Raw genomic sequence first — 72,089 nt, 5'->3', positions numbered from 1 at the left:
GGACACAAACACCCAGCGCACCGGCTGCTGAATCGACGGCCCACGGCGTGAGGAGGAGTCCAGGGAATCAGCACCGGGGTGCGGAGGGGGAACCGGACCTGACTGGCAGCGGCGAACAGGCCGCTAAGGGACCGCATTGCAACGGAGGACGGCCATAGTCCCCCCCACGTGGTAGCGGACGGGTGCACACGAGAGCAGCGGCGGGGCCACTGGGGCATAGTTGCCGCTGCCAGCGGGCGACCTCTGACCACGTGGACCGCGGGCTACCACTACCTAGCAAGTGACGGCTCTGCCTAACAGACGCGCTCTACCATCCTGCTGCGTGACCAGATTGTAGCGACCAACCCAATCTTGCCCGGCGGTTTGACCGGAGGGGGCATGGGGAAAACGAAAGGACCGAAAGGAGAGGGAGGAGCGGCCGCGGAGGCTCCAGAAGCCATGCAACAACCCCAGTCGGACTTGATAACGATGCAGGAAAAAATCCTGGAAGCTATAGCCGCCACGAGGACCGCTCTGCAACAAGACATTGCCCAAGTATCGACGGGCCTGGGGCTCCTGTGAGCGGACCATGGAAAGCTAGCCGACAGGGTCAAAGAGACAGAAGTAATTCTGAAAGACATTGTGCCGGCACAAAAAACTCTGGAAGGTAAACTTACCGACGCCCTGGACCGCATCCAGACGCTGGAGAGGAGGGCGGAGGATGCGGAAAACCGAAGCCGGCGCAACAACGTACGACTGGTGGGCCTTCCGGAGAAAAGTGAGGGGACGGACATACTGAGTTATTTGGACAATTGGCTGCGGACAGTTGTGGCGCCAGAGGGTCTGTCCCCATTCTTCACGTTGGAACGGGCACATCGTGTGCCTGCTCGGCCCCCGAAGCCGGGACTTCCCCCGCGACCGGTGGTAATTAAAGTGCTCCACTACAGGGACAGAGACTGGCTCCTGCAAAGAGCGAGGGAGGCGGGACCCTTCCAAGTTGATAATAGCAAAGTAACGTTGTTCCGGACTACACCTTCGAGACTCAAAAACAACGAGCCTCGTTCCTTTCCATTAAAAAAGAGTTACGAACGGAAGGACTGCAGTATTCGCTGTTGTTCCCAGCACGGCTCCGAATCTCGCTGGATTGGAAAGTACTGTTCTTTACATCATCGGCTGATGCCTGGACCTGGTGGGACTCTTACAAGGCCGGAACGGATGGGGCCCGCTACAGAGCTGAGGAGGAATTCCATCAGGGCTCGGTACGAAGATCCAAGCGGCTTCGGAAACGGGGACAACACCAGAAACGGCCGACGGAATCACAGACGGAAATGGAGCGGAAGGCAGCTCTGCAAGCGGTGAAGGAGGTCTCGGGCGTGGTAGCGCCACAGCGGGGAGAGGAACCGCTTTCGGAGGACAAACAAACGGGTTCGGAAACTGAACTTTCGGAGGTGGACAGCACACAGGGCCCGACTGTAACGCCACAAACGGCGGAGGAAGTATTTGGCAGCTGATTCAGGTACCTGGGGGGGGCTGGTGGCGACGGCATGGATGGACTGGCGAGCCCAAACGCTGGAGCAGGCAGATGTGAGACTGGTCAACCGTGAGTCTAGATGTATAATGAGGGGCGGAGGGGGAAAAGGGAGGCGAATTCCACTGAAGCAGCTAGTTCACGCGCCCAGAGGCCCCTAAGGCCACCGCAGTACAGACTGCGGAGTAGACAGTTTTGAGAGCGCTTTGCTTGATTGTTTGGACGGGGGTAACTCTTCTGTAGTTAGGTCCTGTTCTAGGGGGGTGGATGTCTCGAGATGTTGGGGTAACTCAGGACAGGGTGGGAGGGGGGGAGAGGGGTTAGGCAGAGTGAGGTTAGAGGGCGAGGGGGCAGTAAGGTAGAGCAGTTGGGGATGGGAGACGGGGGGGCCGTTACTGGTGTCTGGCCGCTGTGGTACGGGGTTTCTAACCGACAATATCGAGATAATGGATAGTGTGGGATCCTTAAAATGTGTGTCCTGGAATGTGCGGGGTCTGAACTCAATGACTAAAAGGCACAAAGTTCATTCTTACCTGGTCCGCAGGGGGATCCACATTGCTTTTCTGCAGGAGACCCATCTGATTAAAAAAGAAGGGGCCGCCCTACAATGGAGGTGGAGGGGTCACCTGTTCTACACCACTTATTCAGCGTTTGCTAGGGGGGTACTGATTTGGATTCGAGCTGGGATCCCCTTCCAGATCACCAAGCATACAGTGAACCCGGAGGGCCGATTTGTGGCTGTCGAGGGGTTACTGAGGGGTCGTCATATAGCACTCTGCAGCGTGTATGCGCCGAACACTGAGCAAGCGCCTTACTTCACTACACTGTCCAAGCACTTAGCAGCCTACTTTGCGGGCCCGGCGTTGCTGGGGGGGGACTTCAACTCTATTGAGGACACCACCTTAGATAGATCACACCCACCGCTGCACGCTTCCCCAGTGAACAGATTGGCGAAACATAGATTGCAATGGCAGGGGCAGTGGGATTTCACTGATGTGTGGCGCGCGCAACACCCTGATGAGAGGGACTACTCCTTCTATTCCTGCATGCACGACCTCCATGTCCGTATAGACGCGTTCCTGTGTTCCCAACAGGTATTACCGATGGTTGCCCGTACGGAATACCTGACACGCACGATATCAGATCATAATCCACTGCTACTCACCCTAGCCTGGATGAATGGGACTACACCGATTCCGACATGGCGGCTCAGGCCGGACACGCTGGATGACCCACCATTCAGAACGGACTTAGAACTCAGAATCACCCAATACTTTACGGAAAACGAGGAGACTTCCTCCTCCAGAGCCACCGAATGGGACGCGTTCAAGGTAGTGGCAAGGGGACACTGTATTGGGAAATTTGCAGGTGCGCGACGGACGCTGGTAGAGGACTTAGACAAGGCGGAAAGGGCGCTGCGAGACGCCGAGAAGTCGCGACCCGGTCACCCCGAATTGCAAGATGGGGTTTGTGCTGCGCGGGAGGCGGTAGCGGTCGAAGTGGAGCGCCTCCGCAGCTTTGATTATAAGTCTTACTTGACTAAGACTCTCGCTGAAGGGGACAAAACGGGGGCACTCCTAGCCTGGCTGGCCAACCCCCAAAGGGGTTCCGCCCCGATACTATCCCTAACAGGAATGAGCGGGGAACAATACAACGCCCAACCGGAGATAGTGCAATGCTTTAGAAACTATTACGGCAACTTATATAGGAGGGGACTGGAGACCCGACCCGAGGCGACGGAAGCCTTGTTGGCAGAGACCCAACTGCCCCGACTTGACCCGGAATACGCTAAAGCACTCGGAGGCCCGATCGACCTTGCTGAAATTAGAGGAGCCATAAAGAAAATGGCGCGCAACAAAACACCGGGGATGGATGGGCTGCCAATTGAGTTCTATGCAAGGTATGTGGAGCTCCTAGCCTCAAAACTTAGAACGGTATATAATGAAGCCAAGGAGAAGGGGGAGTTGCCCCAATCGATGCGGGAGGCGATCATGATCCCGTTGCTAAAACCGCGTAGAGATAGCGCGGACCCAGCGTCATACCGGCCGTTGTCAATGCTGACAACGGATTACAAAATCTTAAGCACGATTCTGGCCAAGAGACTGATAGCTCATATGACGAGTCTGATTCACGGGGACCAATCGGTCTTCATCCCTACCAGGAACACATCCCACAACATTCGACGGTTGCTCCGACTGGTAGCAGACCCCCCACAGACAGCGAGGGCCCCTATGGTGTTGTCAGTGGACATCGAAAAGGCGTTCGATAGCCTGGAGTGGGACTATCTCTATGCGGTGATGCGGGGATTCGGCCTAGGGGATGAATATATAAAATGGACCAAAGTGCTGTATGCGCGGGCAGGAGCGCGGGTGAGAGTGGGAGCTTTAATATCAGAACGCTACGCGGTGAACAGGGGTACAAGACAGGGCTGTGCACTTTCCCCTCTGTTATTCGCACTGGCCATGGAGCCGTTTGCGATGCTAGCTAGGGGAGGTGATGCGTACCGCGGCCTCGAAGCGAGAGGAACATTCCACCACATATGGCTGTATGCAGACGATCTTCTGCTATTCTTAGACAACGCTGAAGAGGCGGTTAGGGGCGCGGAGGGTCTACTTCGGAGATTTGGGGCACTTTCGGGCTTGAAAGTGAATTGGGCGAAGACTTGCCTGTTCCCGCTCCGGAAGGCGGAGAAGTGTCCGACGGCAAACATTAGCATGCGCTGGGAACCAGATTGTCTACACTATCTTGAGGTTTACATCTACCACGATCCCACCAACTTGTTGGACGGGAACGTTGGACGATGTATTCGAGCGTTGAGGGGCAACATGTCCTTCTGGGCTATCCTCCCCTTGTCCATGACGGGACGAGTGTCCCTCCTTAAAATGATCGCCCTGCCACGACTGTTGTATTTTTTAGGACCCTTCCGATATGGATACCGGGAGAAGTATTCAGGCGCTTGAAGTCTAGCGTGGTGTCATTCTTGTGGGGAGACGGCCGGCGGCGAATAGCATTGACGACTCTCATGCGCCCAAAAGACCAGGGAGGGCTAGCGGTCCCGGACTTCGAGCTCTATTACCTGGCGGCGCAACTGCAACTCTTCACGCAGGAGGTGGCAAGAGTGTACCGAGGGCCTGACCAAGAGAGAGACGCGGGCATCCCCCGCCATGTGCTGGCGTATGTAGCACTACAGCAGAAATTACTCCTGAGGGGGTTGACCCAAGAGGAGAGGACGCTGCGGCTATGTTGGAATCGCATGCGAAAGCGCACGGGTCCTGGTCATCCGTACGGACCAGAGATACCTTTAGGGATGTTGACGGCGCTTCCGCATGGAGGGGATTGGTCGAACCTCCAGCAGTGGGAAGACGCGGGACTCCAGATGGTAGGTGACTTATATACCGAAGGGGTGCTGACGGAATTCCAGTCTCTGCAGGAACAATACGATCTCCCACGTGGAGACTATCTATTACATGCGGCGGTGGTGAGGGCAATCCAAACACATTGGGGGGAGGGACTGATCAAACCTAAAACATCATTGGCGTGTCAATACGCGATGATGACAGCAGGAACAATCAAGGCGGTTACATGTCTTTACTCCAGAATGAGCACGGAAAACATACCTCCGCTAACGCGCCTTAAAACACAATGGGAGAATGACCTGCAAAAAGAAATCCCTGATACAACATGGTCCCAGCTACTTCAGCGGGCTAGGAAAAGCACCAGAAATGCCCGTTTCCAATTAATACATCTTTACATCCTGCATAGGGCCTACCTCACTCCAAATAAAATAGTACAATACTTTGTCGCAGTAGATGCAGCTTGCCCCAGATGCGCGCTAGTAGGTGCAGACTTGCTACATATGCTCAGGGACTGCCCGCGATTGCAGGAATACTGGAAGGGAATTGGGGACACCCTGAATGAGGTCACGGATAGAGTCCTGCACTACGATAGCGCGGTCGTCCTACTACATTGGTTTCCACACACACGCAGAACAAAACAGTCGAGTAAATTCATAGACATGGGCCTACTGATTGCAAAAAGGGAGCTCACCAGGGGTTGGAAATCTAAGACAGCACCAACACATCAAAAATGGTTGAACGAATTTCTGAAATGGGCAGCAGCGGAGAGCACACTTAGGTACCAGCTGGCCCGACGTACGGAAGATGAGAAGGCTCAGGAAGCGGCGCTAGCGTGGGAAACCCTAGTCCAGGCGCTTAGGGACTGTGCAGGAACGAGTGACGGAGAAGAGAACACACTAGACGTGGAGACCCCAGAGGAAGTGGTGTTGGACCCCGCACTAATGCCGGACACACACACCTAAGCATTGTTTCCATAATCCTAATTCCACCAACTCGCCCAAGTTCACAAGCATGACACGTAGGCTCAGACACCAGGGACACGGGGAGGGGGGGGGGGGGAGAAAACAGTTACAGTTACACTAATCCATACTACAAGTGAGATTATACACCACTGCAGTTCGAGGGGGTACAGGAGGTGTAGAACAACTAAAAGCAGAGGGGGTTGAATCATTGAGATGATTGTACGTGATGACAAACACACCATGATACGTGACTATTCGCCACCCGACCTCCGGGATGTGGGTTATAAGGCTGTGTACATAGTGGATGGATATAAAGTACTTGATTACGATCCTGAGAACATAATGGTATATATGTTGTATAGCTCACATTCCCTCTGCAATAAAAATTGTTTTACAAAAAAAAAAGTCTCCCCCACGGTAGGCCCAAGTCCCCCATATGGGCAGGGCACAGTGTAGATGAAAGGTAGGACATGCACTTGTGCATGACCCGTCCTGATCGTGAAATACAGTGCATTTTCATTTTTCACCATTGAAAGGCTATCTGTCCCATAGGATAGAATGGGAGTTAAGTTGTAACAACTTACAAGTTTAACTTCCCATTGCTACAAGATGGAGAAATGTAGTTTAGTATGCCTGAACTCAGAACGTAAAAATGCATCTTCTAATAAAGATGATTTTTATATTGTGTGGTTGAAAATGCCACTTTTAGAAAGTATTTATTAACAAGAAGAGGGGGTGGCTCTAATCAGCAAGGCTGAGCACACTATAACCTATTAACAAAAACAATTGCCAATGCTGATAATTATTACAAACCATCGGTTTTATTTCAAAATGTCCAATTTATAAACATTCGAAAGCTACTAAATTGCTTTTTATTTGCTAGTTTTCGATTTTTCATATCACAAACAACATGATTGCCACATAATTTTAGCATCAAAGGGTACCAATACTGGTAATTAAAGGGACAAAAAATATATATAATAAATATTAATGCAATCAACCATTCATACTATCCACAATTCACATTTATTCCCATCCATTCACCATACTATACAACAATATATACACAGACTCCAAAAATGTAACTAAACCTGTGGAGTGAAATAGGTCTGCCACATTGACTTATCCAAATATTAGGGTACTCCAAAAATGTATCATATCAGTACCTACAAATTAAACATTTCATATGTTTTTACACTTTAGCCCTACAAAAATTATTATCAATTCAGGGTTTCTTTTTATATAGATCTTTTTATGGCAGCACCCATAGCCAATGACATCACACGTCATTGGCTGGCGCGCTGGGTCTTTCGGCAATTGAGAGAACCGGAAGCCTTTCTTGGATTACAGAAAATCATAATAACCGATCAATACGGCACTGTCAACAATCGGACAATCAAGTTGCATATTTGACCAATGCTCCGCGCCAAAGGGTGGTAGGAGACTGTCACCAGGCGAAGATAAGTCATCGCGTGGGTGATATTGATTAAGAAGCCACATAGTTCTTCTATGGGGACAGATAAACACACGCGTACACCTCGTGGTGTCTAATTAAAGTGAAACTTCTGGTCCTGACGAGAGCCCCTATAAACCTTGGGACTCGAAACGCATAGACTTTGGGTGCTGCCATAAAAAGATATATATAAAAAGAAACCCTGAATTGATAATAATTTTTGTAGGGATAAAGTGTAAAAACATATGAAATGTTTAATTTGTAGGTACTGATATGATACATTTTTGGAGTACCCTAATATTTGGATAAGTCAATGTGGCAGACCTATTTCACTCCACAGGTTTAGTTACATTTTTGGAGTCTGTGTATATATTGTTGTATAGTATGGTGACTGGATGGGAATAAATGTGGATTGTGGATAGTATGAATGGTTGATTGCATTAATATTTATTATATATATTTTTCGTCCCTTTAATTACCAGTATTGGTACCCTTTGATGCTAAAATTATGTGGCAATCATGTTGTTTGTGATATTAAAAATCGAAAACTAGCAAATAAAAAGCAATTTAGTAGCTTTCGAATGTTTATAAATTGGACATTTTGAAATAAAACCGATGGTTTGTAATAATTATCAGCATTGGCAATTGTTTTTGTTAATAATAAACTTTTAGAAAGTAGGCATTTTCTTGCTTAACCATCCTGTGTGCCTCAGCTGGGTTGTGGATTGACTGTCTGGCTTTGGATTGACAGGCGCTGGGGATGTGCATTCTCTGTAGACAAACACTGGAGGGGTGGGGAGGGGGTTGAGGTGTCTCCAGCCTTTCCTAGATGAGTCAGGGCTGGGATGAATAGAACACAGCAGCATTTAGAGCAGCGGGAGGAGATTTCCTTGCACCTGAATATGCCTGGTCTGCCTTCCACAATGCTGCCTCCACCTCCTGTCAGGAAGCTGGACCAGAGAAGACAGAACTTGTATTGACTAAGCACAGAGACTCTCTGCCACAAGAGAACAAAGGAAAATGCTACATAAATACTGAGGCACAGACCCCAGATCTTTAGAACTCTTTTGGATTCAGAAACTTGTGAAGAAGAGCTTGAGAAGCTGTGAGGAAGAACTACCACTTTGCTGTGTGCTTTGCTGTGTTGCCCTGCAGTGTCTGTTTCCGTCTTGGGAAGAGAAACGACTGGACTGAGCTTTCTGCAACTTCTTTGTTTGAGTTTCTCTAAGGGCTTGAGGTAGAGCTTCCCCCCTTTCAAGTAGTCTCAGGAATAGCAAAGATATCACCTTCTACTGGGTACCGCCTCTTGGACCGCTTGTCTCAGTTGCCACAGAGGGAAACTGCAATCTGGGGCCGTCACCAAGACTACCTGCGGTTCTGTAACCTGGAGGCACCACAGAGGACACAACCACACTTGGCACCACAACCCTGGTCTCACCGACGATGAACCCCACTGCCACCAAGCTACTGCTTCCACCATCACCTGTGGACACCACACTCCACACTGCCTCGCTTCACTCTGCCGTCCTAGTCTCCCCGACGCTGTTGCAAGATGACATGGCCACCGTGGTCTGCACCGTGGTCTGGGAGCACCACTCGTAAGCTATATCAAGCACCGCCATGTCCCACTCCGCAGCCGCGGCCCAGCGATGCCAGCCCCATCGACCATCGATCTTCATGCACCGCTGCTTGCACCATGACCGCCAGCACTGCGATGAGCATTACCATGCTTTGCACTGCAATCCTAGTCTCACTGATGCTGCTAGATGACTCCCACTGAGCCGCTGCCTGCACAGCGACCTGAGGGCACCGCACGCTCCGCTTCACACCACAGCCTCGACGACTGCTGCAACCGGCCCACACAGCTGCGGTCAGCTGGAACATAAGGTACTGTTTACAAGTCTTCTGAAAACGACGCTGGTCCGCACCGACGAGGTCGCCAAAACTGTTAATTTGATTGTTTTTAGTATGGTAGTAGCACTAGACGGAACTACCGACTTCAAGGAAATATATTTCTAATGTTATTCTTGTAAAGTGTGTATTTTTATTATTGTAAGATGGATTGTTATCGTTTTGGTTTTGTTTTACACAGCTAAATATTGGAAATTTTTCTAAACAGCTGTGGTTTCCTTTTGTAGTGTTTTCACTGTATTACTGTTAGTTATGTGCAAATGCTCAATACACTGCCTCTGAGATAAGCCTTACTGCTCATACCAAGCTACCAAGGGGGTGAGCGGGGGTTATTTCAGTAGTGTATCCCCCTTATCCTGACTAGGAAGAAGGGTCCCTACTTGGACAGGGTAACAACCTGCCAAACAGAGGCTCCCATTTATAACAGAATACAGTGTGTTTGAGAATACCAGGAATGAAGTTACAAATTCTGGAATTGTTTCAAAGCATTCAGACTTGGAGGGCCCTTGATAAGTGGGAAGTAAATGGCCGAAGAAGAAAGGTTAGAAGAGATCTATGGGAGAACCCCCTCCTCCGTGGGAGCAGAAACGGGTCCAAGTTTCACCTTACGGGAAGTACCCAGCAGAGGTCAAGTCCATGTATCTTCGAGTAGTAGTGATCTTTCATCATTCACAGAGGATTTCTCCAGGTTGAGAAAGAAACCTGGGAAGAGGATGTAGCCTTAAGGCTAGAGCGGTTGACCTCGAAGCTGGGGAACCAGGATAGAGTCTCGGCAATGATCACTTAATCTCCCTGTGCCCAACAAAATTTAATGTGTCCATCTGTAACTCAGCTGGTGCACATGTAAAGCGATCTGATACCTGATTTCTTGGGATCCAGTTTGCGCTATATACAACTCTTAACAAAAAACCGATGTGGAATGCTACAAGCAAGTTAAGAAGTTTGTCAAAATCTCAAATGTTCTGTTGACAAATCTGAATACAATATTTTATATTGTGGCTCCAAGTGACTTGTGGACAGCGTGTAAGATGGCCAGAGAATTGCTCAAGAAAGAGCCGACAAGAGATCCATTGACTAATGGTCCGTCACCATAGTAATGAAAAGTAGAACCAGGTGATGTCATGGTTGAAGTCTAACATGTCGCCCCAAGATATTGACTCGGTCAAGACTGACAAAACAAACCAGGAACCAAAGGAAACTATTCATACATATTATGAAAGATTGTTGCAGGTATTTAAACAGTACAGTGGAATGGAGATGCTGGAGCCCAATGATATGGGACATTTTGTGTCTAGGTTTGTGACAGGATTGAGACCCGAAATTAGCATGATGATTCAGCAGCATTTGTTTTGTTTTGAGAATAAGTTGGTGGATGAGACTTTAATATATACTAATTGCTGTGCTGATTAAATAGTCATGAGGCAGAAGAAATTGAAAGAGAAGCTGATGGTGGCACAAGTTAAGGCTACTCAGAGGGGAGGTAAAAATTTGCCTTTTTAGAGAGAATATCCCCACATGCCGAGAGTGTATCAGCTTGGAGCTCCTGCAACACAAGGTGAAGGTGGATTTCAGCCTCAGGGTAGAGGACGTGGCATTCCAATTGATCTGAGTGCTGGGATTGATGTGGCTACTTTAAAGAAGTCTAATTCCTTTCATTATCGAAAAAGGTTAGGGAACTGGAAGCATAAATGTTGCTTATAGCCTTCTAATCAAGTTCAAAATTCGGGATTTGTGCAGTCTCGGAATAATAATCCCATGGATTCACAAAATGCATTCACAAAATGTGCAGAGACCAAGGTCTCAAAATGTCAATGTTTCGCAGTTCTCAGTGATGCAGGTTCCACAACCCCTGATGCTAAAGGCCTTATATTCTCTTCAAACCAAGTTCGAACACAAAACAGAATTATTTTCAGAATAAGAGGGCTTTCTGGCAATTTCCTATAATTGACACAGTTAACAATTACGGCTCCCATCAGTCCTCCTCCTGATGGTGCCTAAGAGGTGAGGAAGATTGCGTGCTTGGCACAGTCTTGGAGGACGACCAGAGTGGTGCATTTATAAATGCTGGTGAAAATGGCCACACTGTATCATTTTTTATTGATACTGGTGTTATTCATTCTACTGTCAGAACAGTGGAAGTTCCAAACCTACCCCTTATGAAAGAGAAACCAAGTTTTAGGCCCTGCACATAAACAAAATGACATAGCCCATAACAGAGGTTGTACCTGTAAAAACAGGGAATTTCGAGACAATGATCTAACAAGGTATTCGGAAGGTGATCATGGGGAGTCAGTGTAACTCTCCCATTATAAGCCAAGGAGTAAGTACTGCATAGTCCAAGAGCTTTGAAAGACTAACTATATTGTGGTTCCCTGTTGTCCCATGGTACCAAATCCAGCTGTGATGTTGTTTCAGATTCCAAGTGATGTTTAGTGTTTTACTGTCACTGATCTTTGCCAAGTATTTTTCTCCATACTCTTGCATGAGAACAATCAGTTCCTTTTTGCATTTTGGTTCAGCAGTTGTGTTTTGGCATGATGTAGAGACCCACAAGGGTATACGAAGAGCTCATCCATTTTAAATCAGATCCTTAAAAATAATCTAGAGTCCTTGGTGATGCCCTGTAACTCTGTCCCGGTGCAGTATATTGACGACCTGCAGGTTGTGTCAAATACTTAGGAGGCTTGCAAGATGGATGCTATTGCCCTGTTGAACCACTTGGCTCAGAATGGACAACAGGTGTCCACTAATAAGTTGTAATACTGTTTGAAAGAAGGCTTGTATCTTGTACAGCACATTGAGAAGGTAATCGGGAAGGTGTCATAGGAAAGAATTTCAGCGAATCTGCAAATGAAGCCACCAAAAACACAAAAGGAAGCCAGGATGTTCTTGGGAATGGTGGGCTACTGTTGCCAGTGGATACAAAATATTTCCTTAGTGGCCAAGCCTTTAGTGAGGCTGTCAAACAAGGATTTATTGGATCTGGTACCCTGGCCTGGTATAATAATTGATTGGTTGCATTCCTAGAGTGAGGGAAAGCCTCTGCAGCACCCCGGTACTATGAATGCCAGACTACAACAAAGTATTTTGCTTTTCTGCAGTGGAGGGGGAGGTTGTGCCCTGTCAGTGCTTATACACGTTTATGTAGGTGCCCATAGACCTGTCACTTACTTTTCGGCTACCCTTGATCCAGTAGCTGCAGCATTGTCCGAATGTCTCAAGTCTGTGGCAGCTGTGGCAGCTGTCAGTGTCAGCATTGAAAGGTGTGAGGGCACTTTTTAGGGGTCATCAATTGACTGTGCATGTTCCCCACTCTGTTGAAATTTTGTTAAACAAAACTAGGGCACAGCATGTGACAAATAGCTGCGAGTCATACTTGTAGCTGAAAATGTCATGTTGTTCTAAGTCCTCCTACCCTGGTTGCCCCTTTTTGAAGTTGACGGTGATAATAGTGAAGTGGAGCATGACTGTCTCGCGGTTACTGATCTGGTCACCAAGCCAAGGCCAGATAAACAAGATTAGCCACTACCCGAATCTTATTTTGCATTGTTTGTAGATGGCTCATGTTTGCGAGACCATGGAGGAAACTTGAGAGCTACCTATGCAGTCTGTACGGTCTCAGGAGTAGTTGAAGATTCATGGCTTCAGAGAGTATTTTCTGGCCAAATGGTTGAATTGATTGCTCTTACAGGGGCATGCTGTGTCTCCGCCCTGCAGAGAGCGACTAATTTCGCGGATACATTTCAATAGGTTTCTCCTCTGTAGGGTAGTGGGTGGGGTGTAATAGGAGCTGGTTTAAGAGGTCCATAGCCTGTGATCCTATGGGTCAAATAATCGCAATGGGGGGGGGCTGTACATTGTCAGGACTTCAACATATATAATTAAGTCCCACGCACAATAATGGTGCCCCTAAAGTGCAACCTACTGTCTATGTGGTTCACGGTCCAACCTAAAAATGGTGCGGTTTGTACCACATCAGGTAACGCGGAAGTGCGTGTTCATGCGTGCCCCGAGTTTTGGTCTGCGGACCTTGCTTCTGCACCTACCCTTCAGTATCCGCATCCCTGGAATTCTTAGTTTGGACCCTGAAGCATGTCCTGCACTATATTTGTGCAGGACATGCCTATTTCACATTGCCCAGAGGATGGTATTGTACTTAACACCTAGGTGTAACTTTCCCAAAGATTTATCATGCGGAACATCTCAATGACCCTGTGTGGGAACAGAATTCCAGGCCTAAGCAAGGTGTTTGAGCTGGAGAAGTACTCGTAGATAGGTTTGGTGTAATGATTCCATCTGTGGATGTGATTATGAATTACATCAATATTAAAAGTTGTCTACCATAGTGGATAAGTTGGCTGGAGGCTTAATGATTGTAGATACTGAAATGGTAGCGATTAGGTCCATCATTTTGCAGAATAGACTTGCGTTAGACATCCTTCTCACAAAAGAGGGCAGAGTCTGTCGGATGTTAAAGGTTCAGCAATGCTGCATCTACATTCATGACAAAAGAAAGGACTTACAGAAGTATATATTGAATATTTCCAGTCTTAAAGGAGATTTAAGAGTTGGAAGTGACAGGAGATTGGGAAGCACTTGGGAATGGATTTGCTTCAGTGGGCAAATGATTTGGAAACCTGAGTGAATTTTGGGCGATGCTTTGAAACATCTTGTGATAATTGCCCTTTGTGTGATCTTCCTACTCATGATCTTTAAGTGATATAAGTACATGAATGTCAAAAAGGGAGTGAAGAGAAAGAAAGCAGATGCAGAGTAAGAGAAGAGTCAGGATAAATATTATGACATCATGAAACATCTGGAGGAATCTAGATGAAAGATGCTAAAAATCACAACGTTTTAGGTAGTTCGTCTGATAAGATTAGCTCTTAATCTGAGATGGATTTATTTGACATCGCAGGGGTGACTGGAGCAGCATAATTTGGACTTCACCCTTTTACGTTTTGACCATGCTACATACATCTACACATGGTCCCATATATGTGTGTGTTTTAATATCATTAATGTAAAGTGGTGCACTTGACCAATAAACTGAAGGTGTCCTTGATGTATGATCTAGACATGTACATGAGTGTACATTCTAATGTATACTTATTTTGATACCAAATTGCAGATCTTATATATATATCTGCATTTATCTAATTTTAATCATTTTGTTAACCCTCATATATTCACGCACTCATTTGAATAGTATCCTACATTTATTTTATAACCGTATATGAATATATTACCATGCATTCAAATATGTATTGAAGTTTTTAGCTATGATTGCTTGACCAAAGGCCTTAAACATTTAGGCTTAACGTTTAACCTTCAACGTGAAAGTGTTTTGCTTTGCATGTTCTCTCTTCTGCAGGTGCAATCTGAAGGCATTCATTAGTTAGTGAGAGGCACATTGTGTATAAGAGATAGAAAGGCTCAGAGAGGAACTTTGGCAAAGATAAGAAACACTAATGAACAAAGGGAGTATACCCATTCAGGTGATATCCAGAGACGGGGTAAATCCAAGGACGTTCTGATGTGCAGAGCAGGAGATGGCAAAGGAGGGTAACAAGTTTCTCCTTGATAAGGGGGAAAAATACTTGAACACATGAAATATGATTCTCTAAGGTTCTGTTGAGTTTAAAGGTGGTCACATTTGTTAGTTTGGACAGATTCCCTTTTAAACACAAAGAGGTTCAGACCTCTTTGAGTGATCGCTGTGTGACTATGTGCTATTCAATGCACTTCCTTTAGGAGAGTTTCAGCAGAAGTTTTACAATGCTGGCAACGTCCTTCTTTACTGGATCTAATTAGAGTTTCCCCAATTAGTGCTGCTTAGTTTACATTTAGGTTAGGAGATTTACATTTCCTCGTGCATAACAGGAAAGCTGACCGCAAATTGTATATGACCACCAAATTCTCTCTCTTATTTTCCTCATTGCTATTATCAAATTCCTTGTATGCTTCATGTTATTGAGACTAAACTTTGTTAGAGGATTTGGCCTGCCAGTAGGGATTCTGTACTTTTACAATATATTCTTGAAACTTGTATCAATCTGTCTGGCTTTGAATTTGTAATAAACATTTATTTGATCCCATTTTCGACTTTGACTCTCACAGTACAGCCAAATGGGTTACACTGTAAATTGAACTCGTTGATGATGCTAACGCCTCTTTATTCCTCAGGCACCGACAAGGGTTGGTTGTGGGGAAATGTGGATATTCGGCCCAGGGCACTGTCAGTTGGTAGGTTACTGTTTGTACGAATCCATCAAGGGGAATAAAGTTAAATGATGGGGCAATAATATTTTCAATCCCTTATAAGCTCCACAGTGCCCAGCCAATGCCCATGCGCAGCATGGATTTGGCAATAATTCTAGCTTCCAGCAGAGGGTCTGACTTCAGGCCTCGCTGCACACAACCATGGGCCTTGGGCAGAAGGTTTTGAAAGTTCAATAAACAAAAAATTTAATTCTTTGAAAAAACACAGTTAATTTTAGAGGCTAATATGAATAAACCACTGAAATTCACCAGTTATGTTTAAACATCTAACAAAATTAATTTACTGAGCTTGTGAAATGCTAGGACAATCTGATAGCAAGAATATTCTTTTGTGATAAGTGAAACTGCCAATGTATATGGTAAGACAGTAAGTCATTAATGGTGAGATACAGACTACTTTAATAAATGTGCCATATGTCCCAGTTTTTCAGCAAAGCAATGTTTTTTTACCTGAGGTACATTTTTAGTGGACAACAAATACCATTCAAGAGATCCATGTACCAAAAGCTCCAAAAAAAGTGAATTATTGTCTAAGATCTGCTTAGCTTTTCACTGCCATCCAAAGCCATCCTGCCCAGCTTAGTCTCCTATAATTCAAGGGACATCTCATTCCATCAGCCATTCCTTGGTCTCCACCTCCTGCAAGCTGTGTCTTCTCTCGTTCTTCCTGACTGTGCTTCAGGAGAGCAAAGTGTCTCTGAAATGCTTTTCAAACAACCTCCGCCAAAGTATTTTTCATAGCTCACAACTGCTGCAAGAATATTTGGGAACTGTAATCTAACTTCACCATTGGTTTTCTTAGACCATGTTACCTATTAGAAATTATCAATATCCTATCCCCTTTAATTTGCCTGGCAATGACACCCCTGCAGCTGCTTTAACACAACCTGTACCTTATCAAGGTTACACATTTACTTTACTGAAATCCTAGTAAAACATTTTTTAACTGAGCATAATCTAGTATGCTGGTTAACAAGATAACTAAATTATTAGTAATTGGTTTATATGAATAAGCATCTGTTAATTTAAATTTACAATTACAAATTGAGCAATAGCATAACAAATCTTATGGGTTAGGATTTATGTTTACCTAACTTTAGCTATAAATTCAAGTTTAGTTTACTTTCAATAAAGCTTGTATTTATTGTAATTTATGATTGAAATAAGAATTAATGTAATACAATATTTTTTTTCTTTTATTAACAATATTTAAATTACATTGATTTAATAGTTGGATTAAGAATTATACTCAGGGTATTTATGTAGTCTGAATTTAATATAATGGATTACGAAAACAATACAGAGATAGTTTGAATTACTTATAAAAACTACTTAATTGCCATTTAATCTAATTATGGATTGGTAATTTTAGTGTTATAAAATAGCATCTTCATTTTATTAATTATATTCAATGTATGTCAGGGTATTGTTTCGCTTTAATCATAGTTCATGCTAGTAAATTCAATTAAAAATAAGAAACGTTATTGTTACATTTAGAATTAAGAATAGGGGAAAGAGTGAATATAAGAGAGGGCAATACATTTAATTGTAATGTAATGGCTCAGCTGCAAAGTAAATGCAGGCTGAAGTAAATGTGGTGATGTAAATGTATGGGCAACACATATTGCATTGTATGCTGTTAACCTCGTTTTGCTCGCATTTTCCCATCAAAAGTTATTAATTAAATGTCACACTGCATTTAATGTAAAATGATAAATGCCCTGCAGCATAGGTTGCAGGTAAAATATGCAATAAAAAAATGTGTTATGATTCAGATGTGAATATGGCCGTCTTTCCATCTTCTCACATCTGTTCTGTGCAATTGCATAGGTAAGCTGAACAAAGAGAGCTAGAATACTATAGTGAATGTAATGGCAACTCAGAAAGAAGGCAGGGTAGAGTGGAGTAGTGCAGGATAGAGTGCAGAGGTGTAGAGTATAGTGCCACAGATTGGTGTAGAGTGCAGGGGTGCAGAGTTGAATAGAGTGGCAGAGAGTGCAGTGGTGTAGATTTGAGTGATGCAAAGTAAAGTGGAGCAGAGTGCAATAGATTGGCGTAGAATGGGGTGGTGCAGAGTAGAGTGCAGTGGCATAGAGTGCAGTGCCATAACATCCAGTGGCAGAGAGTGCAGTCATGAAGAGTAGGGTGGTGTACAGTGTGGTGACATAGAGTGGAGTGGTGTAGAGTGTATTGGCATAGAGTTCAATGGTGCAGAGTAGAGTTCTGTGGACAGCAGTGGTGTACAGTACAGTGGTGCAGAGTAGAATAGAGTGACAATAAATGCAGAGATGTATAGTGCAATGGTGTAAAGTAGTGTAGTGTGCAGTAGCATTGAGTGCAGTGGCATAGAGTGTTGCAAATTAGTGTATAGTGGTGTAGAGTGCAGTGGTGCAGAGTAGATGGCATAGAGTGCATTGGTTTTGCACAAAGTGGTGTACAGTACATTGACATAGAGTGCAGTGGTTTAGAATAGCGTAGAGCACAGTGGCATAGAGGACAGTGGTGCAGAGTAGAGAGGTGTGCAGCAACATAAATTGCAGTGGTTTAGCATAGTTTGCAATGGTATAGAGTGCAGTGGTGTGGAGATGATTATTTCAGAGAAGAGCGATGTGGTGAAGAGTGGAGTGGTGCAGGGTAGAACAGAGGGGTGCAGGGTAGAGTGGAGTGCCATAGAGTAGTGGCATAGAGCAAAGTGGTGCAGAGTAGAGTGGCCTAGACTGGAGTGGTGTAGAGTGCAGTGACTGAGTGCAGTGAGGCATAGAGGAGTAGAGTGCATTGGCAAAGAGTGCAGTAGAAATGTGTAGAATGAAGTGGCATAGAGTGCAGTCAGTCTCATGGAGTGCAGTGGTGAATAGTAGATTACAGCGGCATAGAGTTGATTGGCGTAGGTTGCAGTGGCATAGATTGCAGTGGCGTAGAATGCTTTGGCATAGAGTGGAATAAAGAGTGGTGCAGAGTAGAGTGTAGTGGCACAGAGTGCAGTGTTGCAGAGTAGACTGTCGTAGAGTGCAGCGGTGAGCAATAGAGTGGTATAGAGTGCATTGGCGTAGAGTGCAGTGGCATAGAGTACAGTGGTACAGTGTAGAACTGAGGCAGGTAGAGTGACGTAGGGCACAATGGTGTAGAGTGCAGTAGCATAGAGAGCCATAGCGTACAGTACAGTAGTTCAGAGTAGAACAAAGTGGCTTAGAGTGCAGTGACATATAGTACAATGGTGTAGAGTGCAGTGGCGTAGTGTTGCAGCGTATATTGATGTAGAGTGCATTGGTTTAAAGTAAAGTGGTGTGGAGCACACTGGCATGAGTTATAGTAAAGTGCAGTGGCGTAAAGTGGTACAGAGTAGAGTGGCACAAAGTGTAGTTGTGCAGTGTTCCAGAGTACAGTACACAGAATAGACTGTTTCAAAGTACAGTGAAGCGGTATAGAGTGGAGTGGAGTTGTGTGCGACAGAGTGCAGTGGCACAAAGTGCAGTGATGTAGAGTAGAGTGGTGTAGAGTGCACTTGTGCAGGGACCCTTCACCTGTCAAGCCTGCAAATTCACCTGCCTCCGAACCTGCAGACCACTCACCGTACCTAACATCAACAACAACCACCAAGTGCATCCTCTTCAACACACGCTCTGTCCACAAGCACGCCGTCGAACTCTGGGACCTCCTGAACACAACAGCACCAGACATCGCCTTACTCACAGATACATGGATGAACACCTCCTCGGCCCTCGACATCGCCATACCCATCCCGGACGGCTACAAGATCACCCGGAAGGACCGAATCAACCAAACCAGAGGAGGAATCGCCATCATCTACAGGGACACCAACATCACGACCAACGCCGAAGACACACTCTCCACCGCCGAACACCTACACTTCCAGATCCACAGCGACCCCAAGACCACTATCAGAGGAACGCTCATCTACTGACCCCAGGGCCCGCGCACACAATTCAGCGAAACCATTGCCGACTTCATCAGCCCACACGCCCTTGCCTCACCAGAATACATCCTCTTAGGGGACCAGAACTTCCACCTGGAGAAAAACAACGACAACAATACCACCACCCTGCTCGACAATCTCGACAACCTCGGACTCAAACAACTGGTGAACACCCCCACCCACCTCGCTGGCCACACGCTCGACCCCATCTTCTCCGCCAGCAACCACGTCTCCTTCAGCCACTCCACCGGACTACACTGGACACACCACAGATGCATCCACTTCACCTTCAAAAAGAATACATCACACCTCAGCACGCAACAAATCCCCCGTAGATGCTGGAGCAAAATCACCACAGACCAGCTCCTCTCATCACTAAGCCAGAACCCGCCAGCCGACACCGCTTTCACCAACGACGCAGCCCACAACCTCGCACAGTGGATCACCAACTGCGCCAACGACCTCGCTCCACTGAAGAACCCCCCAGGCAAGACCAGCAACAGGAAAACCTCATGGTTCACAGACACCCTCAAAGACTCAAAGAAATTCTGCCGAACCCTCGAAAAAACCTAGCGCAGCGAACGGACAACAGAAAACCTGACAGCCCTCAAGAACGCCACCCGCGAACACCACTAGCTGATCCACACCACCAAAAGGGCATCGTTCAAAGAGCAGCTAGACAACAATACCCACAACAGCAAGGAACTCTTCAGCATCGTCAAAGAGCTCTCCAACCCCAGCGCCAGCAACAACGACATCACCCCATCGCAAGACCTCTGCAACTCCCTCGCCACGTTCTTCCACCGCAAGATCGCAGATATACACGACAGCTTCGGACCCCAGACGCCACCTCCAGCCACCGAAGCATCGACCCCTACCACCACCCTCAGTGCCTGGACCCCATCAGCACGGAAGACTCCACCCACGTCATGAACACCATCCACTCTGGCTCCCCCTCTGACCCTTGCCCCCATCATATCTTCAACAAAGCCGCCATCATCATCGCACCCCACCTCCGGAACGTCATAAACAACTCCCTCACGTCAGCCACCTTCCCTGAGAGCTGGAAGCACGCAGAAATCAACGCCCTTCTGAAGAACCCCACAGCGGACCCCAAAGATCTCAAAAAATTCCTCCCCATCTCTCTCCTTCCCTTCCCGGCTAAAGTCATCGAGAAGACCGTCAATAAACAGCTGACTGCTTTCCTCGAGGCAAACAACTCGCTCGACCCGTCCCAGTCTGGATTTCGAGCCAACCACAGCACCGAGACCGCCCTCATCGCAGCCACCGACGACATCAGGACCCTGATGGACAATGGCGAAACAACCGCCCTCCTCCTCCTAGACCTCTCGGCAGCCTTTGACATCGTATGCCACCGCACCCTAACAACCCGCGTCCTCAACACTGGGATTCAAGGAAAGGCCCTGGACTGGATCACCTCGTTCCTCTCCGACAGAACCCAGAGAGTCCGCCTCCCTCCCTTCCACTCAGCGGCCACCGAGATCATCTGTGGAGTACCCCAAGGCTCCTCTCTCAGCCCTACCCTCTTCAATATCTACATGAGCCCCCTCGCCGCCATTGCACGCAAACACAACATCATCATCATCTCCTACGCCGACGACACCCAACTGATACTCTCCCTCACCAAAGAACCAGACACCGCCAAAACCAACCTCCAGGAAGGAATGAAAGACGTCGCAGAATGGATGAAGCTCAGTTGCCTGAAGCTGAACTCAGACAAAACGGAGGTCCTCATCCTCGGACAATCCCCATCCACCTGGGACGACTCCTAGTGGCCCACAGCACTGGGCTCCGCGCCAACACCCACGGACCATGCACACAACCTGGGATTCATCCTGGACTCCTCCCTTACGATGACCAAGCAAGTCAACGCCGTCTCGTCATCTTGCTTCAACACCCTGCGCATTCTCTGAAAAATCTTCCGATGGATCCCCACCGAAACCAGAAAAACCATCACCAAGGCACCGAAACCAGAAAAAACGTCACCAAGGCCTTCGTCACCAGCTGACTGGACTACGGAAAAACCCTATATGCAGGGACCACAGCCAAACTTCAGACATGACTTCAACGCATACAGAATGCCTCCGTGCGACTCATCCTCGACATCCCTCGCCACAGCCACATATTCGCCCACCTGAGAAACCTGCACTTGCTCCCCGTCTGCAAGAGGATCACGTTCTGGCTCCTCACCCACGCACACAAAGCGCTACACGACAAGGGCCCCGAATACCTCAACAACCGCCTCTCGTTCTACATCCCCACCTGCCAGCTCCGCTCCACCAGCCTCGCCATCGCCACCGTCCCACGAATTCGCAGAACCACCACCGGAGGAAGATCCTTCTCCTACCTGGCAGCCAAAACATGGAACTCCCTTCCCGCGCACCTACGACTGACCCAGAACCATCGCACCTTCAGAAACACCTCAAGACCTGGCAATTCGAGCAGTAGCGACATCCCCCCTCCCTTCAGCGTCTTGAGGCCCTCACGGGTGAGTAGCGCGCTCTATAAATGTATGATTGATTGATTGGTAGATCAGAGTAGTGTATTCAATCGATTGAAATATGGGCACTGAATCGCCAGATGCAAGAATTTCAGAAAGACTCCTCATATTTTCAAATGAGTCTGAGCATAAACCAGTAGTGCGCCCTTCTTTATATGTATCAAGAAGGTCTGCTACTTAAATATCTGAAAGGTATTCATGTTACAGCAGAGAGCAGAGTGAAATTGCCTCTAGCATGGAGAATTTTCATATGCTGTTGATAGCTCAAATAAAAAAAGGTTTTGCGTCAGCATTAACATGTTATTCTTTAATATGTAACATGTGTGTCTGAAGTTTGCTCTGAACACTGTTGTAAATAATCACCTTGGTAACCATGCTTGAGTACTGTACCCTCAGGCTTAGTTTAGCTCAGCTCAAATTTCTTAATGTTTACAATGCTCCTTAAATCAACCCAGGTCCTCGAACACATGCATATTCTTCTGTAAGTGCCGTTTCTTTGCCGTTTGCTTTAATGTTCTTTGCACCTTTGATGCGCTAATTAGTCTGTTTACTGTTTACTTCACTACCTCTCCTTCTCTGATGTTTCTTCTCATTTCAAAGTTTGAAGGCAGTTCAAAAAAAGAAGGATCGCATAAACGTTTAAAATACGACTGCTGTTAAACTGTTTGATAAGTCTGGAATACATTACTACATTTTTTAATAAGAAGCACATGTCCTTTACTGCTTTTTTCACAATTATAGCTCTGCATCCTCTACTCAGACGCTGTGTGCAAGCTTATATCTCTGTTTCCTAAATCCAATCCCGGTCCATTCCTATTAGCATTGCCTGGACAAAACCGCTATGTGCATTTCCAATTGGATCTAGTCAGGCAAGGAGACTGGTGTTGCATTATTTTTGAAGAACATATCCTATTAATGGATGGGCCATATTTTTTAGAAATATAACATGTTAAGTTATAAATACAAGGATGGTCAGGGTGTGACAATGTCCGTCATTAATACTCAGGGCATATCCTGGACAGGGGGAACCTTGGAACTTTAACATAGACTCAGCTCCTAATTACAAGTTTGACGGTGTAGGAGCGGACCTCCACGCCACGCCGGCGGCCTGCTCCCACACTGCCAAACCTGTGGTCGCACCGCACACCAGATCATGAGTTTCCTCATGTCTGGCGGGATGTTTTGGGTGGTCCCATGGTGGTGCCTCTGAAAATGGGCACCACAATGGGAATGCCAAAAACATTTCCTGTATGGCATGGACTATAAAGTCCATGCAGTGTAGGAACTGGGATGCATGCACACGGAGGGAACATGTTGTGCCCCCTGTATGCAAATGGACAACAATGGGCCCTGTAGCGCCCCCTTTATTTCAGGACCGCCATCCTTTTCATGGAGGTAAGACCTCCATGACATTGCTGATGGTCCTGAAACTCGTAATATGCATGGCGGTGCCACAGCAGCACTACCGGCATATTTCTGAGGCCCTGACCGCAGCACCACTGCTAAGGAATGGCTGTCTCCTGGCAGCTACGGCGGGGCAAGGGCGGTCCTTCTGCCCAACTCTTAATGGGGCAGTCGGACCTCCGGTGAGTCAGTGGTGGACTACCACTGCCGCGGCCCCATGAGTCTGGTGGTCCTCGGCTTGCCAGACTCATAATTTGGCCCTTAGAAACTCACTCAACCTTCAGCCTATTGAGTCTCAAAGGTGAAAGCAAGAGGCTAGTGACCCCCTAGTGAAGTCTAAGAGAAGCTTGCGAACGTTTGGGATAGTGAGAATAATTTAAAAATCAATTACCACCTCCCAATGAGGGTGAAATGAGAGATACGAGAAATGACAGGGCTGACATGGTGGCACTCATTCGAAATTAACCGTGTGTAGGACTGAGCATACGCCCATGACTAAAGCAGTAGAACCAGAACTACTTAGATCATTGTCAGGGTTGCAGAAACAGTCATCAGTATTATCGTAGAAAATATCAGACTTTATTTATTTAAAAAAAGACCGACCGTGCATTCAATTGTCAATGCATTGGAGTACTGCTGGAGAAAGACAGTATTTGTTCAAATTGCAACAACATGGTACCTGATAAACAGAAGGCATTCAGTAAAGTAGAATATATACATATACATTTTATATAAATACAAAATAATAATGCAATTGTATCATGTATGAAAAACGTCTTCCATTTCTGAAGTAAGCAATGAGGTCCCTTATATCTGACACGCATTATCAGCATGTGCAATGCAGGGGCTTTATAAAACGTAGGATTCATATAAAAAAGTCTATTCCGGCTCTACACGAATGGGTTAGGCATTGGCAGTTGGTCCCATTTCAGCCACGTTACAAGTTGTGTGATCTTGGTCAATGCATAGTTTGTCAGCGTTCACCTCCAGTTGGCAGGCAATGAGCAACATTTAGGGTGCAGCAACTGAGAATAGTGGTAGGCCCTGTAAGGAAAGCTTGATCGCCAACGGCAGTGCGGCCGGAGCATCAGCTCTGAGGCTCACATTTTGAGTTAAATGAAGGCCTCTAAACTTGCTCCGGAGGTTGTTTTTTTTTTTCTCCGAACCATGTCAAGTTGTCTGTAGAAGCTCCTGTTCTCTCATCTCTGGCCTGTATGCAGCGTTGCAGATTCCTGTAGGATGTGATCACAGACTGCGAGCAGTAGCCCGGATGAGTACAAGTTGTAAGCATAAATCATGAAGTTCTAGACCTTTTAAATGTATGCAAATTAATAAAAATTATAATTATACCACTGGCCTCTAGTCTTGGGACGGTGTAAAGTCCTGCATAGTCATACAAACTGTGACCGTACACCTGATATCGAACTCATCTAGGCCTGTTTAGTATCCAGGTCTGTTAATGTTTATAAAGCATGAAAATCTATAGGACTGTGTGACATTCCTTCTATTTATTCTAAAACACTTTGTGAAATTGTGTTTTTCTTTAGGTGAAATGCTGTTTGCTGGCATCTTGCCTGACTTTTTCATATGAGGGCTTAACTCGCATGAAATAGTCAAGCAACATGCAGGCCAGAGACTGCTTCCAGCTGAAAATGTGTCTCAGCAAGACATTATCTGCCTGAACCAGTTTCCTGTTGGTAAAATGGATGCAAAATGCCATACTGCGAAAATGCATGTAATGGAAAATCTGAGAATTTGGGGAATGTCCCATGTCTAATTAAATCTTTACAGCTGTGCAGATGAAGACACACCGTGATCGCAGAAGTGGTTTACATTTTAAACTTTTAAACATGTCTGCAAATTCATCCTGTGGTCCCAAAACCTTTCCAGCCCCTGCATAGAGACTGCGTCTTCATGCCAACACAGTCTTGTAATCTATTCCTGAACCTTGTCATTTCATGCAAACTTTGACATCCAGTGCCTGTGGAATCTCCCTATGTGTGCAAGTCCAGCTTTCTCGCCATCTACCAAGATCCAAAGCTGCAGCACAATATGCAATGCTTTTGCAGCACTGTGGCTTGCAAAGATCTGCAGGTGTAGATGGGTCCAACTATACAGAAGCTACTGGTGCACCCCCACCTCGTCTTCTATTATTTGATGGGTACATTGGTTCCTTTAATATACCCTCTGGTCAATGAGGTCACAGTAAGTCTCAAATCCCAACCAGACATAATTCAACAAGGCCTCTATAACCCTGGCTATTGGCGATTTTTCCAAGGTGGAATTTTTTAAAGATAAATATGATTTTTCTTTTCAATGGATGTCCAAACCATTACGAAGCTTTATCAGAACTAGCAGTGCACCTTAGCATCCCTAATATTGCAGTTGTAGGCTTTCTCATCAGTACAGTGAAGTATTTTTATTGAGCACTATGTGGTGTACCAAAGTTCTGCTAGCTCTCCCAGTGGCGGCCCATGCAGGTAAGCACGGAAGTGACAAACAACGGTATATGGAAAATAAAGAAAGAAATAAAACCACTAAGTTTGTGCTTGCCGCATCGCCGACTCGGCGATGCTGCGAGCGCAAGGTAAGTGTTTTTATTTATTTATTTATTTAATTTTCCATATTCTGTTATTTGTCACTTCCACCCCTACCCCACCACACTTTTCTGCACGGGCAGCGACTGAGCTCTCCTACCGTCTAAAACTTGGACTGGTCTTAGGTGTTTTACTGGTCTCTTTTAGCTTGACTTCCGGTCACCTCCACTCTCCAAGGCTTGGAGCACTTGATCTTTGCTATTGTTCCACTATCATTATCTGAAATACTGTGCTTCTCTCAAAGGCCCTTCAGAGGTTAGCCATAGACCTCCTTCCCTGGATAAACCTCAGATATTGGACTCTCTTTAAAGGGTAGTGGTCCCACATTCTATCCTGCTGCATGGAATATTAGTGGCAGGATTGAGTAACTTTCTGTTGTGTGACAGCATGTGCGCAAGTTGTGATAGCGAGATCTCTTGCAATACACAATCAGTGAGGTAATGACTCAGAGCAGAGGTATGTGTGCATATAAGGAAATCCTAAGCTTTTCCCCCAATATGCGTATGCGCCTGCGAGGCTAGCAGGGTTGGGTAGCATCTATCACAGGTTAGATCGATGTATGAATTACATCTAAGTAGAACTTCCCCAGCCTACAAGCCACCACTCAGGGGCTTGTACTTCAAGGGATTCCAGCAGCTAGATTTCTAAACAAGAGGATGGTGACCCCAAAAAAAATGTGAGTGGTTATCCACCCATTAGTTCAATCCTCTGTGCAAAGTCAACAAGATCCTATTAAGTTAAAGGAGTTGGAGTTGAGTGACAGAAGGACAGTTGATTGACAGGTCCAACTAGTTTGCTTATAACGTGAAATGACACTAAGAACCTCTTTACGAGGTGCCTGTAATTTCTTGCACTTGGCAACTACTAATACCACATTGTGGTTTTACTGCACCATTTTAACTTCTGCAAATCGTGGTGAATTACCAGGGCCACTGTAATTCTGCAATTTTGTGGCATTTTCCAGATAATTATTGATCTGCTACATTTGCCACACAATGTATTATCTGTTGCATAATCTGCAGATTTTCACAATAAAAAAAATTCTTCTCGCTCAAACAGATTACAAGTTACTAAAAATGCAGCAACACATGTTACTTTGCAGTAGAAGGCCTTATGCCGTACGCAAAGGTTACCATACCCCTTTCTGTTGCTTATTGCAATATTCGGATGTTAAACTGGTATTATTGATTAATGAGGTAAAACCTTTGCTCAGAGAGAGCTAACCTATGTAAAAATGACAACATAATGAAGTAATAGAATCACAAGAAGTGCCGCATTACGCTGCATAATTTTCCTTTTCATGCTGCATAATTAGTGCAAACCTTGTAAACTCCTGTTTGTGCCTGTGCTGGGATTGCCACACCAACTGGAGCGCAGATCTCGCTGAAAGAAGTTGTTACAGGGCCTGTGCTTCATTTCCAAAGTCATCTCTACAAACACTTAGACTAGTGCCACTGTTTAACCTAGTCTCAGTTGACATCGGCTACTACTGGGTTTAGTGTCAGTGGTTACTTCTGACATGTAACTGAGAAATCTGACCCAATTGCAGCCTCCTGCCTTCTCCACTTGTGTTCTTGGGAAGGGACTTCTGAAAGCGGGGAAGAGCTGGGCCAGCAGTGTGTCCCACTGGTCATGATCTGGAAGACAATGTCAGCTACCTTTGTCCATGCATCGAATGTTGGAGGAAAAGTGCAAGCCTTAATACCTAATTATTTAATTTATCAAAGTTTGGGGTTGGGGGCAGGGCTAAGAGGTGGCAGGCACACAGGCAGCTTTCCTAGTATATCCTCTGCCGAATAATGACTGTGCCCCCTACTCAATAATGTTTGCATTCCTCTGTAGGGGGATACTTTGGAAAATATTTAGAGACAACCGTGGAAGACAAGATGAAAACTGCAAAACTTCCCATTCCAAACAAGGACTAGACTTGAAGAACATTCCCTAAAAACAATTTGATCACTATGAACACTGAGGCATACTACAAAGCGCTTACTAGGGCAGTGCTTGGGACTGGCCTGTTTGTCCATTTATGTCCAACAACATGTCTTTTAGACAGCGGGCTAGGGCATGTAAACATCCAATGCGCGTTGCCATACTTTTCACTCCAAACATATAGGCGGATATGAGCAAAATTCTGCGCTGGGTCTTTGGAAGTCCACATCAGAACATTACAATGCCCCGCGCTCTAAGGCAGTATCCAGTGAAATGGTTATGAGTGCTTATCATAATGAACAGCTGTACTGTTCTGCTGAAAAAGAGGCTGGCCAGCCCCAGCATCATCGTCCCTTCTCAGTCAACAGATTGCGCGTGTCCCTGGAAGCAATCTGATCATTTAGGGAGCATTTAGCCACCATCTTGAAAGTACAGTGCAGCCTTGCAGGGACTGCATGGTGCTTCCTTGTAGGTTAAATTGATGTGAGGTCTGGTGCAGAGGCTCGCAGAGAATCTTGGTCCTTGTTTTTGGGTTTTGTCTCCATGTGTTCAAGCTTCGTGTGACAGTGGCAGGTGGAGGCCTTGCTATAGGTAACGGAATGGTTGCTTTTCTTGTTGTATTTCTGCGCACAGCGGACAAACCTCTTGAAGATCAAGTAGAAGATCTCGCAGGTGCTCAGCACAATGCAGATGGCAGAGGCCGCCACCATGAAATAGGTGAACACCTTCTTTTCAGTGGGTCGAGCGATGTAGCAGTCGACTATGTTTGGGCAGGGGTCTACGTCGGTGCACTTGACCAGTCGGGGGATGTCGAAGCTGTCCCACATCCTATGCAGGATGTACAGGAAGGTGATCTCGATGCCCGTCTTGAAGAACAGGCTGAGGAGGTAGGTCCACCACAGTCCACCGTGCTTCTTGCCAGTATTGGAATAGAGTTTGGAGCAGTTCTCTCCATTCTTTAGCTGGTTTTTCTTCTCCCGGTCATCCCTGTAGGCTACGTGCATGATGACCAGCAGAGACGGGCAGGTGACAAAGATCAGCTGCAGGGCCCAGAGCCTGATGTGGGAGATCGGGAAATAGTGGTCATAGCACACGTTGGTGCAGCCAGGCTGCCTGGTGTTGCAGTCAAACTCTTTCTGCTCGTCCCCCCAAACCTTCTCCGCTGCCACCACATAGACCAGCACACGGAAGACGAAGACCACGGACAGCCAGATGCGACCAAAGGCAGTTGAGTACTTGTTGACGCCGCTCAGCAATGCTTGGAAGGTCTTCCAGTCCATGGTGGTCTCACCTTAGAAGAAAAGAAAGAGTGATGATGAGTTCCATGGGTATATGAAATAAGAACTGTATCAAATAGAAATAGTTGTAATATTAGTGACAATAGAATTGTCAATTTTCTCACTTTTTATGCCTGAATGCACATTCCCTTCCACTTGATGATTGTATGTCGCCAAGCGGTCGAGGTAAAGGACCACTGTTTGCGCTATGGCGCCTGCTCTGGGTCGTTTGATGCTTCCAGGCAAATCAAAATCCCCCTATTGCCTTTCTGTTTTGCTAATCTTAATCGCTGATATATTTACTTGTCTGTTATAAAATGAGAAAAAGTCTATCCTGCAGATCTTTATACATCAATAACCTCCCAAGGGCTAGCACACTCTACGGTGGGTGGGGCACTAATGAACCACATGCCAATCCAAGTGTGGAACTTTGTTAATCACAGGAAAACTGCAGAGTTCCCACTGGAAGGCAGCATGTCCACTGACTCACCATCGTGGCACCTGGATTGGTGTAGGTTAGCGGCAGAAGGCCAAAGTGCTCAGCATGCCAAAGCAGCCATTACCAAGGAGCAGCTAATTATAAGGTGATCATGTGATGGGGTACACCCATTGCTTTCATGACTGCGCTGCTTGCCTTGCCTACTGGATTGCATGCTTTAGTCAAATGAGCGAACCGTGTGAAAATTCAGCAGTCGCATTCATTACTGAGGGCTCGTGGTGTGAGCCTGGCTCTGTATGGAAAGGACAACCATATCACTAAATATCCACCCATCCACCAAGAGGTACAAAGGTCCTATTATAGTCAGTGCTTAATTCGACCCTGTGACAGTGGTAGAAGCAGCAACCTGTAAGAGTGAGATAAAGGGACAGGGAAAGTCTGGTGGTGGATTAAAGAGGCATGAGATAGAATCAAGACCACACAGCCTTGGGATTAGGCGTGTCGACATTCAATAACACCTGCTACGGGCTTCTAAACAAAATATTAGGCACTATCACTAATATATATTTTCACAAATCAAGCACTGGATTTTCATATGCATCCTCCTATGGCAGCCATATTACCGTAGCACAATTGTCCCCATACCCCATCTTTCAGCTTCCACTCATGCAGTCAAGAACCTGCCTTAAAGGAGGTCCTCTCTGTGTGTGCCGCGTTCTCGTCGCTAGCCCCCTCGGTGTTGAACATCAATCGGCACATTTTGCCTCCATCTAGACCATGCCATGACTGCTAGCTTCTTACTTTTCGATACGAGTTTAGCGAGGTGATCCGAACAGATTCCCTCACAGTTTTCTAGTGAGCTCCTATCTGTCTCCTGAATAGAAACCCAGTCATGGACACTACAGTGCCTCAAATTACATTCTGTGCGGCTTTTATGGTGTGTAGGACAATTCACCAACGAGAACTGGCACACTGGAGAGTCAGACTAAAATCCTGTATCTCTAGCAGATCTTATGGATGTCAGGACAAGGAATAGTTGGAGGTCCCCAATTAAAAAAAATGAGGTAAATAGCTACAGGTTTTAGGGGTACAATAATGGAATGCCATCCCCTTAATCTAGAAACTAGGCTGAAACAATGTTTGAGCAGACTGAAGTACCTTATCTTCAAGGCCTCCCCTTGTAACTGAGTGACCCAGTGTGCCCTGTTTTCCATCCTCTGTACCTGAGTGACCCAGTGTGCCTTGTTTTCCATCCTATATAACTGCGTGACCCAGTGTGCCATGTTTTCCATCCTATGTAACTGAGCAGCTCATTGTGCTTTGTTTTGCATCCTATGTAACTGTGCGGCCCAGTGTGCTTTGTTTTGCATTCTATCTAAGTGAGCGGCCCAGTGTGCTTTGTTTTGCATTCTATCTAAGTGAGCGGCCCAGTGTGCCTTGTATTCCATCCCATGTAACCGACTGACCCAGTGTGCCTTGTTTTCCATCTTATGTAACTGAGCGGCCCAGTGTGCTTTGTTTTGCATCCTATGTAACTCAGCGGCCCATTGTGCCTTGTATTCCATCCTATGTAACCGAGTGACCCAGTGTGCCTTGTTTTCCATCCTCTGTAACTGAGTGACCCGATGTGCCTTGTTTTCCATCCTCTGTAACTGAGTGATCCAGTGTGCCTTGTTTTCTATCCTCTGTAAGTAAGTGACCCAATGTGCCTTGTTTTCCAAACCCACGTAACTGAGTGACCGAGTGTGCGTTGCTTTCCTTCCTATGTAACTGAGTGACCCAATGTGCCTTGTTTTCCATCCTCTGTAACTGAGTGACCCAGTGTGCCTTGTTTTCCATCCCCTGTGACTGAGTGACCCAATGTGCCTTGTTTTCCATCCTCTGTAACTGAGTGAACCAGTGTGCCTTGTTTACCTTCCTATGTAAATGAGTGACCCAATGTGCATTGTTTTCCTTCCTATGTAACTGAGTGACCCAATGTGCCTTGTTTTCCATCCTATGTACCTGAGTGACCCAATGTGCCTTGTTTTCCATCCTCTGTACCTGAGTGACCCAGTGTGCCTTGTTTTCCATCCTCTGTACCTGAGTGACCCAATGTGCCTTGTTTTCCATCCTCTGTACCTGAGTGACCCAATGTGCCTTGTTTGCCTTTCTATATAACTGAGTGACCCAATGTGCCTTGTTTTCCATCCTATGTACCTGAGTGACCCAATGTGCCTTGTTTTCCATCCTCTGTACCTGAGTGACCCAATGTGCCTTGTTTGCCTTCCTATATAACTGAGTGACCCAATGTGCCTTGTTTTCCATCCTATGTACCTGAGTGACCCAATGTGCCTTGTTTTCCATCCTCTGTACCTGAGTGACCCAGTGTGCCTTGTTTTCCATCCTCTGTACCCGAGTGACCCAATGTGCCTTGTTTTCCATCCTCTGTAACTGAGTGAAACAGTGTGCCTTGTTTACCTTCCTATGTAACTGAGTGACCCAATGTGCCTTGTTTTCCATCCTATGTACCTGAGTGACCCAATGTGCCTTGTTTTCCATCCTCTGTACCTGAGTGACCCAATGTGCCTTGTTTGCCTTCCTATATAACTGAGTGACCCAATGTGCCTTGTTTTCCATCCTATGTACCTGAGTGACCCAATGTGCCTTGTTTTCCATCCTCTGTACCTGAGTGACCCAGTGTGCCTTGTTTTCCATCCTCTGTAACTGTGCGACCCAGTGTGCCTTGTTTTCCATCCTCTGTAACTGAGTGACCCAGTGTGCCTTGTTTTCCATTCTCTGTAACTGAGTGACCCAATGTGCCTTGTTTTCCATCCTCTGTAACTGAGTGACCCAAAGTGCCTTGTTTGCCTTACTATGTAACTGAGTGACCCAATGTGCCTTGTTTTCCATCCTATGTACCTGAGTGACCCAATGTGCCTTGTTTTCCATCCTCTGTACCTGAGTGACCCAGTGTGCCTTGTTTTCCATCCTTTGTACCTGAGTGACCCAATGTGCCTTGTTTTCCATCCTCTGTAACTGAGTGAAACAGTGTGCCTTGTTTACCTTCCTATGTAACTGAGTGACCCAATGTGCCTTGTTTTCCATCCTATGTACCTGAGTGACCCAATGTGCCTTGTTTTCCATCCTCTGTACCTGAGTGACCCAATGTGCCTTGTTTGCCTTCCTATATAACTGAGTGACCCAATGTGCCTTGTTTTCCATCCTATGTACCTGAGTGACCCAATGTGCCTTGTTTTCCATCCTCTGTACCTGAGTGACCCAGTGTGCCTTGTTTTCCATCCTCTGTACCTGAGTGACCCAATGTCCCTTGTTTTCCATCCTCTGTAACTGAGTGAAACAGTGTGCCTTGTTTACCTTCCTATGTAACTGAGTGACCCAATGTGCCTTGTTTTCCATCCTATGTACCTGAGTGACCCAATGTGCCTTGTTTTCCATCCTCTGTACCTGAGTGACCCAGTGTGCCTTGCTTTCCATCCGTTCCAGCGCCTAGATACCCACGGGTGTTGGCACCTTTTAAATTCAGTCTTATCTTGAATTCATTGTGAGGCCGAAGCGTCTGAATACGCACATAAACCAAAATCAACACACCGGCCGCACCTCTGCTGTGCTCTTCATGGAGAAAGTGTGAGGATTCCCCAGCAGTGTCTCACGGTGAGCAATGGCCGATCTCCTTGGCTACCTCATATACATATTGCTACCTCAGTCTGAGTCACCTTTAACTACCTTCAGTCAGGGTGGTTAATGCTGCAACCTTAGCCCTTTAGTCACTTCCTCACTACTCAGATAAACCACGTCTGGAATTTAAGGGCTCGTCCAAAAGACATATTCATCCACAATTCTGCAGCTTTTCCTTAAAAATTTTACGGGCTAGAAGGAATGTTCCCTATTTTAATCAGCCACGGCTCGTGCAGGTAAGAGTTTGGGGCCCCGGTGGGGTGGGATTTCGACGGACGATAAAGATGGGAAAATAATTATGTGTTTAATTTTTCCTCGACATCTCTGTCAAAATCCCCCTCACCCGCCACCAGGCCCGACAGCTCTTACCTGCACAGGCCACGACTGATTTTGATGTGTTTATTTTGGGGATCTATACAGCGCCCCTTCCACGTTGCAACTATGTTCAAGCACTTTTACAATCTCCCGCAGTTAAAAAATCACTCTAAAACATGACGCAAACTGACCTTTCTGACAGCCGCGGCCACTGCAGGTAAGAGCCCTTAGGCCCGATGGGGGGGATTTCGACAGATGAGGACGTATTTTCCCTCAACCGTCAAACCCCTCCCACCCCCACGAGCCAGGCCCAACCGCTCTTACCTGCACGGGCCGCAGCTGCTTTCTGACCTGCCCTCTAGACCTGACCGCAGACATGAACACATTTCCATGGGTGCAGCCATTGCTCACCTTTGGTAGCTTGGATTGGCAATCCAGGTTAAAGTGCTATAAATCAACCAATCAAAAAACACAGTAGAAAACGAAGAACCAAATAAAGAACGTCAATGTACGCACAAGTATAATGAAAAAAGTAAACACCCCACAAGGTAAATAAAGAAACAAGCATTTGCAATGCAATAGGTCTCGCATTAGGAAAGTTTGAGCTATTGGTATTGTAAATGGCAAAGTTTTTATTTATGTTTTTTTTTTTTAAATAGCTAAATTAATAGCTTCGTCATTTACAATGCCAATAGTTATAACTTTCGCAAATGTGATACCTATAGCATTTGTAATGCAATATGTTTTGTATTTACAAACCGCGAGAGGACAAAAAAAAGCTCGGGACCACCGCCTCCTCCCAGGCCTTCAAAAGGGACCTCAAAGTTCTCCTCCTCCTCCAGAGACACCTCCAAAAGTAATTCACGTCCTCTTGCTATTTGTGAGGAAGACTTCCCACTACTGATAATTTCTACTTTCCATGACCATGGAAGTGCCTTCCCAGTGTATGCCTGTGATTGGAGGGTCTGCCTTTTTGCAGTATTTTCCATGTACTGGTGTTCGGTGCCCTTTTGTAACATGCACACACCACTCTGCCCTTGCAACACACGGCTGCTACCTCTCACATGTCTTTGCCTTTGATACTTGCACAAGTGCCACCTTGCCCATGTAACGCTTGTTCCTGAGCCTGAGTGTCTAGCACTTATTGCAGGACTATACCTCTAATTATACTCTGTTTTCTCTTATAACTGCACACTTGTCACTTTCATTTCCTCTTGTGCACTTTTGACTACCTCATGTATTTTGGTTGCTCACAATTTTTACTCAAGTATTTTGTTTGCTCACGATTGTCACTATTACCTTTACTACCTCATGTATTTTTGGTTGCTTATAGTTTTTACTACCTCATGTATTTTGTTTGCTCACAATTGTCACTATTACCTTATGTAAGTAACGTATGTTTTTGCAACCTGTTCTTTTGTAATGTTTCTCATTATGTTTCATTTCTGTTCCTAATGTGAAGCGCTCTGACGCCTTCGGGTAAAGTCCGCGCTATATAAAAATGCATAAATACATAAATAAATAAATACCGCCTTCGGGTAAAGTCCGCGCTATATAAAAATGCATAAATACATAAATAAATAAATGCCGCCTTCGGGTAAAGTCCGCGCTATAAAAAAATGCATAAATAACTAAATAAATAAATACCGCAAATGAAACATCCTCGTTACTCTGCCGGCCTGCGACCAGGAAGTCAGGCAGGCCGGCGCGACAACCAGAAACAGGAAGTAGGAGGGCGGGAGCCTACCCCGCCTCCCACGGAAGAGTCGCGAGTTGGAGCACCGGAGCAGGCAGAAGCCTACCCTGCGCCCCGGTGCCGAAGGAGGGAAGAAGAGTCCTGCTGCCGGGTCCTGCAGCTGAGAGCCGCCGCACGAAGGAAGCCGGTGAGTGGGTTGCTGTGGGGGGAGGGGGGCAGCGCATGTGTGTGCGCGCGCGCATGCGGGGGGGGCGGGCTGGGCTGTGTATGTGGTTGTGCGTGCGTGTGTGTGTGTCTTGGAGTGCGTGTGTGTGACTGTGGGGGAGGGGGGTGTGTGAGCGAGTGTGTCTGCGCGTGCATGTGTACGGCGCGGGACTCCAAGCTCGTACACCCTCTTGTCCTCCTTCCCCCCAGACTGATCGCTATACGTCTCCAGCTGGACACATGCATCCGCTTGCGGATGCATTGCCAGCGAGACCCAAAAATGAAGATAAACTGATAAATATTTTGGGAAAAGGAAAAATAGCTGTACATAAATCAATTGAATAATGCATTGCATTCGAAATCAATGAAAAGCAGGTGACAGCGAAAAATCCCACCTATAAATAAGCAGTAAAATGCATTCCACTAACACTCAATGAAAAGCAAACAACAGTGAAGCAATAGTGAAAAGGGGGGGCCCTCTGCTCCCCCGCCCGCATGGCGGCGTGGCGACCCCCCTCTCCCCTTGTCTCCCGGTGGTGGGGGCGTGACCTCCCGGCGTCCAGTGATGACGCGGGGTGCGCGCCGCACCACCGGCTGGCTGGCGCACGACCCTTGACCCGGAAGGCGTTGTGCAGGCTTCCGGGTCGGGGGCGGGCGGCTGGGGGGCGGGGGGAGGGGGCGTGCCGTCCCCTCCCCGCGATCCTGGGTTAAAGGAGGGGGGAGCGCCCAGGTGGCCCCTTGTCGCCTGGACGCTCCCCCACACTGGTCGTGCCCCGCGCTCGGGGCCTCCTAATTTTCCCCACCCACCACCCCTGGAACATTGCAGTGTTTATATGCATATGGTATACCTGTCTTATTGTGTGTATTGACGTGTATTAATTACTTATTTCCCGTTTAGGAAGTGGTATTGAAACATAAATGTCGGTTGCAATGGTGTCTCATGTATATTGTATACCTGTTTTTATGGCGTGTATTTACATGTATTAACTAATTTTCCCATTTCGACTATTTTCCCATTTAGGAAGTAGTGTGGACACATAAAATGTCGGTTGCATTTTTGTTTAGGCCTTTATTCCCTAGTAGCCGGACGATGGTATGTCATGTTGTGTTGATTTAGTTAGTGTAGTTATCCTTTAGAGCTTTTTCCACAGGTCGTCGTATTTATTAGGGTATGGACATGCGGTAAGGTCATGACCGGTGAGCAGATATTTTAAGGTCTCAGGGGGCGGCATCATCCTTTGGAGGTGTCCGCCCAGGGGGAGGGGTCACTGGCCCCTCCCAGAACTTCAGGGGCAGGTATAACTGGTGCTGCAAAGGGGCGCGGGTAGGAGAGTCACGCTGTCCTTATGGCTGGTAGCCACCCCGCGCGTACTCATGACGTCAGCGAATGGCGTGAGTAAGGGCCCTCCTTCAGTGGGTAAATGGAGTTCACGGCATGGACCGAGTAATTAACGGGCTCGGCTGCGCATGCGCACCTGCGATAAGGACGCAGCTAGTAGGACCTGACACCGGTTAGGACCTTGCCATATGGCCAGTAATCTTAGTATGCAAATTTCAGAGGAGGATGTTAGATTCGGTTAGGAAACAAGCTGTATTAGAATCTTGTTAAGGTTAGCATATCCTATTTGTTGATATGGTTGTATCTAATGTCCCTGAATAATTTTGCATAAAACGGTATCTTTTGTTTAATAATTTTATTATTTTGTATCTTAATAAATACGGCCGGGGGGTCTTGCGATCCCCCGCCTTCCAAAGACAGTCATGTTTCGTGTCAGTGTGTCCTGGGTTGATGTGGGTCCACAGGGAGGGGGGCGGTAGCCGTCGCTGACCATATGACTACAGTCGACCTTGTTTAAGACTCACAACTGGTTGGACATGATATAGGGGTTTAAACCATTGAAACAAGTTACCTTTGAGCATAGATGAAATTAATGAGGTAAATAGTGTACAAGACCAACTTGGACACCAACTTATCTGACGTCCATGACCTCTGAGTAGGCCATGGTCAAACATCTAACTGACCTGCAAGTGCGTGTGGTTGGCCTTAAATTGGTGATTCCACATTGACTGTTCTTCTGCATTGGGACAAAGATGATTTTGCAGATCTGAGAAATCCTCAGCCTACCCATCCTGTAAACTCTGTAAAGGTCATGCTCCTGGAAGGAGGACTTTAAGTGGGACATAGTACTTCTTGTGGCTGCAGTTCAAATAAGGCTCACTGGACCGAACGGTGAGCCAGATTAAAGTTAATATTATGGTCCTTGGTTCAAAACTTTCAAAATCGCTAGCAGTAGTTTTTTTTGCCAGATCTTCCAAACATGTTCAGGTCGGGTGTGCAGTAACCGCATAGGCTTGGGGAAAATGTTGCTGGAGTGGTCTTACCAGACCCATTTCACACCATACAATGTATTTGAGTTCTCTCAGGACCATAGCACTTTAAGTAAGGTTTGAGCTCTTTTGAAATGAGTGGACCTCTCCAAGACATAGTTTTAAGGATAAAATGGTTTCCCACCTGGCTCATAGCTCATATGGACCTCAATAATACTGGCAGTCTATTTGAGGATGTTGACTGGCCTCAATAAGTGAGCATTGCCTTAAGGAGCAAGGTTGGGGGTGCTGATCCTCATCTTCCAGAGGTGCAAGAGAAACATCTTATGGGCTCCTCCTTTTAAAGTCTTGAAAGCCCTAGGACTGGCTATGCAGGTCCATCCTACTCTTTACTATAAAGACTCCAAATAATCCAAAATGCAGGCTCACGACAACTACTACATTGACGTTTGCATGACTAGATCACATTAGCCATCTAAGTGCGTCACTGGCTACGCATCCCCCTACATTTCCCACAGGGCCACCTACGAAAGAAGCCTGCTCCTGATTCGAGTAAAGCTTCTAAGATAATTGCAGAATATAACCCTCTGGTCTAATTGGCATTCCCGCCGAGTGTTTCGCCCTACAAGAGATCTGGCGCTGGTGAAACCGCCGCCTCTCCCATACAGGCAGTAAAGGCAAAGAACTCACTCCCAACTGAGAGAAGAAACATTGCAACCTCTTCTTTAATATGGATTGTGCTAGTGCACATATTTGTGGTAATGCAATCACAATGGGTGTTTCCTCATTTGCGTGGGAACTTTGCCCCAAGCAAACAGGGGAACACTTTGACTTTGAGCCCATGCTACATGGCAGGCATGGGTGCATTGGCAAGAAAGAAAATTGAGAGTAGGTGCACTGAATGTGTGTCAAAAGAATATTATAGATGGCAGATGATCCAGGACAGTGACCATCCATGAACCAGAATCCAAGCCCCAAAACAAGAATGGCAGGTGTAACCACAGGTGAAACTATCTCTTCACGCCGCCTTTAATTAAATGAATTATTAACACTGGTGCACAATCATGACAACTTGTTCAAAACCGCCAGCTTTGCTTAGCATGCATGCCACGCAAGTCACATGGGCTGCTCTTGCAAACCAAATCTTTCAACCAGAGTCAGCACTGCTATGCGCTTAAGCTTAAATCTTTTCCCTCCTCCTCAATCCACTGCTACCTCAGGTAAAAAGATATTTTACACAATAACAGCAAAGCTCTGGCCATCATGTAAAGATCAAAACCGCTAGCTACAATGGCCACACACAATGTCATACCTTCCAGCTACACACTTGGTAACATTCTAGCCATCCACAACTCATCATGGGCTTAAAGCAGTGTCATTATAAAGGCATTTCATTGCAAAATTGCACACCACAAGTCCTGTGGAATTTTTATTTTACTCTCCCTAAAACACAAACGGGCACATGCATCAACCTATTTAGGAAGTGCAAACGGTGCGAATCGGTAAATTCGGCCGTTTGCGCTTCCTAAATACGTTTTTGGGATGCATGAAACAATGTTTCAAAATTCGCTTTTTTTTGCATTTCCTAAAAATGCGAATGCATTTAAGGAATCGTATTTGTGCGATTCCTTAAATGCAATGCATCAATTTAAAAAAAAAATGCGAATTTTGAAATAGGAAGTGCAAATTAACACGAGGTTGACCCTCGTGTTAATTTGCGAAAATCTTTAAAAAAGCAAAAAAATGCATTTTTTAAACTTTCATGTTACAGACACACATGTCCTTAGGACATGTGTGTGTGAAACATGCACTTTAAAATACATTTCAGGGGTGCAGCGGGGGTCCTTTGGACCCCCCTCTACACCCTTGCAATGCATCAACAAATTGCGAGTTAAACAAAAAAAGAAATGCAAAACGGCATTGATTCCTATGGGCCTCTAGGCCCATAGGAATCAATGTAATGCCATTCCTTAATTGCGATTCGCAATTAAGGAATCGCAATTTCCGAAAATTAAGAAATCCTAAAAACTTTTAGGATTTCTTGATGCATAGGATTTTGCAATTCCTAAATTGCGATTCCTTGATTTTCGCAATTTAGGAAGTGCAAAATCCTACAATGATGCATGTGGCCATAGACACTTCTAGGGGGGGGGGAAGCACAATGGGAAACAGCTTCCTCAAAGCTACACCAGGTGAATACAAACCAAATGTTCCATGTAAACTTCTTAGACATTCCTTATGTGGTGGAAAAAAGCAGAAAGAAACCCCACTTGAGGTTATCTGCAGGCAGTAGGTCTGGTTAAACTTGTCTAGTGAATAGCATAGGAACACCCGGGGCCAGTTGCAACTCTCAAACAGACTGGAGATAATTCACAGCAGCCCCATCCCTCATGCTTACTTTTCCAAATAAGATTTTGAACTACATTCATTGGCAATTCTTAACTGAGATATTAGCATTAGTCTATTTGTGTTGCCCCATAGTCCTAAGAATTACCTCATTATTAGGAATTATATTAAAAGTTACATTGCACTAAGTATCTGAATGAAATCTTCTAATGCAAAATTCTCTTGATTTGAGTATTGCACGGAAAATCTTTAACTGTAACAATTAAAACCTGGTCAGATTAAATAAATATTACCAACTAATTATTTTAGTAGTGATGTGACTACAGATATAATTCAGAACGATGGGGATAAATTATTTGTATCTGTCATATTTAAGTGAAAATACACTACTTCAAGCCTCTTTAGCCAGCCAAAGTTGAGGTCACACCATCAAGGCCCAAAAAGCAAAACATTTCAGGATTTTACAGGGCGGATGGGGTTTCCTTCAACATGTAATATAGGACCCCAGTACCCCCCCAAAATATTATTCACTGATAAAAACAGAGAGAAATAAAAGCAGAAACACCGAGGTTAGTAATGTTGGCCATCCATGTTAAGATGCCATCTGGAAGACGGAGAAGATGAATTGAAAGAGTGAAAATCAAAGCAAAGAAGCACACACCCAAAAGGGTTGAAGCATGCCATGCTTTATCACTAGCAGAAAAGTTCAACACCCTCCTTTATCCAGCGAGCTACGGCAGGGGAAGGAAGCGCTATGTAAATAAAATCACAATTATAGCCTGGCAGTTATCTGGTTTTTGGGAAGTATCAGCTAGAATAATAAAATGCGTACAATAAGAAGGGGGGAGAGGATAGGTGTGTACACTCCTCAGATAGTTTCCAAATCGCGGCGAGGATTTGGAAACTATCTGAACGGTGTACCCACCTTGACGCAAGTTTGACTCCAGGGGGTCACCCCCACATCTCGCCATTTCTAGAGACTTTATCTATGAAACTCGAACATGAATTGTGTATTGATCAAGGTATCTCTGCATGACTAGGAGTATGTTCCACAGATACCGGAGGTAGGATCAGAGGGAACTTCCCTTCTTGGGTCCCGGAGGGTCCTGATGAATGCCGAGTGACCCCTTCTTTATGGGCACACCTTTTACGGCAGAAACACGTTGACAACTTGGCAGTAAGGAAGGGTGAAGAAATCTTAATTTTCTCCTTTCACCTCCATCCTTCACGTTTTTAAATCTAGCCAGAGGGCCCCAGAATAAATTTGGGAGTGGATATATATCTGAGCTAGTTTTGACTCACTGTCTGCACTTTTTCTTCGGTTATTCCAAGAAATGTCATTGTTTGTATTGTCTTTCCATCCCTGTTGCTCCACCCCAGACATTGGTCTCCGTCGGGGGTGTCTGTAGCACACCCTATGATGAAGTATGTCACAATTTTGTGAGTGAGTCAGTATTTTCACAGGGAACACCTGTCACTGTCTTTTGTGTGTTTTTATATATATATATATATATGTGTTGTACACACGTTTTTATACATTTCTTCCTTTCCTTACTCCTCTGTGTGTAATTTAGGAATCAGCTAAATATTGAAAAATCTCCAAGAACCAAAATATTTACTGAAGATCATTTGTTGCACATAAGATGTATTCTATACATTAATGTATGCAGAGCTACTATGCACTTTAGACCCTTCCTTTCTGTTCGAATGTAGAGCATATTAAATAAAGAATTTTACTTTGTTTATGCCATGCTCATACCAGCAAGGCAATACTAATAATCTAATGTGGTCAATGAAAGCTGTAGTCTTTGTAATCTTGGCCCTATTTTGATGATTTGCCTTATGTTGAACATCATCCACTGACTTGTACTGTTAGAATTCAGTCAGGCTGAAAAATGCCTTTCCCCCCTTTAAATGGCTGAAAAGTGAGGGCTTAATCCTAGTTTATGGATACATTTTCCATTTTCTAATAATTCTAATGAAAATGTTGAAATGCATAGCAGAATTTGTTGATTTTTAAGGGCAACAAGAAATGTCCATAGCCTAGAGACATTTTACTTTAAGGAATAAAGTTGAGGTTTCCATAGATCAAACATTTGGACCAATTTAGAGTCCCATAGTAGGACTTCTTCTCAGTTGCTGCAGTGTCAGAGTTGCACCACAAAAAGAGAAAAGTATTGCACTATTGTGCACCCTCCCAACTCTATATCAATCCTGCTTACAAAATACGATAGTGATATAAATGTATTGATTATTTTAAGGCTACGCTGACCTATTTAGTACAGCATTGTTGATATTTCATGGAAAAGCCTCCCCCACTCGTTTGTGGCATGCTTACTCATGGGCTTATATGTCCTGCCTTGATAAAATATTACTCCCACTGAGGCTTCAACCTCAAAATGAGGGAGTGCAAAATATATCCCGTCGGATAAACGAGGGATCCAGAATGTTGCTAAAATCACCTCTGTGTAAACCTGAAAAAAGTGCCTTTATTAAAAAGGTACACACAGGGTCGGAATAAAATCAAAGAAGTTGGATGCAGAATGAAGGATAGTGTCAGAATGCCGAAATGTTTAGGCCCTCATATTGCCCACATGGGGTATTGGGCCTTCATCAGGGTTGATTGGATTCCTACATGTCTCTACTACATCCCAGCATGTGCAATAAGGTAAGAATAAGTCTTACCTTAAATCTACTGATGGGTATAACAATTTAAACTCAGGGAGTTATTGACCCAATGGTCTCAGAGACAAAGGATACCTTCTGTTGTCTCACATTTGTCAAGAGAAGAGTTCTGTGTGGTATTGGGATGCCGACCAAGAGCCAGAGAGGACTAGTAGCTCCACTGTAAGACTTGCTAATACCCTATTGCAGGTACTGAGACTTCTCTGTGAACTAATCACGAAAGCTGTTCGCTTTTGAACAACAGCAAACTCAGTGTCCTTGACTCGCTTGAAGTTTTCTTCTAGAACCTTTGCGACACCAATGGATTTAATCTTGGATGGGGCCCACCATGCTGTGCATGGGGGACTCTGACAGTAAAAATGAGAACTGGGCAAAATTTTAAATATGCCAGCATAAGTTTGGGAATTTTGTGTTACAGGTGTTCTGTGAAATTTCCAAAATTGCGCCATTGCACCACTTAGCATTATTTTGTGCCACTTGCAGTAAAAACTCATCACAAATGCACAGGAACAACAGAACATGAGCCGTTGTTGTCTTTGTTTAAAGGTGCTCTCATACCAAAATTGACACAAGGACGCATTTCATGCTAAAATATATTGCAAAATGACAGATTTGCATCTTGCATAATTTTGCCAAAATCACCCATAATAAGGCAGAAGCAAATTACATAAACTTTGCAAACCCATCACGTGGCGTAAAACATATGGTAGACATGGTATCTGAAGGCCCGACCTAAATATTGGGCTGTCTGATACCATTTCCACTGGTGATCAGCTGGCTCTCGCCGTGTTTCCATTGTCAGCGTAAGAGGCAGTTCTGCTGGTGGAAAATCATCAATTTCTCCACTTCTACATAAGGATAGGAATCTTGGATGGCCAGCGGCGACATCCATCAATGTTTGGATGACATAATTTTATTGTCCACTGTAAACAAGGGCCGTTGGTTTTTGTCCTCCCATTATTTATCATCATTACAATATTCATATATAACTAACTATATTTTTAAGCAGTCTTGTTTCTGACTTCTCTTTTTTCCCAAAATGTAAACTGCCCTTGTAAGCAAAACCAGAGAGTGAAATGCATCACTCGTCAGCCTTCAAATTAGGCCTTGCTGACTCTGTACCCATAAGCCTTCTCCACCGCTCCTCTCCCTTTACTATTAATAACAGCTCATCTTCTACCCCCTACATGCACTCTTTACAGACAGCCCTATATTGATAGGGTTGTGTCTTGAAGCTCACTAAACTTACTGTCAGTCTTTTCTCCAGACCGCTCAATGGTAGAGACAGCATAGCTATATCAAGGGAGTGATCATCAGATGCGGCCGGGTGAACCCGATATGTTTTCCACTGGAGAAGCAAGGACATATTTTTACCCTCTATTTTGTGAGCTGTCTCGAGTTAGCATACTAACGAATCATCTGGTGGTGGGTTTGGGGAACGGGCGGGGGAGGTTATGAAGTTAGCTGCTTAGAAACACGCATTGCAACAATGTTCCTTTGAGAACTGCATTATCCTCATTGTCCTGTGTTGCATTGTCCTCAAAATAAAATATATATACATATGTAACAAAAAAACGCCCAGAAGCTTGAGCCCGCACAGCACTGCAGGTGAGTAACAACTCTATTTAAAACAAGCAGGCAGCTTAACATCCCTTTGAAGTCCATGGCTTGACGCGTTTCGATGCCGCTGTTTGCATCTCCTCAGAGGCCGTGTCAGCGGAGGTGATTAGTGGCTACCGCATCTCCCCTGCGTGTTTCCGTAATAGGGGGCAGTGCTGTGCTGTGCGGCCTCAAGCTTCTGGGCGTTTTGGTTACATGTTATCCCGCGGTTCCAGGCCGCGGAGGGATCGCACTGCCCGCAACCAATGGGCATTAGGAGAGAGGAAGCTTCCTCTTTCTGAAGCTGCAGGGAACCTTTAATGAAGCCGACAGAGTCTCATCCAAGGCTCAATGGAGGGCTGAGAAAAATTGTCCATAATCAGCTGCAGCGGAGGTAACCCACTAGAGGGCGTTAATTGCCAAAATATGACCTGAAATCCCAGCGTGCATTTAAAAATGATCTGCCACCAAAGGAGGAGCACTGAAAGTCCCCTATTACAGAAACACGCAGGGGAGATGCAGTAGCCACTAATCACCTCCGCTGACACGGTCTCTGAGGAGATGCAAACAGCGGCATCGAAACACGTCAGGCCATTGGCTTCAAAGGGATGTTAAGCTCCTGCTTGGTTTAAATAGAGTTGTTACTCACCTGCAGTGCTGTGCGGCCTCAAGCTTCTGGGCGTTTTTGGTTTTATATATATATATATATATATATATATATATATATATATATATATATATATATATATATATTCTTTCCAAAAGTTGCCAAGTTGGAAGGTCACTCACGAGGGGGTTAACACACACTTGCCGCCGGCAGCAACACCAAAGCCTGCAGCACATCCGTCCATTTACATGCCACGATCAAAGTTTGGGCAATGGACTGCTAAGACCAGAATGCAACTTTGCCACACCCACATGGGTGGGACTTGTTACTCAATAAATCATGTGCATATAATCAGCCTCTGTTTCTCGTTGTACAGCCAGTGATCAAGGGCGGGATGACGCCCGAAACGCGTTTGGCATGTAAATGGACGGATGTGCTGCAGGCTTTGGTGTTGCTGCCGGCGGCAAGTGTGTGTTAACCCCCTCGTGAGTGACCTTCCAACTTGGCAACTTTTGGAAAGAATTTAATGCGGCTAGTCCGGTCGCGGAAGGTCCCGCCGCTGAAACTGGTGGATCTACACTGCTCAGCATCTTGTGCAGTGAACAGAACGAGGGGGGCCTGAGCCGTTGGTATATATTGGCAGCATGAGGGCGCTGCACGACATTTCCTTCCACCCACTGGGGTAAGACATTGTTCAACAACGATTAATCAGAGGTGCCCACTGAGGTTTCAGCACGATCAAAGTTTGGGCAATGGACTGCTAAGACCAGAATGCAACTTTGCCACACCCACATGGGTGGGACTTGTTACTCAATAAATCATGTGCATATAATCAGCCTCTGTTTCTCGTTGTACAGCCAGTGATCAAGGGCGGGATGACGCCCGAAACGCGTTTGGCATGTAAATGGACGGATGTGCTGCAGGCTTTGGTGTTGCTGCCGGCGGCAAGTGTGTGTTAACCCCCTCGTGAGTGACCTTCCAACTTGGCAACTTTTGGAAAGAATTTAATGCGGCTAGTCCGGTCGCGGAAGGTCCCGCCGCTGAAACTGGTGGATCTACACTGCTCAGCATCTTGTGCAGTGAACAGAACGAGGGGGGCCTGAGCCGTTGGTATATATTGGCAGCATGAGGGCGCTGCACGACATTTCCTTCCACCCACTGGGGTAAGACATTGTTCAACAACGATTAATCAGAGGTGCCCACTGAGGTTTCAGCACGATCAAAGTTTGGGCAATGGACTGCTAAGACCAGAATGCAACTTTGCCACACCCACATGGGTGGGACTTGTTACTCAATAAATCATGTGCATATAATCAGCCTCTGTTTCTCGTTGTACAGCCAGTGATCAAGGGCGGGATGACGCCCGAAACGCGTTTGGCATGTAAATGGACGGATGTGCTGCAGGCTTTGGTGTTGCTGCCGGCGGCAAGTGTGTGTTAACCCCCTCGTGAGTGACCTTCCAACTTGGCAACTTTTGGAAAGAATTTAATGCGGCTAGTCCGGTCGCGGAAGGTCCCGCCGCTGAAACTGGTGGATCTACACTGCTCAGCATCTTGTGCAGTGAACAGAACGAGGGGGGCCTGAGCCGTTGGTATATATTGGCAGCATGAGGGCGCTGCACGACATTTCCTTCCACCCACTGGGGTAAGACATTGTTCAACAACGATTAATCAGAGGTGCCCACTGAGGTTTCAGCACGATCAAAGTTTGGGCAATGGACTGCTAAGACCAGAATGCAACTTTGCCACACCCACATGGGTGGGACTTGTTACTCAATAAATCATGTGCATATAATCAGCCTCTGTTTCTCGTTGTACAGCCAGTGATCAAGGGCGGGATGACGCCCGAAACGCGTTTGGCATGTAAATGGACGGATGTGCTGCAGGCTTTGGTGTTGCTGCCGGCGGCAAGTGTGTGTTAACCCCCTCGTGAGTGACCTTCCAACTTGGCAACTTTTGAAAAGAATTTAATGCGGCTAGTCCGGTCGCGGAAGGTCCCGCCGCTGAAACTGGTGGATCTACACTGCTCAGCATCTTGTGCAGTGAACAGAACGAGGGGGGCCTGAGCCGTTGGTATATATTGGCAGCATGAGGGCGCTGCACGACATTTCCTTCCACCCACTGGGGTAAGACATTGTTCAACAACGATTAATCAGAGGTGCCCACTGAGGTTTCAGCACGATCAAAGTTTGGGCAATGGACTGCTAAGACCAGAATGCAACTTTGCCACACCCACATGGGTGGGACTTGTTACTCAATAAATCATGTGCATATAATCAGCCTCTGTTTCTCATTGTACAGCCAGTGATCAAGGGCGGGATGACGCCCGAAACGCGTTTGGCATGTAAATGGACGGATGTGCTGCAGGCTTTGGTGTTGCTGCCGGCGGCAAGTGTGTGTTAACCCCCTCGTGAGTGACCTTCCAACTTGGCAACTTTTGGAAAGAATTTAATGCGGCTAGTCCGGTCGCGGAAGGTCCCGCCGCTGAAACTGGTGGATCTACACTGCTCAGCATCTTGTGCAGTGAACAGAACGAGGGGGGCCTGAGCCGTTGGTATATATTGGCAGCATGAGGGCGCTGCACGACATTTCCTTCCACCCACTGGGGTAAGACATTGTTCAACAACGATTAATCAGAGGTGCCCACTGAGGTTTCAGCACGATCAAAGTTTGGGCAATGGACTGCTAAGACCAGAATGCAACTTTGCCACACCCACATGGGTGGGACTTGTTACTCAATAAATCATGTGCATATAATCAGCCTCTGTTTCTCGTTGTACAGCCAGTGATCAAGGGCGGGATGACGCCCGAAACGCGTTTGGCATGTAAATGGACGGATGTGCTGCAGGCTTTGGTGTTGCTGCCGGCGGCAAGTGTGTGTTAACCCCCTCGTGAGTGACCTTCCAACTTGGCAACTTTTGGAAAGAATTTAATGCAGCCAGTCCGTCGCGGAAGGTCCCGCCGCTGAAACTGGTGGATCTACACTGCTCAGCATCTTGTGCAGTGAACAGAACGAGGGGGGCCTGAGCCGTTGGTATATATTGGCAGCATGAGGGCGCTGCACGACATTTCCTTCCACCCACTGGGGTAAGACATTGTTCAACAACGATTAATCAGAGGTGCCCACTGAGGTTTCAGCACGATCAAAGTTTGGGCAATGGACTGCTAAGACCAGAATGCAACTTTGCCACACCCACATGGGTGGGACTTGTTACTCAATAAATCATGTGCATATAATCAGCCTCTGTTTCTCGTTGTACAGCCAGTGATCAAGGGCGGGATGACGCCCGAAACGCGTTTGGCATGTAAATGGACGGATGTGCTGCAGGCTTTGGTGTTGCTGCCGGCGGCAAGTGTGTGTTAACCCCCTCGTGAGTGACCTTCCAACTTGGCAACTTTTGGAAAGAATTTAATGCGGCTAGTCCGGTCGCGGAAGGTCCCGCCGCTGAAACTGGTGGATCTACACTGCTCAGCATCTTGTGCAGTGAACAGAACGAGGGGGGCCTGAGCCGTTGGTATATATTGGCAGCATGAGGGCGCTGCACGACATTTCCTTCCACCCACTGGGGTAAGACATTGTTCAACAACGATTAATCAGAGGTGCCCACTGAGGTTTCAGCACGATCAAAGTTTGGGCAATGGACTGCTAAGACCAGAATGCAACTTTGCCACACCCACATGGGTGGGACTTGTTACTCAATAAATCATGTGCATATAATCAGCCTCTGTTTCTCGTTGTACAGCCAGTGATCAAGGGCGGGATGACGCCCGAAACGCGTTTGGCATGTAAATGGACGGATGTGCTGCAGGCTTTGGTGTTGCTGCCGGCGGCAAGTGTGTGTTAACCCCCTCGTGAGTGACCTTCCAACTTGGCAACTTTTGAAAAGAATTTAATGCGGCTAGTCCGGTCGCGGAAGGTCCCGCCGCTGAAACTGGTGGATCTACACTGCTCAGCATCTTGTGCAGTGAACAGAACGAGGGGGGCCTGAGCCGTTGGTATATATTGGCAGCATGAGGGCGCTGCACGACATTTCCTTCCACCCACTGGGGTAAGACATTGTTCAACAACGATTAATCAGAGGTGCCCACTGAGGTTTCAGCACGATCAAAGTTTGGGCAATGGACTGCTAAGACCAGAATGCAACTTTGCCACACCCACATGGGTGGGACTTGTTACTCAATAAATCATGTGCATATAATCAGCCTCTGTTTCTCATTGTACAGCCAGTGATCAAGGGCGGGATGACGCCCGAAACGCGTTTGGCATGTAAATGGACGGATGTGCTGCAGGCTTTGGTGTTGCTGCCGGCGGCAAGTGTGTGTTAACCCCCTCGTGAGTGACCTTCCAACTTGGCAACTTTTGGAAAGAATTTAATGCGGCTAGTCCGGTCGCGGAAGGTCCCGCCGCTGAAACTGGTGGATCTACACTGCTCAGCATCTTGTGCAGTGAACAGAACGAGGGGGGCCTGAGCCGTTGGTATATATTGGCAGCATGAGGGCGCTGCACGACATTTCCTTCCACCCACTGGGGTAAGACATTGTTCAACAACGATTAATCAGAGGTGCCCACTGAGGTTTCAGCACGATCAAAGTTTGGGCAATGGACTGCTAAGACCAGAATGCAACTTTGCCACACCCACATGGGTGGGACTTGTTACTCAATAAATCATGTGCATATAATCAGCCTCTGTTTCTCGTTGTACAGCCAGTGATCAAGGGCGGGATGACGCCCGAAACGCGTTTGGCATGTAAATGGACGGATGTGCTGCAGGCTTTGGTGTTGCTGCCGGCGGCAAGTGTGTGTTAACCCCCTCGTGAGTGACCTTCCAACTTGGCAACTTTTGGAAAGAATTTAATGCGGCCAGTCCGTCGCGGAAGGTCCCGCCGCTGAAACTGGTGGATCTACACTGCTCAGCATCTTGTGCAGTGAACAGAACGAGGGGGGCCTGAGCCGTTGGTATATATTGGCAGCATGAGGGCGCTGCACGACATTTCCTTCCACCCACTGGGGTAAGACATTGTTCAACAACGATTAATCAGAGGTGCCCACTGAGGTTTCAGCACGATCAAAGTTTGGGCAATGGACTGCTAAGACCAGAATGCAACTTTGCCACACCCACATGGGTGGGACTTGTTACTCAATAAATCATGTGCATATAATCAGCCTCTGTTTCTCGTTGTACAGCCAGTGATCAAGGGCGGGATGACGCCCGAAACGCGTTTGGCATGTAAATGGACGGATGTGCTGCAGGCTTTGGTGTTGCTGCCGGCGGCAAGTGTGTGTTAACCCCCTCGTGAGTGACCTTCCAACTTGGCAACTTTTGGAAAGAATTTAATGCGGCTAGTCCGGTCGCGGAAGGTCCCGCCGCTGAAACTGGTGGATCTACACTGCTCAGCATCTTGTGCAGTGAACAGAACGAGGGGGGCCTGAGCCGTTGGTATATATTGGCAGCATGAGGGCGCTGCACGACATTTCCTTCCACCCACTGGGGTAAGACATTGTTCAACAACGATTAATCAGAGGTGCCCACTGAGGTTTCAGCACGATCAAAGTTTGGGCAATGGACTGCTAAGACCAGAATGCAACTTTGCCACACCCACATGTGTGGGACTTGTTACTCAATAAATCATGTGCATATAATCAGCCTCTGTTTCTCATTGTACAGCCAGTGATCAAGGGCGGGATGATGCCCGAAACGCGTTTGGCATGTAAATGGACGGATGTGCTGCAGGCTTTGGTGTTGCTGCCGGCGGCAAGTGTGTGTTAACCCCCTCGTGAGTGACCTTCCAACTTGGCAACTTTTGGAAAGAATTTAATGCGGCTAGTCCGGTCGCGGAAGGTCCCGCCGCTGAAACTGGTGGATCTACACTGCTCAGCATCTTGTGCAGTGAACAGAACGAGGGGGGCCTGAGCCGTTGGTATATATTGGCAGCATGAGGGCGCTGCACGACATTTCCTTCCACCCACTGGGGTAAGACATTGTTCAACAACGATTAATCAGAGGTGCCCACTGAGGTTTCAGCACGATCAAAGTTTGGGCAATGGACTGCTAAGACCAGAATGCAACTTTGCCACACCCACATGGGTGGGACTTGTTACTCAATAAATCATGTGCATATAATCAGCCTCTGTTTCTCGTTGTACAGCCAGTGATCAAGGGCGGGATGACGCCCGAAACGCGTTTGGCATGTAAATGGACGGATGTGCTGCAGGCTTTGGTGTTGCTGCCGGCGGCAAGTGTGTGTTAACCCCCTCGTGAGTGACCTTCCAACTTGGCAACTTTTGGAAAGAATTTAATGCGGCTAGTCCGGTCGCGGAAGGTCCCGCCGCTGAAACTGGTGGATCTACACTGCTCAGCATCTTGTGCAGTGAACAGAACGAGGGGGGCCTGAGCCGTTGGTATATATTGGCAGCATGAGGGCGCTGCACGACATTTCCTTCCACCCACTGGGGTAAGACATTGTTCAACAACGATTAATCAGAGGTGCCCACTGAGGTTTCAGCACGATCAAAGTTTGGGCAATGGACTGCTAAGACCAGAATGCAACTTTGCCACACCCACATGGGTGGGACTTGTTACTCAATAAATCATGTGCATATAATCAGCCTCTGTTTCTCGTTGTACAGCCAGTGATCAAGGGCGGGATGACGCCCGAAACGTGTTTGGCATGTAAATGGACGGATGTGCTGCAGGCTTTGGTGTTGCTGCCGGCGGCAAGTGTGTGTTAACCCCCTCGTGAGTGACCTTCCAACTTGGCAACTTTTGGAAAGAATATATATATATATATATATATATATATATAAATATATATATATATATATATATATATATATATATATATATATATATATATATATATATATATATATATATATATAAAGTGTTCACTATTGACGAATATTGATTGGGTACTTGGTCTGCGATGGAAGGGCAGCCTCCAAACTTTTGCTTGACTCTGTGGGGAAGATATGGCCATCAGTAATGGACTGGCTCAGCGGATGTGGAGTCAAGTTTGAGACCAGATAAAGTACTCCACAATCATACCAATCTCAGTATGGTATGTCCAGACACAGATTTTATTTAGTTAAAAGAACAACACTTCAATCACACCTTAAATGTTGTGCTCGGGAACAGGTAAACCAAACATTAAGAATTCCCACAATACAATACGCGGGAAGTATGTACTGTTGATGATTCCTACCTGAAAACCGTAACTACTTGTACTACTTGTACTTGGATAGTCATAAAGACTGGCTGGAGGAGTCACAGATGCCAAGGGGCAACTTGCCAGCTAAGGAACAAGCAATGAGAATGCACTAGTGGTAGTGCCTGGGTAACCACATAGCACACATAATGCACACTCACTGTCATTACACCAAGAATGTTTTACCATGAAGCAACACAGGAGTTTCTGTATGTTCCTGTCATTCTGAGGCAGCAGGTCTAGCATGGTTTCCCACGCCACGTGCTCAAGTGTGAGGCAAGTTCCCTTTAAACCTGTCTTGGAGTTTATGACATCGTTAAGGTGAATAGATAAGGTGACGTGTCATGCCCCTTGGACTTTATCTGCACAGATTAGACAACAGCTGAGTGTTTCTCTGAGGTATGTAATGCAGCAGCAGTGTGTCAAACTCTATGGAATGTAAGAAATTGCACCTGCTTTTTAGGTTGCTAGCGACATCTTGGGCACATACGGAAGGCCCGGTATTTACCATTGGCTTTGTGGTTTGTAACTCACATTTGCTTGCTTTCTATTTGCTGGCTCTATTTGTTTAAGGCTGTCCAGCCTGAATTCGTCCCTTCCTTTGCCCAAACCCTGTTTATTGTATTCCTCCACCAGTGCATGCTTTCTGTAAACAGGACTTTAAATCTTGCTCTTATCTTGTCACATTTGCTATGCATTCAAAGACTGGGGTCAAATGTCAGGCTCTGTCTTCCAGGGAGCTTGGTATTTACTTTTTTTCCTTTGACTTCAGAGTGAGATGATTTAGGTGACAATCATGCTGGCTCCCAGCAGTGCTTGAGGAAGGCTGTATGATGTATTTTTTTTCTAGCACACAACAAAATGTGCACGTTTATAAATGAACTGTGGAGATATTTCAGAATTAGAAAAGCCCAAATGAAGCACATTTTTTTTGTAATTCTGAAGTGGGGTGGAAACAAATATTTTGATCAAAACAAACAAATACACTAGGTGATGACATTTCCACATATTATTGTTTGTGTGCTGTATGCTTTTATCAGTGAAACTGTATGTCTGTGCAAATGTAATGATTTCAATAGAAGATGTGTTGTCTGTAATATAAGTGTGCTACCACACCATGCATATTCCCCTCTACTCCACTCCATTTCACCTCACTGTACTCTATTCTGCACCATTCCATGTTACACCATGCCACTGCACTCTGTGCAACTGCACTCTACTCTACACCACTCTATTCTACGCCCTGTACTCTACACCACTTCACTCTATGCCTCTCTAGTCTACTCTGCACCACTCTGCTCTATGCCAATACACTCTACACCCCTCCACTCTTCGCCACTGCCACTTTACTCCACCCAGTCTATACCACCTCACTATGTTCTACACAACTCCACTGTCACTCTGCAGCACTTCACTCTATGCCACTGCACTTTAAACCAATACACTCTATGCCAATGCACTCTAATCTGTACCACTCCACTCTATTCTCCTGCACTCAATGGGAATCGACTGTACGCTCCTCTAATCTGCTCTACACAACTGACTCTATGCCACTGCACTTTACACCGCTTTATGCCATCACTCTACACCACTTTGCTCTACACTACTACTTTCTAACTAGCACCTCTCTACAATATCTCACTCTACCTTGCACTGCTGCATTCTACACCACTGCACTCTACTCTACACCACTATGGTCTATGCCACTGAACTCTACGCCACTGAACTCTACACCACTCCACTCGACAACACCCTGTTCTGCAACACTGTACTCTCTGCCACTCTACTCTCCACTACTGCGCTCTACGCCCCTGCAGCACTCCACTCACTACCAACCCACTGGAAGCCACTTTACTCTACTCTGCATCACTCTTTTCCACTGCACTCTATGCCACTCTACTCAGCACCAAGCCATGCCACTGCACTCAATGACACTCTGCTCTGGACCACTCTACACCACTGCATTTATGCCATTACTCTACCCCACTCCACTCGACCCCACTTCTTTCTACCCTGCATCACTCCACTCTACACCACCTCACTCTACTCTGCACCACTCTACGCCACTTCACTCTACTCTGAGCAATCAACTCTATTCCACTGCACTCTACGTTACTGCACTTTACTCTGCAACACTGTAGTCTACGCCATTGTATTTTAAACCACTGCACTGTATGCCTCTCTACTCTGCTCCACTCTGCACTTTGCTCTGCAACACTGCAGTCTATGCCACTGTATTCTACACCACTGCACGCTATGCCTCTATACTCTGCACCACTCCACTCTACACCACAGCACTATACAATTCACCACTCTGACCTACACCACTGCATTCTAAGACACTGCATTGTACACTGCTAAATTCTGTGCAGCTGCACTCTACACCACTGACCTCTGCAAAACTCTTCGCTGATGCACCCAACACCAATCCGCTCTACTTTATGCCTCTCCCCTCCACCGTAACGCACTATATACCATTGCACTCTACTTTATGCAGTCTCTGGCACTCTACACCACTGCACTCTATGATACTCTACTCTGCAACACTGTACTCTACGTCACTGAAATCTAAGCCCCTGCATTCTACAGGACTGCATTCTTTGCCAATGCGCTCTGCACCACTCTTCTCTCCATCACACCACTCTACACCACCTCACTCTGAAGCACTTAATGCCACTGCACTATATGGCATGAATTCTACGTTAATAAGTTCTACTATGCCCCATTCTATGCCACTGTACTGTATGGCACTGTGCTCTGCACCACTTCACTCTATGCCATTGTACTCTGTGCCACTCTGCTCTACTCTGCACCACTGCACTCTGTCGCTGCACTCTACTATGCAACATTCTAATCTACGCCAGTGCATTCTATGATGCTGCTCTGTACACCACTGAATTCTATACCACTGCACTCTATGCCATTTTACTCTGCAACATTCTAAGCCAATACACTCTACACCAGTCCACCCTACGACACTTCACTGTGCGTTACTTTCCTCGACTCCACTCTATACCACCCCATTACACAACTCTTTATGCCACTCCACTTTACAACACTCTACTTTCCACCATTCCACTCTGACATTCCATGTCACTAACTTCTATGCCACTAATTTTTAGCCTTGCTGAACAGAAGCCAGGCTGGTGTTAACATGGCTATAAAACATTGGCAAAGCCAATAGCTCTTGCTCAAACTAACTTTGCCAGTGCTTGTTTTGTATTGACTCAAAGATCCATTCTCTCCTTCTTCTTTTCATGGTCTTTCGCTCTACTTTTGTCCCACTCATCCCTTCTTTCTCTCTCCTCAGTTCTCTTTCGCGCCCTCTCTGTCCACGTCTTTCTCATTCACTCTATCTTTATCACATTAATTTTCTCCCCATGTCTCCTTCCTCTGCACTTGCGCTTTTATGATCGTCCCATTCTCTTTCTCTCCTTTCTCTTTCGTCACTCTCACTCCTGCTCTCATTGTTTCTCTTTTCCCAACTCACCCTTGTGTATTGGTCACGTGAGCTCATGCTGTACAACTCTCCCAACCTCTGGGCACAAGGGCAGCCCTAGATGACCCTTCCAGAGTGCCACCCAGCTGCTATACAAGAGGATTTGTCCATGCAGAGCACAATGCACACCAGTATTCGTAATTTAAACTAACCAAGGGCGGAGAACTTCGCTCCATCCACAGAGTGTGAGGAGTTTTGCCTACTCCGCGTTCCACATAGAACGCGGAGTAGGCAAAACTCGTACACTCCGCAGCGGAGCGGAGTTGGTCCGCCGCCTGCCTCCACCCCCTATGAATATATAACTTTAAACTAACTTAAAAGCAATTAAAAGACACTTACCTTTTAGCCGCAGCTGCCCGGGGACGCTGCGGTTAAAAGGAAAGTGTTTTTTAATTGCTTTAAGTTAGTTTTAAATTATATCTTAATAGGGGGTGGAGGCGGACGGCGTAGCGGAGCTACGCGGAGCTTGTTGCAAACTCCGTGGCACTCCGCGTAGCCCCGCTACGCCCACTACGCCCAGGGTTAAATACAGTTCTACAGGTTTCTGCATGCTGGGTGCTGTCGAGTGAAGAATCCTCCCAGAAACATCCCGAGAGAAGTAGCATTATTGGCCACTAGAATAGCCATCCCAGGAGAATGCAAAAATGAAAAAAACGGAGTTTGATGTCATTCAGTAAACCAACCTTCGTGAGGGAAGCCTTCTGCTCAGAATAGACAAACTGACAGGCTGGCACTGTGAGAACTACAAGAACACTAAATATCTACACGATGCACTCCGCAAATTGAACTGTCTCTTGGTTCTGAAATCACAGGTGTTATTATCCAGCATGGTGATGCTATCACCTTTAAAAGGATGAAAGGCTCGGTCAGCTCTGCTGGGTTCTTGCACGGCAGTCTACAGATACAGACGCAGGCTGCTGCAGTGAGCGCACAGCCCACTGAGCCTCCTTACCAGTTCTCATGCATTCCCTCCTATTCCTGTGCTTTCTTGGGTCTTGTCTACAGACAGAGTTTAGCTCTCTGTTGTTGTAATACATCTTGTGTACCACACCAGACATTTACAGTGGGTTTTGGGGCAGCCCACTGATAACCATTGGTTGACTTTCTTGCCACTTTCATTTATGTGTTCTTATTCAATTGTTTGCCTTCCTCTTCTTGTGTTTGCCCCTCCACTGGAGAATCGCTCCCTTACCTTTCTTTTGAGTGGATGTCTTGCATACTTCCAATGCTTACATTCAGCAGTGGTGTGACAAAAAAAAGAAGTGGCCTCTGCAGAATGTGGTGAGAGGCCCCTGAGAAACATGTGTTTTTCCGATATAAATAGGCCTTGGGTTAAACACCCTCCTCCCACTCATGCCTCAATTACCCCCCACTCCCACCACCAGCTACAGGAGCACGTGTTACGGCCCTGATATTCAGGAAAATGTTTTGTTTTCATTTCAGCACGCCATGTGAGAGCATGCATGTGTTTTCCTGCTTGCTTTCTTATGTGCGGAAGCCCCGCTCAAATGCCTTCCCTCCTCGTGCTTTCAGTGTTAGTCCCACCTCCTGCTTACTTGTTCGTTGCTTTCAGCGCTTGCTTTTTATGTTTTTTTAAACTTTCATTCTCAATCTTCTCGTTACTTTTTCGTTCCTCGTTGCTCCTGGACTGGTGCAACAGCATCTCTCTTATGCATCTCCCCTCCGTCACATAGGGAGTGGTGGCATAACGGGAGGGAAACCGAGTGAAGATGCAGAAACACCCTTCAACGCCCATGGCCCTTTTAATAACCCTATACTTAAATCTGCAGAAATTTTGCCATATTAGCGGACTTCCCACGGCGGTGTAAGTTCCATTTACAGGAGTAAATCTCTTCAGAACCTCGTATTGTGTGTATTGACCATTTGTATGTAAATTTAAAAAGTGTTCTTTCTGCCTCACAATTTCGAGAAGTATTTTACAATCTTCATGGAAGAGCAAGAGATCTTGGGCACAAAGTAGGCTCATGAAAGGAAAACAATGCCACAAATACAATTTTGTGTAAGAATTCTCTGACAAAGCAAAGTTGGTAAACTGCATGGTTTGCAACCTGAAGCGCGGAGGTCCCTAATATCATGGGCTGGGCTTATAATTTACACATCCCTATTTCTGGTGTGTTTATTTCGATGACAATATGACTCCGAAAAGGTAAATGACTGGAGAAACTGTCTTTAGTCCAGGAGGCCTTTGCTGTGTCTGTCTTACTCTTTGTGTTAACTTCAACTCTGGCTATTAAGATATTCTCCCACAACTCCTACTGTCAAAGTTATTCACCTGTAAGTCTTTTAGGAACGCCGTAGCAGACTCGCCCTCCGTTTCTCAAATCTCCATCCCAGTCTACCTTGAACAGACCTGGGGGAGATTTACTAAGCTTTTGCGCTGTGTTTGCGTCTCAAAAGTGAAGCAAATCGGTGCAAAATCTTTTTTTCCCAATTTACTTTTGAGCTCTAAACTTGCTTAGCGCTGCAAATAACGGAAAAGTAATGAGAAGAAGTGCACTGATTTGCATTTTTTTGCTCCGTAGGGGCGTACCATGGGTGGCGCAAGGGCGTTCTCATGCAACCACCCAAGGTTTCTCACTCTAAACCCAATTTACTAAAGAAAGTAGATTGGGTTTAGCGTGAGAAAACTGCGCCCTTTTTAAGTAGGCGCAAGGAAGGGGAAATGCATTTATTTCCCCTTCCTTTTCTGACTTTGTATGTGTGCCGTACTTTACAGCACGCATACAAAGAAGGAAAATTGTTAAAGTGCGTGCAGACATAGTATTTTGTACTGGAAGGGCTCCTAGACTCACAGAGACACCCTTACACCATGGCGCAAAATTGTCTTATGGTGCACGGCAGCTGATTTCAGTGCTGGCGCTAGTGAGAGGGGAGGAGAGTGCCTTATTTTAGGAAATAAGGCATTCCTTTTCACGTAACGCAGCACAGCATTTGCGGGTGCCGCAGTCAGTGCGCTACATAAAAAAATAGTAAATCTGCCCCCAAGTTTTTCTACTTCTGGTGGGACACTGTACTGACATGTTGTTGAGTCACACTGGGAACAAGGTGGCACTTTCCTGGCCAAGAAGAATCCCAATGTGCTACCACACAGCTGAATTGTTTACGTGTGTTGGTGACCATGATATGAAACCTTGTTTTGAGCAACAAAAGCCCAAACCCAACTCTGGCCATTCGTTAAACCATATATATCCATTTCTTTGGACTACTGACTTACCTTTACGATTTGATCATCATTAGATTGTAATTAATCAGAGTTTTAACGACATATTTCGCGCATATTTCAATGTATTAACACTTGAGGTTGCGTTTGTGAGTTAGGATGACCTACTTCTGGTACTAGTGTATGTAACGTCGCACGTGACCATGATGACAAATCGTGCACAGCACGTGGTTTGAAAAAAGTAGTTCAAACAAACCGGGCCACATAGTGCCAGTAACAGTGTGTTCATTGAATCCAGGAAATAAACTGTCACCTCTCAGGAATACGACGTTCACTACATGTACGTCACATAGTTTTCTCTGTTCAGCGCATGTTTCCAGGCAAAAGCACACATTTTAACTTTCTTGGAGAAAAAAATATCAGCACTATCTATCCAGTTTCAAATATTTGAGGAATACTGTTTTAAAGTTAATACTACGGAGAACAGAACGTCTGCTTTCAATGCCAACAACCACTCGCGAGGAAATATTGGCAGTTTGCGAAGGTTAGTAGGCTTAGACGTAGGCAAAGTAGGAATCTTGGTGTAGGCCACTTATAGGTACCCGCACAAGACTCTGCGCACAAAATAAAAATATGCCCACCCATAGTTGCTAATTTAGCAGGGAAAAAGCCCACCCTCGAGGACTTCTGAGCAGGCGCACACCGCAGTGGCCCTTGTGATGAGGTAGAGTACGTCATTGGCTGAGGTATTCAAAGGACCGATCCTGTCTGACAGGCATGTACTTGGCAAGCTAGTTCAGTGGGTGTGTGCAGGAGCTGCAGCGATGTATGTGTAGTCTGGAATTCACTGGTTCCATTCCAGTTTTTTCAAACATGCGACGTCCATAAAACGAATACATCGGAGTTCGTTGATAACAGCGTCTATTATGGCCCCCACTGAATCGGCGAGTTTAGGCGCTATTTAAGACCAGGTAGTATTACCCGTGACCCACTCTGTATTAACTCTTTGCGGCAGTCGTGTTCGTTGGGCCGCGGAAGTCTCGATCGCTTTGCCTGTCACAGTGAGTGCACTTTATTCAGACAAACATCCCTTCACCGTGAGACCTCGCCGGGCGACTCCCACAAGCCTAGAGTTTCAGCAGACTGGAGGAGCCGGTTTTGAGGCCTGGGCTGGGCCGCAGCATCACATTAACGAGAGGTTTCCTTTCAGGCAGGCACAATAGAGCCCTGAATGAAACTGCAGGATTACCGGAGCTAATGCCATTTAAGAAACTCGAGTGCAGTGGCCGCCTTTCTTAGGATGTGAGCGTGTGGAGGACGCTTACAAGCCTTTACATATACTTACAAGAGTCGCATCTGCGTCATTGTCACAAGACAGAGGTGTGGGATGAGTTCCAGGTCGCCAATAGCGAACGGTAGTAAACAAACTTCTGAAGATTATACTAAGTAAAGTACACCATGTGCCAGCCCCACCCCACGACAAGTTCATGTAGATGGGCAGCTTGACAAGACGGTGTGCTCAAGCATCCATGGGAAGAGGCCACGCCCCCACTGCCAGCCACCGAACCAGCCATGGGGCAGTGGTGGGGACAAAATATTCCATATCCTATCCTGGCCCAGTCAGGGAGGCTAGAATGTGCAACACATGTGAGGTGCTTGTCAAGAGATTATGGTGCATGATATGAGTAGAAGTCACAGCAAAGAGAATAAAGGAGCGCCACAGAGAGCAGTGGAAGAGACAACCTTTAAGTGACAGGTTATGGTTCGAGGTTGTTCAACTATAGGACCACGAGAGCCTAGCCGTGCCAGATTTTAAGGATGACTTCTGACTATTTGAATAATTGCCATATAGATGCATGCTTTGTAAATGTGTGCCATCTCTCTGCTCATCTGTTCACCTCTCTTAGCACTTGACGTTAGTGCAGGGTCCCCAACTTTAACCAATCTCTCTGCTTTTACCGTCTGGCTCGACAGCACAGCGGTCATCAGACAACTATGTGAGCACCACTTGAGGGGGACCTTTGCTCCACCCACATGTTGGGAGCCAGGAGTACACATTTTGATTGGGCAGAAGTTGGGTCATTCAATAAAAAAGTGCTTGCTACCCACACAGCTGTGATCACTTTGTTTATGTATCCAGCTGCCTGAGATTGATCTTTCTGAGGGCACAAACACGACATTATAATGCTATTAAAATGTGTTAGATAACTAGATAATACATTGTGTTTTTCTCTGGCAGCAACACAGAGGAGGAGGGCAGTAATAAACCTTTGTGGATGTTTAGGTCCGGCTTGAAAGAGCACCTGTCACCTGACCTTTTTTGCCTACACTAATATTATTTTGCAGTTCTTTGCTTCACACAAATACAAATACATTCCTACGCTACTTTCTTCTAATGCTTCACATTACGATGCAACATTAATTTGAAAGCAGACCTACTGGCATTACCAATACGTGTTACTTTCTTACGTGAGTCCACGTGGGTTCCTAGGCAAGCTGAATCTGGGACAAGGCTTTAGTTGCATAAAACTCCCTTGGTCCTTTCACCCCAGCCTGAAAAAGCTCAGAAACCTGTTTGGTCATTGCTGGCGTCTCCCTGTTCGATTGGGAGTCTATTTCGGAGATCCTGTATAGTCTTACAAACTTAGAATGAAACCTTTCTGTGGCTGGTGGTGTAAGTTCGAGTAAGTTGGATCCTCAAGTCTCCCTTGGCCCGGTGGGCGGATAAGCGTTCACCAATGGTGGACCGGTACTTAAAGCAGCCTAGGAAAATGTGTTCATACCAGCCCCAGGTCATGCCACGGGAGTGTAGACTAGAACGTGCCTCCAACCATCTTAAGTGAGATTTATCGGGGACAAATAATTTAAGTTTCTTCAGAGAAATTATTCGTTTTCATTCAGGGCAGATTGCCAGGCTGGCTACCGCTCTCCATCCATTCCTGAAAGCAGACTGCTGCTTCGCTGCCTAGCGGGGGTTTCCTGTACTTCCAAGGGTCTTCTTCAGATGGGGACTTTGTGAAGTCATGCTCACGGCAAGAGCTTCAAATCATGACTTTTCAAGGCGAAAAAAAAACGTTATATCAACAGGAGGGTTGGCGCGAGTTTTATTTCTTTGTGTACATTATTTAATAAGGCTGGACAAGTTGCAGTCGTTCAAGACCTGGGCCTAACCAGCCGTTCTAGCTCGCCCAAACTGTGTGATCCTGGGCAGATCATTTTCTTTTATTGTGCTTTAAATAGAGAACATTTACGTTTACTTCCAAATGGCACTTCAGCTTTCAGGTGCACAATTAGCCTACACTTTCCTTCAAAGCGCTAGACCCATCTTCGACATCATAGTAGAATCCTGTTTGCGACTTGAACACCCACAGAGACCTATTTCTGGACGCAATAGTTTAATTTTTCTTCCTTGGATTTAAAACAGCAAGGATATCTCATTTTTTTCCATTCCAGTTCTCCCATGCCGGCTGCCAACCAGCCTGGACTAACAGCTTAAGGAAAACCTTCGAAAATTATATATTTGGGCAAAACGCATAATCGGAGTTCCAGTCAAGTACACCTTGCCTAGAAAATTGTGCAAAGAAAAGAGTCCTGTTTTTTTCAATAAGAGCTATCAAAATGTGCAAGTTTCAAACATAAAATGTTTCAAATTTTTGTAGTCAGCATTAATGAAGAGAGTTTACTTGCAATAGAAAAATACCCTTTTTTCTAGACGCCACATATTTGAGTGAAACTAATAAAATAGCAATGGCATATGACTCTTTGGGATGAGATATATTTCCCTATAATGCCACTCTGCTAGAAAGTTTCCCTTATCTCTCTGGGGACCTGTAATTGGCCTTCAGGCCAGTATACGATGTTAAGCAGGAGCATATATCAGTGGTGCTGCAGGTGCAGTGACACCGAGACACTTTCACGTAATGGGTCCGATACACTCTTATTTGTCTCTTATTCACTTTCCATCCGGGGTTTTATTATTATTGTTATTATTAATACTAATAACAACTAACATTAGAATGTTTTTATATACCCGGGCCACATAAAACATTATTTGACTAAACAATCTCTGATCCCATGCCCCTACCCCCACCCACCCCCCCAGTCGGCGTCAATAAAGAATCGGGGGACTTCCGGGTGAGAATCCCACAGGGACTGCATCCCTTATACCCTATGCCTTCTGTGAAGGGGCCTCCTTGCGCCCTATTATGGGGCATAGGGCCAGACGCATCAAAGGGTTTTGCCCATTCTGTGTCTATGGAAAAATGTGTTCATGCATATGGCCCATAGTCTCGAGACCAACAGCCATGCTGCAGCATTCCCCCTGCACAGATTGAGAATAACCTCCTCGCCCAGCCCGCGCAGAATCAGCCTCTGGCGGCAGATCAGGCGGCGCCTGCCCTCCGCAGAGGACATGAGTGTTCAAACACGTAAGTCAAACAGAAGCGACGCCGCGCGTCCAGGCACTGCACCTACATTGATTTACAAGTCCGAAAGCAAAGACAAGAATCTGGTTTCATAGAATGATTACATTTCTCAGAATATTAACTATAAATCGCCCATTCTCGTGTTACTGTTCTTCTCACCAAACGTTGCATTTGCACATATTCTCATTGTCCCACTCGCCGCAACAGTCAGAAAAAAACCTTACATAATACAAAATCTACATTAACATGTGGCATCAAAATGAAAAATACTAATACATATTTTGGAAGAGGGGGACCTTGAGGGTTATTATTCTGATGGTCCCATTAGTGCTGGCATCCCCCCTGACGCCCAGTATGCCATGCGGACAATGAGAGCAAGGCCTTGTTGGCAAAGCTCTCAAGGGGTGAAATATAGGATGAGGGGCCCTTATATAACTGCTGGCCCAGTTCACGGCTTTACTTGAATATTCAATGGCGCAGAGGTCATTTTGTCGGGGATGAGCCCCAAATGTGTCTTTTTGGGGAGAACAAAAGGGGTAGACTGTCCACATGGGAGAGGTGTGGCGCCGCGGCCAGGGCGACTGACGCTGGAATCTGGGGACCACGGTTCGATCCCCGGCTCCGGCGGCAGGTTAGCCCAGCACCATGTGACTCTGGGCAATAGCTCGCTTAATCTTCCCGACGGCCCCCAGCGCCTAGAGACCCTTACGGGTGATTGTGCGCTTTACAAATGTGGACTTTACTTTTTTTACTTTACATGTATGGCGGATTAGGGTTGTTGCAGTTCTGGGGCTGCTAGGTCTGGTCAGTGGTACCCCCTACCGCTAGACTTCGAGGCGCCTTCCCTGTCTCTGGGTGGACTCGCAGGTTCCAGGCGCTGGGAGTCGCCTCTCCCAGGCCCGATAAGTTCTTAAACTTTGCCCCCTCCGCAGATTCTGTCCAACTGGACGGGGTGCTTTTCTTACCTGCGTCTCCCCGGGGCCGCTCTCCAAATCTCTGCCGCCCAAAGCCTGCTTTTATCGCCGCTCAATAAAAGTCCCTCCGAGGAGAGTCCGCTCGGGTTCCTGCCTCTCCTCTGGAGCGAGCGAGGTCTACCTCCTACCTTCGGATGTGCCAAGGCGGGGCGGGGCCTCTCTCGCTTCAGGGAGAAACATACTTTCAGGCTGAGTTCGAAGAAGAGCTTTGTAACGCGCGTGTTGCTCAGAGCGAGGGAGGCTGGGCCACTGTCCCAGCGCGGATGACATTTTTGGGAAATACATGTGTTCCTTGTAGATTGCTTTTGTTGCGCAAGAGTGGCTCCCTGACGCCGTTTCTTCAATCTTTTCTATAGATTAACCCGTCCCGCTCTCTCTCTGTGCTTTGGGGCCGGTTAGAATGATGTGCGGCAGTGTTTAATTTTTAGAAGAATAAGTGCCGGACTCAAAAGTTTTGTCCAAAATCCCGCGCTGGCGCTAAAACCGAAGCCACTAGTCTTAATTTCACCTCATGGCTCTTTCATCCACAACCAGTCGCTTCCTTTTCTCATCTCACTTTTGCAGGTTTCTTTTCTTCACTTTATTTATTTATGTATGCAATTTTATATAGCGCGGACTTTACCCGAAGGTGTCAGAGCGCTTCACAGAAGGACCAATAATGATATACAGGAACAAAATACAAAAGCAAACAATAAGTTACATGGATCAAAAGTGACACTGGTGAGCAACCAAAATACATGAGGTAGCAATCGGTGCAATATAGGAGAAAAAAGTGATAAGGGTGCAGGTTACAAAAACGTACAAAATACAAGTAGAGGTATAATACTGCAATAAATAGCAGGCACTCCAGCACAGTAACAAACGTTACGTAGGCAAAGGTGGCACTTGTGCAAGTCTCTAAAACAAACAAAACGTGCGAGGTAGCAAACAGTGTGTTACAAACAAAAGTGACGTGTGCAAGTTCCAAAAGGGTACCATATACAGGTATTGGGAGATTACTAAACATTTAAACTACCAGAACACCCTGGGGAGGAAGTACCATAAACCTGGCCAATAGACTTTCCAGTAATGGGAGGTCTTCCTTCAGACGAAGGCAAGGGTGTGAGTTAGACTTGGAGGTGCCTTTGGAGGATGAGAACTTTAAGGTCCCGTTTGAAGGCCTGAGAGGAGGAGGTAGTCCGGAGCTGAGGCGGGAGTGAGTTCCAGATTCTCGCTTCGTTGTCTGAAAAGGATTGGGCCATCGATCTTTCCTTCTTGAAAGTGGGGGGGTCACTGGTGTTCTGACTTTCTATTCCTTCTTCTTTTCCACTTTGATGTTTTCTTTTCTCTTGTCCTGGATCAAAGTCTGTTGAGGAAAAACACGTTTAATTACTGAAAAATGAGTGCTGGTGACCCCCACCTGTACCTAGAGGTGGGCGAGCCAACAAAATACCAGGGAGAGTGCTGGTTCGGATCTTAGAGGCCGTGCACGAGCCGAGCCCTGGGAATATTTGCTATGTAAAACATACAACAAAACAAATAAACTATAATAAAGTCAATTCAAAATGTGAAAAGTGTATTTCTTTAACGTTGAAAGCTTTGACCCTAATAGGGCACATTTATCGTACTGCCTTGAGAAGTACTTGTTAACAGGTGCGGCTGATACAGGTAACATTGGTAGGGCAGGGCAGTGGGGGGGGGGGGGGAGAAGTGGACAGATGACTGTATAGGGAATGTAAAATAAAAAATAAAGCAAACCACTTACCTAGGTCACACTGAGTCGGCGAGAACAAGGTAAGTGGTTTTATAAATTTTTTATTTTACTTTCCCTATCCCGTCATCTGTCCACTTCCCCAACCACCCGCCTCGCCCACTGCCCCAAAGCTGTTACCTGTGCCATCTGCACCTGCTTATTAAAACTGATAGTTTTGTAAAACTGGCAGTCTGAACTCCCATATTTCAAAGTTCTTTCATACGCGAAAATGAAATCAAAATTGTTTTGGTGAAACAAAATATTTGCTTAAAATCACACAGTTCAAGTAGGGAAGCTTCAGTATATCCAGAATTTCTGGTTTCACTTTATACAAATCAGCCACTAAATGGGTATTTATTTGTACATTCTTATAAGAATTTGTTTTTATATCTTAGTTCAGGTTTCTGCAGTGTTAAAATATAGTGCAAACTCGATTTGCTTAGATTCACAGGATGTTGAGCTGACCCCAAGACTGAACCTCAGTTTCCCCTGTTCCACAATTGGCAGCTCTGCTCACAACACCACGTCCTGGGTAGAGGGCAGGGCTTGAGGGAGCAGGGGTGGGGGGGGGGGGGGGGGCGGAGCCATATGAAAGTTTGGCTCGTTATGGGCAAGGTTCCATCAGGACCTCGAGCTCAGCCAAAGCCAGGCTTCAGGCTTGAGCCTGGCTGGCTCAAACTTTCAGTGGCTCTCCCACCTCTACCTGACACCACTGGCCAGTGGTGGAACAAAATTTGAGGGGGCCCCCTGCAGGGTACATGGAGGGGGGTCCCTCCGGACTCAATCTGGAACTCTCCAGTCGAAGTGTAGTGCTGAGGGGGGGCCCTGGAGCTTGGTCCCCCGCAACGCGGGGGCTGCGGAGGCTTGTGTTACGCCCCTGGAAATGTCCACAAACACATTCCAAAAGTACAATGTGTGTCCTATGTGTGGTGCCCTAGAATCAGTGTGCAGCCGTCGCTTGTGACCGGTATACGAATCGCTATTCACAGACTGCACGCGGCTTCCGCTGGGTCCATTGCAGCACGTTGCTTTATAAACACGGTGAAACATATCAGTGAAAGTAAAGCAGGACTTTCTACCGGTTTAACTTATAATATCAACTGAAACACACAATAACATTAGACACCAGTAAAAATATAATGACATTAAAAACTAGTTCAAAGGTCCAAATTGAATTTCCTTCTGGGTCTAAAAATACTACTGATTCTTATGGCATTACGTACTTCATTTATTTAGCTCATAAACATAGTAATTGGTTAACTTGAGATTTGCCCAGGGGTGTGGCTTTAGTAGGTCCTGTGCAGGGCTTTAAGTGGGCCAGGTCCTCAGTGTTCAGCACCGGCAGTTCTAAAAAGCATGTGCTGCAACTGGTCCCTATCGAACTCTCCATTTTTACCCTCACCTTCAGGGTGAGAAAAAAAATCTTAACTCTGCTGCAACCCCATACTTCACTGACTTTGATGTAACTTCAAAGTGACTAGTTAAACTTCTTTAACAGTCTCGTCATTTCAGAACTGAGCATTTTCATATTGTATACAACAAATCCATAGTTGTTGCTTATTTATCTTATGCAACTAACAACCATTGACCAAGCCAATAGTGCTGGCTTGGTGTAGGAGAAATGTTACTTGTAATATGATATATTTCTGATGCAATGACAGAAGCAGCAAAATACCGGTGGGACGGCACATTATGCTTAACATTTTTTTTTAGCTTACGTGTTTTTAATGCACACTCTTAATTCCATTGACCATGCCCCTCTGATAGCCCCCCTCCCGTATTTTCATCCCACTTACAGCCCTGGTATAGCGGCATTGGACCCAGAAGTGTTGTGGGCACTCTAAACCCCAGTTACGGCGGTGTTCTTTTACTGGCTGCGGCTTGGGAGCCCGTTGTCTTTGCTTGCATGTAGACTCTTAGCGTCGCTAGATGTACCTCATCAATAGGTGCGGAGAGTAGGTTTTAATCTTTTTATTTTTTGCAGTTTTATATAGCGCAAACTCGACTCCAATGTTTTGGAGCGCTTTACCCGAATACCAGTTACATTACACAAGGACACGTCCATTTTTGGTAGGCACGGGGAGATTAAGTGATTTGCCCATGATTTTGAGCCGACGCAGAGACTCGAACGAGGCTCCCCAACTCCAAAGTCAGCACTTCTGGCTGTTACGCCATAGTCTCCTAATTATTTCCCAACTCACTGGCTCTAGCAGTCGTCGACGTCCATAGTTGTGGCTGCCTGGCTACTATATAATTAAGACTGGCTGTTTTACGTTGTTACTGATTTTTACAGTAAATATAGACAGAAAACTTTTTTTTTCTTGTCTGTATTTATTTTTTAAATGTGGATAAAAACGGAAATTAAGTTGCTTTTTGAGTAATTATAAACACTGTCTGCCATGACTGCCAAGCCAATGGCTGTGTGGATTGATAGGTTAGGGGGCTAAAAAAGAAAGGAATTTTAGTAAAGAGGCTGTAACAGAAGGAGATATGCACTTACATTTGCATATTTCCTTTGAAATGCATTGATTTATCTGTTGCAGGTGTTTACAACATTAAAACATGGTAGGCATTCAAGCAAGAGTGCATATTTACTGGTTAACCGCATGCGCGCTGCGACGATTTTTGCGCTACGCGGCTTTTTTCAAAAAGCCGCTATATGACGAGCTCAGCTCGTCATCAGCGTGCGAGCGGTGCAACTGATGACGAGCTGAGCTCGTCATCAGCGCTGAAGGGGTTAAATACATGTGGAAATGTACAAATTTCATATGAAACTTGCTAAAAATAAAAATGGATAAATACAGATGGAAATCTCAAAAAAATAATTACCATAAAACCGGGAGCCCTAAATATAATACACATGTCTCAACAATGAATGCATTAGCCTACTGCGCTGTCTTTGAAATACACTGGTTAATTCACACTTAAGCCCTTATTACTACAATCAGGAATAGAGACAGTGTTCCATTAACGCTAACACAAAGTTAACCACAAACTGACCAGAGCTGAACTGCCAACATATCACGATTAGATGATGAAAAAACCTGCATATATTTAACCTGCTGGAACTGAACAATAGCTTACAGAGAACAACAAGGAAGTGCTAAATCGCATAGCTGACCACAAATCAATTGAGGCAACAAGGTACAATGAAGCACTGAAACATATGACTCATCACAAACGGACTACAACTGAAAAATCACTGATATATTGCAACTACAATATGCTAAAATGTGCAGGCACCTGCTAAGCACCCAGAAATGAAAAAGCAATATAGAACAATAATTACATGCTAAAACATATGGCTGATCATAAACCGACTATGCATGCAAAAAGGGACAATTCCACATACTGACTATAGCCAATCACAGACGAATGTCCTCGCAGAGCTAGCACAGTGTAAGAAATTGCACATTCTATTATTCCTTAGGGAATGTTTATCGTCATGACACTGATTTTCTTGAATTACTGACCTAGCATACAAAGGTCGTACGACTTTGAAATATCAGGCCAAACTTCAGAGCCTACCAGGTTCACAGCACAGAGGACTGGTAGGATGGGAGAGGTCGAGGTGGCTTGCAGAAAAACAGTTCAGTACCAAAAACGTAAAGCAAATTCCGGGCATCTTCCATAGTTCAAATCCTGCCCTACATATGTGCAGACAAATAAATACATGCTCAGCCCTTCACTGGGTTCACCAAAGTGCTTTGGTGCGAGCCATGCTTGAAGTGCGGTGCTGAGGAGGGTCCCTGGAGCTTGGGGGCCCCCCGCACTGCAGGGGCTGCGGGGGCCTGTGTTATGCCCCTGCCAGTGGCTCATATTAAGCACTGGTGCAAAGGTGAGGCACGGACATGGACATATATAATATAATATAATATAATATAATATAATATAATATAATATAATATTTTAGCTCTAAACATACAAAGTCCTTGAGTTGGAACCACCATAACCCACAGAACAAGTGTATTTACTTATTTGGAAAGTTTGTGCATGTCTAGATGTCACCCTGTTGCCACCTCAGAGTGCTATGTTACCCAGAACGTCGTAGAGGTTATCAGACAAGCACAATGGGCTGCAGCGTAGCAAGGGAGCTTTACCAATGCAAGGAAGAAAGACACAAAGAGTGTGACACCACGGAGGAGCAGAAGACAAGCAAGACTTCATGATCATGCCCCTCAATGGCCTAGCCTAGGCGCCCCTGCTCCTGCTGCACTAATGACAGTTATGGCCCTGTAAGGTGCAGGTGACAGGGCTCCACATAGAATGTTATTCTGTAACAGGACAGAGTGGCATTGTATCTCCATGGACGGGGAGGAGGAAAACGCCTACCGCAAAGGAGTCAGGGCCCCTGGTGCTTGCCCCCTTTGCCCTTTCATACCCTCCAACCTTAGCTCATCTCCATCTGTGACATCTTCTATGGATAAGGCACCCTCTGTCTGGTGCCACAGAGGAACAGAAGTCCTCCTTTGATTGGGAATTAACACTGTGTCAACTCTGTTGTCACATGCGAAAGGAAAGAATGAGGACGAAATGCAGAACAATGCAAACATTCACCTCCAGTCACATATATCTGGGTTTAATCCATCGTTCTTTTGCTCACCACCACCCCAGTTTGGACCCAACCATATGCAAGTCAGTCTTGAGCTTGTTCCTCATGGGAACAGTCTAGCCCAAACTGCCAAGCCACTCCTTGGATGACGTGGCATGTCATTCAGTGGCGTCGTGAGCCCCCGCGTTAGCAGCTTAAGTGGCTATAACGTCTAAAAGTTTAATCGTTTTGCACTCGCCTCTGCATGTTGGGTGCAGACAAAAGCCAAAGGTAGAGCTACAAAGTGGGAAATTGAACGTTGCTAGGTGAGCCACATTCAGCAAGCGAGGAAAATAAACGATGCACTAAAAAAAAAGAAGTTACAAAGAGAGCAGGAAATAGTGTTTTAGAAAAGCATATAAGAAAATGAATAAGACAAAAGAAAGACTTGTGGTAGTTGGAAACTGGAAAGGACAAACCGGAAAAGGCAGAAGGTGAAAGTAAAGAAAGGCGCATAGAAGGAAGGAAATAGCAATGTGAAAGGAATGGTGGTTGAGAAGAAAAAAGGAAAAGTGAGTGCAAGGATGGATGGTTGAAAGGATGAATTGGTGGATGGAAAGGTGAAAGGATCAGTGGGTGAAAAGATGGAAGAAAGGATTGATGGAGAGATAGGTACGCGGATGGAAAGACGGACAATGGAGTGCAAGTATGACAGAGTTGCATGTCAAGTGAATGGTCATTGATTTGTTGGATGGAAAGGTCAAAGGGTGGATTGAGGGTGGATTGATGGGGAAAAGGACTGATGAATATGTGAAGAAATGGATGTAATTTCAGTACCCTGTTAGAATAATAAAAGGATGGATGAAATTATGAAAGGCTAATGGATGAGTGGAAAGATGGATGGACAGACGGGTGGATGCAGGGGTGAAAGAAACGAATTAAGAAGTGACAGGCTTACTTTCTCTGCTCGCGGAGTGTCATTAGAGATGAGGTTCAAAATGGGGGGTATTTTAATTTTCTGGCTACTCCCTTGATGTCATTTGGCAGCTAGACCAATCTGAAGCTGCCTGATTTACAGACATACGTTGGGTAGAAGTGAGCGACCAATTTTATATGAATTTCTGTCCGCCTCCCCTAAGGGCGCTGAAGAGTGTTCACATAACTTTAATTTGGTGGTGAAGTTTTGGAAGGCTTTTGATCTTCCTACTTTGTAAAATTTCCAAAATGTCACAATTTATTTTCGACCTTGAAAAGTTTTCGTCGTATAGCAAGATCCTTTCCACTCGGATCAAAGACAGCAGAGCCAGCCACATTTTTGCTGATTTTTTTCTCCAGAAGTTTAGCTTTTTCATAGCTGTTGTCTGAGTAATATCCTTGTGGAGACAAAAAAACCCTCACAGTAAACCACGAGGAAAGGCTGGGTTCGGGCAGTAACAGTGTTTGCACCAAATGCAATATTCTTGTGCAGGAATCTGATCCTGCACTTTTCACTAGATTATTATATTCAGTG

General features: G+C 45.9%; 1 protein-coding gene across 1 annotated transcript; it reads right to left on the bottom strand.

The window, feature by feature from the left end:
* Positions 1–23,887: 23,887 nt before the first annotated feature.
* On the bottom strand, positions 23,888–64,470 carry LOC144823005 (gap junction beta-3 protein-like). The gene is made up of 2 exons (XM_078681110.1): positions 64,308–64,470; positions 23,888–29,150 (listed from the first exon to the last, which is right to left on the bottom strand). Exon 2 carries the CDS (start codon positions 29,137–29,139, stop codon positions 28,333–28,335), a length of 807 nt encoding a protein of 268 aa, XP_078537236.1. The 5' UTR covers positions 29,140–29,150; positions 64,308–64,470; the 3' UTR covers positions 23,888–28,332.
* Between the last annotated feature and the right edge of the window lie 7,619 nt (positions 64,471–72,089).

The sequence above is a fragment of the Lissotriton helveticus genome, chromosome 3_1, assembly GCF_964261635.1.
Source record: "Lissotriton helveticus chromosome 3_1, aLisHel1.1, whole genome shotgun sequence".
Taxonomy (NCBI): Eukaryota; Metazoa; Chordata; class Amphibia; order Caudata; family Salamandridae; genus Lissotriton; species Lissotriton helveticus.
The sequence above is the reverse complement of the archived record's forward strand: the minus strand, read 5'-3'. Positions and strand labels throughout refer to the sequence as shown.

Bases quoted from the DNA above. Each gene is read 5' to 3' on its own strand.
- LOC144823005 (XM_078681110.1), bottom strand. From the start codon at position 29,139: ATGGACTGGAAGACCTTCCAAGCATTGCTGAGCGGCGTCAACAAGTAC.